Consider the following 72,089-nt stretch of genomic DNA (forward strand, 5'->3'; position numbering starts at 1 on the left):
CCACAAGGGTCTCAGTGTATGATGCTCTGTCCTCCCTCCTGGTCTGTGAATGACCATATGCGCTCCTTTCTGCCATGGGGCTGAGGTGGAGGGGGCCCTGCTGTTCTGTGGAGGGGCCTAGACTGCAATCAGGTTCTGAATGTGGTCAGAGCCCCAGAGTCCTGTTCCAGGGGCAGAGGACAGAGCCCTGCATTCTCTCTCTTCACTCCCTTCCCTAGGATCAATGGGCTCATGCCCTGGGGGCTCATGCCCTGGGGGCTCCTGCTTACCGGCCAGCCTGCTTTTGTTCCTGGATCTGGGCTGAGGAAAGACCATATTGCGTGCTGTGTGCCCTGAGTGCTGGGCTCCACGTGATCACTCTGGCAGAGGTCCCCCAGCTGTTCCCCTACTTTGTGCCTGGTACTCCCCGGGGCGTAGCTGAGGAGACTGCCCCACTGCTGTGAGCCGTAGCTCTCAGCGCCCTGGGGCTGCCTCTGGGAGGCTCAAGTCCTTTTGCTCTGGCGGCCACCCCTCTGGTGGGCCGCCCCTCCGAATCTGGGGAGCAGAGCCTTTCTGCTCTTTTCCAGGTTGCCTTGAGTAGGAGAACTACCTCGCTGGGTCCCTCTGTGGGTTCTGTCTCTTGAAAGTTTAGTTAGAGTCCTTAGTTTGGAAGTGTTATGAGAGAGCTTCTAAGAGATGTTGCTCTCTTGTCGCCATCTTGGCTCCACCCCCCACGGATTCTATTTTTTAAGGAATTGTTTCTTCAGTCGGATTTTCTTTTCATTTGGCCAATTGTATTTTTTAAGAAATTGTTTTCTTCAGTATCAGGGTTTGTCCTTCTTTTTCCAATCTGTTGACTCTCTCTTGAATACCTTCCATTTCTTTTCCTAATTTTTCTTCTGCCTATCTTTTCTGAGCTTCTCTAAGAAGGCTTTTTGGGATTGAGACCAGTTCAAATTCCCCTTTGAGGTTTTGCATGTAGGTATTTTGATATATTTATTCCTCTTCTGAGTTTACGTTTGGACTTTCCCTATCACCATAGTGGCATTCTAAGGTCATTTCTTTTTTTTGTTTTTGGCTCATTTTTAAAAGTTGAGCTATGCTCTTGAGGCACAGAGGGCACTGTCCCAAATTTCTTGTACTGGGTGAGGGGCAGGGGCTTAGTCACTGGCCTTCTACTCTGGGGCTTGATGTGCTAGTAGCTTACCCATTGTGCTGAAATGTCTTGACCTAGTCACATCTGCTCTGCCCTGTATTTTAGAGTTGGCAATTTGCCTACTGCCTCGGTTCAAAAGTCTCACAGTTGACCTGTAGAGCCAGGAATCTGGGGCCTTAGTGCTGACCCATTCTGTGGCTAAGAGCTGGCTTTCCCAGACACCAATGGCTCCACTTCACTGTTATGTAGACCTTTCCTAAAGTCCTTCTAATTTCTCTTGGGCTAGAAATTTATTCACTCTGTGTGTGTGTGTGTGTGTGTGTGAGAAAGAGTATGAGAGAGAGAGAGAGAGAGAGAGAGAGAGAGAGAGAGAGAGAGAGAGCATTTTTATTGTTGTTTTATGGATTCTGTTGCACCAGAATTATTTTAGAGATTTAATTTAACATTGTTTCTGAGAAAAACTGGGGAGGGCTCAGGCAACTTCTTGGCTTCTCTCTGTCAGCTTGACTCTACCCTTCCCTTCTTCTCCTGCCATGTCTCAAAAAGCATTTATTAAGCACCTGCTATTTGCTTGGCACTATACTAAGCACTGAAAATACAAAGACAAAAGTGAAATAATATCTGCTTTAAAAGCGCTTTTATTCTAGTTGTGTTTATACATGTCTATATATAGGAAATATTATACAAAATGAATCAAAAGGAATTTGAGGAGGGAAGGTATCAGTAGCAGTGGGAACCAAAAAAGATTTTATGTATAAAATGGTAATCATTAAATAATCTGGTACTGACACAAGAAATAGAGTAGTGGATCAGTGGAATAGATTAGGTATTCAATATCCCATAGTAAATGACCACAGTTATTTGGCATTTGGTAAACTCAAAGATCTAAGTATTGGGGACAAGAAGTCACTATTCCACTGCTGGAAAACTGGAAAAAAAACTGTTTCAGAATTTAGGTGTAGACCAACATTTCACATCAAATATCAAGATAAGGTCAAATTGGGTGCATGATTTAGACATAAAGTATGATACTATATGCAAAGTAGGGGAGCATGGAATAGTTGACTTGTCAGATCTATAGATAAGGGAAAAATCTTAAACTAAGCAAGATAGCACCACAAGATATAAGATGGAAATTTTTTATTATATTAAATTTAAAAAGGTTTTGCATGAAAAAACCAATACAGTCAAGATTAGAAAAAGCAGAAAGCTAAGGAAAATTACTTTTTTTACAGTGTGTCTCTGATAAAGGTATCATTTATCAAATATATAAAGAACTAGTCAAATTTATATGAATACAAATCATTTCCCAATTGATAAAGGGTCAAAGGATATGAACAGGCAGTTTTCTGGTAAAGAAATCAAAGCCATATGAAAAAATACTCGAAATCACTATTGATTGGAGAAATACAAATTAAAACAACTCTGAGATACCACCTCACACCTACCAGATTAAGTAAATGAAAGAAAAAGAAAATGAGAAATGTTGGAAAGATTGTGTGAAAATTTGCTGATAGAGTTGTGAACTGATCCATCCATTCTGACAAAGAATTTGAAACTATGCCTAAAGGGCTATAAAAAGTTCGTACCCTTTAATTCAAAAACATAGCTACTAGATCTATACCCCAAAGAAATTTTTAGAATATGGGGGATAAGGACCTATTTGCACAAAAATATTTATAACAGTTCTTTTTGTTATGGCAAAGAATTGGAAATTGAGAGGATATCTATCAATTGGAGAATGACTGAACATGGTATGGCATATGATTGTAGCAGCATACTATTTTACTGTAAGAAATGACAAGCAGGCTGATTTCAGAAGAACCTGATAAGACTTATATGAATTAATGCAAAGTGAAATGAGCAGAATCAGAAGAACATTATACACAATAATAGCAATTCTGTACAATGATCAACTGCAAATGTTAGCTATTCTCAGTAAAATAATGCTCAAAGACAATTTCAAAGGATGCATGATGGAAAAATTTCATCAACCTCAGAGAAAGAACTCTGATCAATCTGAATGCAGATTGAAGCATACTGTTTTTCAGTTTATTTTTTATGTTTTTAATGTGTTTTTTTCATATTCCTAACATAGAGATCTGTTTTGCATGATTGCACATGGATAACCTATATCAAATTATTTATCATCTCAGGGAGAGAAGAAGAGAAAAAAGATAATTTGGAACTCAAAATTTTTCTAAAAAAGCAAATGTTAAAAATTATTTTTATAGGAGATGAGTTTTAAAGAAGAAGTAAGGAGGGAGGACCAAGGTAAAGGCTTTGAGTCAGGAGATGGAGCATTGTGCATAAGGAAAAGGAAGTACTCTGGTATGATACGACCATACATGTGGAATGGGGTTATATGTAGCAAGACTGGAGAAGTTGGAAGGAGGCTAGTTTTAAGAGAGCTTTAAAGGTAGAGTGTGGGAGTCTATAGTTGATTATAGAACTAGCAGAGAGTCATTAGACTTCATTAAGCAAGAGAATGTCATGGTTAGACCTGAGCTTTAAGAAAAATCTCTGTAAGTTATATAGAAAATGGATAACAAGAGGAAAGACCTGGGAGAGAGAGAGAGAGAGAGAGAGCAAATAGAAGGCTTTTTGCTATGCTCTTCAGAAAAGGCAATAAGGGCCTGAAGTAGAGTGGTGCTGTGTGGAATATAATAACCATGTGCTTTGGGACAGCTAGGTGGCTGCCTAAAGCACTAGAGCCTTGTAGTCAAAGGGATCTGAGTTCAAATCCCACCTCAGACACTTAACACTAGCTGTGTGACCCCTGGGTAAGTCACTTAACCTCAATTGCTTCCTCCTCCCACAAAAAAATAAATCTCATGCACTTAACCATAAAGATTGAATTTCTCTCCCACAAAACTCAGGATATTAGATGACTAGGGGGGAAAATACCATGGTTTATGAAATGTGCTTATTTCTGAGATTCAAATTTTAGTGAGTTTGAATAAAGAAACTCATTCTTAATTCTCTGCTTTAAAGTTTGTGGTAAGAGCATTGGATTTTGAATCAGGAGACTTGGGTGGGCATATCATTTTATCTCAAAAGATGTCACCTTTTTCATTTGCAAAAAGGGACATAATAATAGTTGGACTATTGATCCTCCAGTGGTGTTTGAAGAAAGAGCTTTATAACTTTACAGTGCTATGTGGGTTCATCTAACAAATGCTTTACTTGCAAAAACCCTTTGTGAACAAGTTATGGTATATGATTGTTATGGAATAAAACTGAGCTGTCAGAAATGATTACCTTGATGATCTTAGAACCAAGAGAACATCATATGCAGTAAAAGCAATTTTGTTTTAATAACATTTTGGAGTAACTCTTATAAATACCTAAATTAACAGCAAAGAACATATCAAGGAAGGTGCTATCTATATCCAGAGAATGAAGTGATAAACAGAAGAATGTACAGAATGATTTTACATTTAGTTATCATCTCCTCCTGACTTCTAGGGATACCCTTAAAAGGTTGCACATTTTGCCAACTCAAATTCCCATTATTGTGCATTCTCCCCAATATCAATTTATTCATTAATTAGTATCTCCTATATCATCTATATTCTCCAGCGATTATCACTAACATTTAACCAATTAATAGCAGCTATCTTTCACAAAGGGATATTTACTAAGAAGCTAAAAATAAGAGAAATATAAACAAGCCTTTGCCACTAAACCTACTTGGTCCCTGAGAAGAGTGTGTTCAAACTTAAAATGTCTTTTACAATGCATTCATCCCATCTAGTTCATTTCCACACAAGATGCTGCTGATCAATGAAATCATTTCAGATAGTAGCATCCCAGATGCTGGATCCAGTCCACTGCTGGCTGAATTTTGGCTACTTCCTAAAAGCTGTTCCTTCTAAACTCTGATCCCTGGGCCTCTACCGACACTATAAAACTTTTGAAATTTGTCATGTTGAGGGATACTCCCAATCACACTGACTTACAGAGAGCTAACAATAAATAATTTATGCCCATTTTTCAGTAGAAGAAATCACATTCTAGAACATTGGGTTCACATAACTTGGGTCTGATCTTCTCATTTATCATTCTCTTTGATTTTTTTCCTAACCTTGATTTTCTCTGTGAATCTCTGAATAAAAGAATTTTTCAGCTTTGATGAAAGTCCTTAGGATAATAATATGTCTAATATAAAATAGGATTTATTTTATCCAGTAAAAAGAGACTCATAGGGGCGGCTAGGTGGCACAGAAAAGAGCTCCAGCACTGGGGTCAGGAGGACCAGAGTTCAAATCTGACCTAAGACTTAATAATTGCCTAGTCATGTGACATTGGGCAAGTCATTTAATCCTCTAATGCCTTGTTAAAAAAATGGGACACATTACCATGCCCATGAAAATCAGAACAACCTTTCTTCCCTTTCTAGTGGGTCTCTTCTTTTCACCAGTGGTCTATAGAAACTCCTGCAGACATATCTTGGTTCCAAATGTGATGGGGCTTTGACACATAACCAGATTACCCAAAATAGAGGCACCCAAATGGAACCTGTTTCTAGGAGAAAATATTCTGAGTTCCCCTACCACATGGGTAGGAGCTCCTCTTTCTATTGACTGAGTAGGTTTACCAGACTGTATCTTTAAAACTACAAGACTTGGAGCAGTTAGATGGTGTGGGACTTGAGTTCAAATCTAGCCTTAGACACTTAATTATCTAGTTGTGTGACCTTGGACAAGTCACTTAACCCTATAGCCTTGCAAAAACAAAAACAAAATACAAGTCTAAGACAGTTTTATTCTTTCTGGTGATGTCCAGAGGAGTGTGGAAGAAGAGAGTATGAGTGCTAGGTACTGAGAAGGACTATCATCCTGCCTCCTTTTTTTAGATCAGGTGACTTTTTTGCATTTGGCATGGTTTTTGTTGCTTCATTTTTCAGTTCCAAGGGCAGGCAATGGAATCCCTGGATCCAGGTGCTTGACCCAAGATGACATGGATTCCAAGCTGGATGTTGAGTCCAGAACAAAAGTCCAGTGTGTGTGTGTGGGGTGGGGGTTAGACTTGAGACTTGGTGGTACCATGCTGTATAGGAACTGAGTTAAGCTGGATATTTAATCACTCTCTCCTCCTTAGAGACTGAGGCAGTATGGGGGTGGGGAGTGAGTAGGGAGAAGATTATGTTCCCATGTATTGGGGAAGATATTTGTCTATTGTTCTAGCTACATGTTTGAGGTAAATCATTGTTTAATGGTTAAATGGTATGGGTATGGGGGACTGCTAAGATTGAGGGAACACAATTGAAGGTGACTTTAACTAAAGCTAGAGAAACTAGAAACCCTTAACCCCAAGTAATGAGAACTCTGGAAATGGGTTGAAAGGTAACAAAGCTAGCCTTCAGGCTGTGGAGGCCAGGATAATCACCTTTACATTTAGCAGATCTCTACCTGGTGGAGGATACTTAGGATCACGAGAGCATCCTTTCCAGTGATCTATGCAATTTTCAGAACTTACAGCAATACTTTGATATTTTCCCCACCCTACCAAGAGAAAAGATTAAGTCAAATAAGTTAACAAGTATTTATTAACTGCCTAGTTTGTACCTCTGTGCTAAAACACAGGTAATACAAAGAAAGGATGGAAAAAATTTCTGCCCTCAAAGAGATGACAATCTAATAATAACTCTGTATAAACAACTCTACACAAACAAAATGTGCAGGATAAAGTGGATATAATCTAGGGACAAAGTGCCAACATTAAGAGACTTGAGAAAGACTTTTGGGGGAAAGTGAGATTTTTCTAAGGTTTAAAGCTACATTATGAACACTTTCTTTTTTTTATTTTATTTTAAAATTTTCCCCCTAGCTACATGCAAAAGCAAGTTTCAACATTTATTTCCAAAACCTTGAGTTCCAAATCCTCTCCCTTCCTCCCACCTCACTTCCTCTCATTGAGAAAGCAAGTTACTTGGTCTAGGTTAAAAATGTATAGTCATGAAGATGGCAGCATGAAGCTAATATGCTCTCAGCACTTTTTCCTACCAAAGATAAATGAAGCCTTTGCTCTGACATCCAAGCTACAGATCCCACCAAGAAAAAGAGAAGATTGAAAGAAGTTTTCAATTGTAGAGGATCTTCAGTGAAGGTCTGTCTCTTTGGGGGAAAAGGGGAAGTAAAGCCAGGAGGTATGAGAGGAGGCAAGACAGCAGGAGGCTCTTAGTCACAGTGTAATTCAGGTACGGGCAGCTTGACAACAGCAGAGGTCCCAGCAGCTAGATAAGCAAGCCTGCAGGGAAGATCCCAACTCCAAACTATTTTCATTTCAGTCTATTTACTACTCAATGATTAAACTGATCTTTCTAAAGTGCAGATCTGACCATATCACCCCTTAATTCAGGTTTCAATGACTCCCTCTAAGTTTCAAGATAAAATCATTTTATGTTTGAAACATTTTATAGCAAGGCAGCAGGGAGGATCCCAACTCCAAACTATTTTCCTTTCAGTCTATTTACTACTCAATGATCAAACTGATCTTTCTGAGGTGGGGGGAGGCCTTGATATTATGGGGGGCCTAGACTGTGATCAGGGTCTGAATGTGGTCAGAGGTAACACTGAGGCAAAATACTGGACTGGGTTGGGAACAAACCACTGCTAGATCAGAACCTGGACATAAAGTAGGAAACAAAGCTCTGCAAAGGCAAGGACTGGACTGCATAGGCAACATCTTGGCCAATGACAAACCAGGGATCAGACCCCAGCCCCAGCAAAAAAACCAACTTGGATCTATACTCCCTACACCCCAGAAGCAGAGCTATTAAAAACAAAGATGAGCAAAAAAAGCTAAGAGGGAGTTCACTATGGAAAACTACTTTCTGGTCATTTTTTCAGGAAAGTTTGAAAGTCCCCTGTTTCATTGAATGTCCATCTTCTCCCCTGAAAGAGTATATTCAGTTTTGCTGAGTAGTTCATTCTTGGTTGTAATTCAAGCTTTTTCCTTCTGGAATATCATATTCCAAACCATAAGAAGCTTTAAAATAGAAGCTACTAAATCTTGTATTATTCTCATTGTAGCTCTATGATATTTGAATTGTTTCTTTCTGGCTGCTTGTAATAATTTTTTCCTTTACTTTTCCTTGACTTGGGAGTTTTGAAATATGGCTATGCTATTCTTGGCAGCTTTCATTTTGTGATCTTTTTCAGAAGGTGATTGGTGAATTTCTAGGATATCACAGCAGTTTTCTTGGAGAATTTCTTGGAAAATAAAGTCTAGGATCTTTTCCTGCTCATGACTTTCAGGTAATCCAATATATTTTAACTCTGTCTTGGATCTGTTTTCCAGGCCAGTTGTTTTTCCAATGAGATATTTCACATTTCCTTCTAGTTTTTCATTCTTTTCAATTAGTTTCTTGATTTCTCACAAACTCAGCCGCTTCACTTAGCTCCATTCTCCATTTTAAGGAATTATTTTCCTTAGAGAGCCTTTGTATTTCCTTTTCCAATTGACTAATTCTACTTTTTAAGGCATTCTCCATTGGTCTTTTGGATTGCTTTTTCCATTTGACCCAAAATGGTTTTTAAGATGTTATTTTCTTCTTCTTTTGGTATTTCCTTTACCAAGTGCTGACTTGGTTTTCATGATTTTCTCACATTGCTCTCATTTCTCTTAACAATTTTTGCTCTTCTCTCCTTACTTGATTTCTAAGTAAGTTCTTCTATAGCTTGAGATTAATTTATATTTTTCTTGGAAGCTTTGGATTCAGAAACTTTGAATTTGTTATGTTTTGAGTATGTATTTTGATCTTCCATAGGACCATAGTAAATATCTATGATTGGATTTTTTTCTTCTGTTGTTTGCTCATTCCCCAGTCTCTGACTCAATTTTAACTCTTTGTTAAGGTGGGGCTCTGCTTCCATGGTGGAAGATGCACTCTCCAAGTTTTTGAGGGTTTTTGCAGCTGTTTTCAGGGATACACCTCCCCTCCCCTCCCCAGAGACCTGCAAGTTCTCAATTACTCCAAGGTCTTATGAGAGGCTATGACAGCTATCCTGATCAGTGCTCTGGGCTTTAGGTGACCATAGGTGCTCCTTTCAGTCCTGGAACCATGAGGAAAGCCCATGCTCTACTGCAGGCTGTGAGCTCTGTTGTGCTTTTGCTCCTTTTCCTGAGGCTGAGACCCCAGGCTGTGACCTGGATTTGAATATGGGTGAAGCAACAGAATTTTGCCTCAGGAATAGTAAAGGGACCCCCTTAGTGTCTGAGGGTTGAGTGTTCTGGAAGCAGCTTCTGGGTGGCTCCCTGCCTAGACCCTGGGCCTGATCCAGTTCCCCTGGACTGGGCTCCTGTCTCATTCTGAGGTGGCAGAGTTTTCCTGATGCCCTTCCTAATTATCCTTGGCAATCCCTACACTGAGAGGTCTGGAAACCACCACCTCTGTCACAGACCTAGGTGCCCCTAGGGACCAGGTCCCTGAAGTTTGTTCTTGGATGACTGGAGTCGGTTTGCTCTGCTGTGACCCAGGCTGTGCTTAGGTCCTTTTCCAACTCAGGTGTAGTAGACTCTTTCCACAGATCTTCCAAGTTGTCTTGACTGGAAAATTGTTTCACTCAATCTTTTTGTAAGTTCTGTCACTCTACAATTTGGTTAGAGCCATTATTTAAAGGTATTTGGAGTAGTTTGGGGGAGAGCTCACAGGAGTCCCTACCTTTACTCTGCAATCTTGGTGTTGCCTCTGAAGGTGAGATTTTTAGCTGGAACATAAAGGAAGCCAAAGAATCTAGGAGGTAGACTTAAAGAGGGAGAGAATTTGAGTCATGGAGTACCACAGTGAAAACACTTAAAGTTGGGCAATGAAGTGTTTTTTGCAAAGAACAGCAAGACAAGTTTCACCGGATTAAGGAATAAGTGGAGAAGACAAAAGCAAAAGGAGACTGGAAGAAGGGGTCAGGGTATAAAGTGTTTCAAACATAAAATGATTTTATCTTGAAACTTAGAGGGAGTCATTGAAACCTGAATTAGGGGGTGATATGGTCAGATCTGCACTTTAGAAAGATCAGTTTGATCATTGAGTAGTAAATAGACTGAAATGAAAAAAGTATTGAGGGAAGAAGATCAATTAACGTCTCTTTCAGTAGTATAGTAATGAGGTAATAAAGGATTATACCAGGCTAGTAGCAGTGTTAGGGGAGAGAAGAGAATATATATGAGAAATGTTATAAAGTAGAATCATAGGACTTAGTAACAGATTAGATATGGGGTGCTGAGAAAGAATGAATAAGGAATTAAGAATTTCATCTAGGAGTAGATCCAAGATGGCAACAGGAGAAGTGCCTCTCCTAAGGTGTTCTCTCCATAATATTTCAAAAATCATAAAATTATGACTCTAAATTTTCAAGAGACAACCCACAGAGGGATTCAATGAGGCAATTTTCCAATTCAAAGGTAACCTGGAAAATAGTGGAAAGGCTCCACTCCATGGGGTTAGAGGGGTGGCCCACCGAATGAAGGAACTTCAGTCTCCCAGAGGCAGCCCCAGGGTGCCTGGGAGCCCCAGCTCATGGCAGCAGGGGCAGTTTCCTGACCTACACCCCAGGGAGCACCAGGAACAACTTGGAAAATCAGTGGGGGGACCTCTGCTAGAGTGAGCACATGAAGCCCAGCTCTCAGGCACTCAGCGAGCAGCAGTGCCCACGGTAGCCCAGATCCAGGAAATGGAAATAGGTGGAGCTGGTAAGCAGGAGCCCCCAGGCAACTGAGCCTTCAGTGCTCAGCCTACCAAAGGTAGGGGAGTGGAGAGAGACTTCCGAGGTCTGTCCTCTGTGCCTGGACCAGGACTCTGGGGTTCTGACCGCATTCAGATCCTGATCACAGTCTAGGCCCCCCCCCATAGAATATCAGGGCCTCCCCCCACCTCAGCCCAGTGGCAGAGGGGTGCACTTGTGGTCATTCATAGACCAGGAAGGAATACAGAGCTTCACACACTGAGATCCTTGTGGGGGGTCCCAATAATACTCAAAAGGTCAGGAAGCACACCCAAACCAGGCACAGGCTGGAGAAATGAGTAAACAGAGAAAAAGAGAAACAGTATTGAGAAAAACATTGTCTATGATCAAAATACTCAATCTGAAGATGAGGAAGTACAAGCTCCTTCATCTAAAGACTCCAAGAAAAATGGAAATTGGGCTCAAGCTATGACAGAGCTCAAAAAAGATTTTTGAAAATCAAGTAAGGGAGATAGAAGAAAAATTGGGAAAAGAAATGAGAGAGATGCAGGAAAAACATGAAAAAGAGGTCAGCAGCTTAGTCAAGGAGGTCCAAAAAAATGCTGAAGAAAATAACATGTTAAAAACTAGCATAGGTCAAATGGATAAAGCAGTTCGAAAAGTTATTGAGAAGAATGCTTTAAAAAGCAGAATTGGCCAGATGGAAAAAGATATAAGAAAATCTCTCTGAGGAAAACAAATCCTTCAGATGTAGAATGGAGATAAAGGAAGCTGTTGACTTCACTAGAAGTCAAGACACAATACTTAAAACACCAAAGGAATGAAAAATTAGAAGAAAATATGAAACTCTCGTTGAAAAAACAACTGATCTGGAAAACAGATTCAGGAAAGATAATTTAAAAATTATTGGGATAGCTAAAAGTCATGATAAGGAAAAGAGCCTCAACCTCATTTTTAAAGCATTCCTACAGGAAAATTGCCCAGATATCCTAGAAGCAGAGGGAAAAATAGAAATTGAGAAAATCCACTGATCTTCCCCAGAAAGAGATCAAAAAAAAAAAAACAACGCCCAGGAATATTATAGTCAAATTCCAGAACTCCAAAGTCAAAGAAAAAATATCACAAGCAGCCTGTAGGACACAATTCAAATATCATGGAGCTGCAGTCAGAATCACATAGGACTTAGCAGCAACTACATTAAGGGCTTATAGGGCTTGGAATATGATATTCCAGAAGGCAAAAAAGCTCAGAATGCAACCAAGAATCAACTATCCAGCAAAACTGAACATCCTCTTCCAGGGGAATAGATGGACTTTCAATGAACCAGGGGAATTTCAATTGTTCCTGTTGAAACAACCAGAGCTGAACAGAAAGTTTGATCTTCAAATACAGGACTCAGGTAAAGCATAGAGAGTGGAGGAGAAGGGTAAAATATGAGGGACTTAATGATGATGATGAACTGCATGTATACCTGTATAGAAAAGTAATACTGATAATACTCATATGAAACTTCTCATTTAATAGATCAGGTAGAAGGAGCTTTTATAGATGAAGCACAGGAGGGACTGAATTTGAAGATATATTGTAAAAATAGAGTCAGTGGCTGAAAGAGAAGTGTAATGGGAGTAAGAGAAAGGAGAGGTGGAATAAGCTAAGTATTTCATATAATAAGAATTTTTTTATTGCAATGAGCTATTGCAATGATATTGAAGGGGAGAAGGCGAGGGGGGAATGATGGAACCTTTGCTCTCATCAGAGGTGGCTCAGAGAGGGAAAAACTCAATGGGGTATAGACACCAAGAGTAAAAAGAAGAGAAGGGGGACAGGGAGAAGGGGGGGATGTGAGTAATGGAGGAGAGGGTGAACTGTGGGGGAGAATGGTCAGATATAACACATTTTCTTTATTACTCCTTGCAAGGGTCTGGGATGGGATGGCCTATCTGGGACCTCTGGTCTGGGTGGTTGCTGGGCCTTAGGGGTGGTATGTGGGCTTGGAACCTCTTGGCCCCAGGGTCAGTGATCAGTCTGCTGTGCCACTCAGATACCCTATAGCACATTTAAGAAGAGGGACAGAGTGAAAGGAGAGAGAAAATATAGTATATGGTAGTGGGGAGGTATGAATGGAGGGTGTTGTGATCAACAATGGAAATGCTGGAAAAATATGGAAGTAGCTTTTGTGATGGACTTATCATAAAGAATGTGATCCACCCACAACAGAGCTGGTGGTGTTGGAACATAAACTGAAGCACATTTTTAAAAATGTTTTTTATTTTTATTTTTTCCTTTCCTTTCCTTTATTGCTCATTAGGGTCTATAATTTTGGGGCGGAAGGGGGTATTTTGTTTACCCTTAAACAAGAATATTTTACTAATGCATAAAAAAGCATCATTTGTACAAAAATAAAAATAAATATATATTTTTTAGGGTTTTTTGCAAAGCAAATGGGGTTAAGTGACTTGCCCAAGGCCACACAGCTAGGTAATTATTAAGTGTCTGAGATGGATTTGAACCCAGGTACTCTTGACTCCAAGGCTGGTGCTTTATCCACTACGCCACCTAGCTGCCCAAAATAAATACTTTTTTAAAGATTTTATTTATTTTCAGTTTTACAATTCCCCCCCAATCTTACTCCCCCCACCCCCCACAGAAATAAATTTGTCAGTCTTTACATTGTTTCTATATTGTACATTGATCCAAATTGAGTGTGATGAGAGAGAAATCATATCCTTAAAGAAGAAACATAAAGTATGAGATAACAAGATCAGACAATAAGATATCAGTTTTTATTTTCTAAATTAAAGGAAATAGTCCTTGAACTTTGTTCAAACTTCGCATTCTTTATCTGGATACATATTCTTTATCTGGATACAGATGGCATTCTCCATTGCAGACAGCTCAAAATTGTCCCTGATTTTTATACTGATGAAATAAGCATGTCCATCAAGGTTAATCATCACCCCCATGTTGCTGTTAGGGTATACAGTGTTTTTCTGGTTCTGCTCATCTCACTCAGCATCAGTTCATGCAAATCCCTCCAGGCTTCCCTGAATTCCCATCCCTCCTGGTTTCTAATAGAACAATAGTTTTCCATGACATACACATACCACAGTTTGCTAAGCCATTCCCCTATATTGATTTCCAATTCTTTGCCACCACAAACAGGGCTACTATGAATATTTTTGTACAAGTGATGTTTTTACCCTTTTTCATCATCTCTTCAGGGTATAGACCTAGTAGTGGTATTATTGGATCAAAGGCTATGCACGTTTTTGTTGCCCTTTGAGAGTAGTTCCAAATTCCTCTCCAGAAAGGTTGGATAAGTTCACGGCTCCACGAACAATGTAATAGTGTCCCAGAGTTCCCACACCCCTTCCAACAATGATTGTTATCCTTTCTGGTCATATTGGCCAGTCTGAGAGGTGTGAGGTGGTACCACAGAGAAGCTTTAATTTGCATTTCTCTAATAATTAATTATTTAGAGCAATTTTTCATATGACTATGGATTGCTTTGATCTCCTCATCTGTAAATTGCCTTTGCATATCCTTTGACCATTTGTCAATTGGGGAATGGCTTTTTTTTTAATGATATGACTCAGTTCTCTGTATATTTTAGAAATGAGTCCTTTGTCAGAAACATTAGTTGTAAAGATTGTTTCCCAGTTTACTACATTTCTTTTGATCTTGGTTCCAGTGGTTTTATCTGTGCAAAAGCTTTTTAATTTAATGTTATTGAAATCATCTAGTTTGTTTTTAGTGATGTTCTCCATTTCTTCCTTAGTCATAAACTGTTTCCCTTTCCATAGATCTGACAGGTAAACTAGTCCTTGATCTTCTAATTTGCTTATAGTATTGTTTTTTTATGTCTAAATCCTGTATCCATTTGAATCTTTTCTTGGTAAAGGGTGTTAGGTGTTAAGTTTCTTCCATACTAACTTCCAATTTTCCCAGTAGTTAAAAAAATAAATATAAAAAAAGAATTTCATCTAAATTTGGAAACTAGATAACTGGTAAGATGGAAGAATCTTTGGAGTGATAGATAAGTACAGAAGGGATATGATTGGGTTGGTTGATTGAGATCAGTTTGGGAGATGTTGAGTTGAAGATCTCTGTTGGACATTTAGTTTGAAATATCAAAAAGGCAGTTGGATATATGAGACTAGAGATCCTATATAAACAAAAGTGAGAATCATCTTCATAGAGCTGCTAATTGAATTCATTGGAGGTGATGAGATTGCCAAGTGAAATAGAATATAGAGAGAAGAAGGTTCAGGATAGAATCCTGTGGGTCACCCACAATTAGCATCCCCAGGACATTTTTGCTATGAAGGCAATATATATTGATCATATGACAAGAATCAAAGATGATAGCAATGTTAGGAGAAAGTAAGGAAGACCTTTAGCCTGGGCAGATCTCCAGTAAGAAGTCTTGGAAAAGAGTCTATGGATAAGTATGCAGAAACAGTTCAATGAGGTCATAGATGCATGTTTTGTGTATTTTGAATTATATGCTTCTAGAGGATACAATTTTATCTCTCTTCCACAGATTTCATAAAGTACTTGGAACAATAATACCAAGTACATTAAGTGCCTTACTTTTGTTGTTCAATCATTTCAGTCATGTCCTATTCTTACTGACCTCATTTGGGGTTTCCTTGGCAAAGACAGTGAAGCAGCAGCTCATTTTACAGAAAAGGAACTGAGGGAAACTGTTAAGTGACTTACCCAAAATCACAGAGAAATTAAATGTCTGAGGGTAGATTTGAAGTCAGGAAAATGCGTCTTTCTGACTCTAGGTTACTTTTGATATGGATAACAAAATAGATAAAATTTGTCATCTAGTAAATTGACTACAGGATGATAATGACTATATTCAAGAGTAACAGGAACCTGCTTTTTCTTTTCTTTTTTTCTTCTTTTCCTGTTCTTTATAATATTTATTTTATTTTCATTTCCATATTCTCTCCCTTTCTCCCCTTCCCAACCTTTTGAGAAGATAAATAAAACCTATTACAAAACAAATTGAACCTTCTTCTGCTTCACTTTTGACACCTTTGTCCATCCCTTCTTTCCATTTAAAGAAACAAGAAGTCCAATTCTGTCTGAAATCCAATGGCATATTCTCACATGATAATAAAGAAGATGTATTTCTAACTGTTTTATTGTGCTACCTTAAGTACCATGGAAACTTTCCATCTGGCTTATAGCTGATATTGTTTATAAGTCCTTTCAAATGTGAGTTTCTTGAAGTTAGAAGGCTATCTCTATTTTTCTATTAGTATACCCACTGGGCTGTCAATTTTTCCAAAGCACACAAAATTTGATCATGTCATTTTCCTCCTCAATAAATTTCTTTATTACCTTTAGGATTAAATATAAATTCTTCTAGTCATTTATAGGTTTTTCATAACCTGACTTTAGTTTTTTTCTCCTTTAAAAATTCTTTATAAAATTACAAACTATATTTATCAATACAAATAAACATTACAATAAAAATCAGTTAATCAGCTAACATTTATTAACTGCTTACTATTGTGCCAGGTACTGGTGTTTTATAAATACTATCTATCCAAGTCAGGTAAAACCATCAATAATTGCTTAAACCACTAATATAGTTTCCTGGTGGCCCAAGTATTAAAGCCAGAGCATGAGGAGACAACTGGATTCAACACAAATTTCTTACCAGTAAAGTCTGCATAGCAAGTGTGGAGTCAGAATCTGTGCTCATCTGAAACAATTCTGTATGCTGGCTGAATATCATTTCCATACAATGATTAGTAATCTTCCTTTTATTAACTACTAAATGGTTTGGACATGCCTATTTTATTTCTTTTTTTTTTTTTTTTAGGTTTTTGCAAGGCAAATGGGGTTAAGTGGCTTGCCCCAAGGCCACACAGCTAGGTAATTATTAAGTGTCTGAGACCAGATTTGAACCCAGGTACTCCTGATTCCAGGGCGGGTGCTTTATGCACTACATCACCTAGCCTCCCATGCCTATTTTATTTCAATTCTAAATCTGAATTACTAAAATAGCTTGGTTTAGATCAGATCTAGCTATTAGTCACCAAGATTAGGTAAGAATGATTAAAGGGGGAAGGGCTTTGCAGAGGAAAAATATCTCCAAGTGATCAGATGCCATGATATGGGAGACTTCACCTTGTCTCCAGAATGTTGAGCTATAAAGATTCTCTTTTTTTTTTTTTGGAAGAATTTATAATAAGAGAAATACTGGAATTTAAAGTAAGAACTGTGGGATGGGTCTTAGTGAGGGCCCTGGCTAGGGGGTTAGCGTTCAGGTTTCAACTAGAGGAGGGTCATCGACCAGACCTGGAAGAGTGGGGTAGTGATTAGCCCTAATATAGAGGAGCAGTGGAAGCACCTGTGGTCCCTGGCAGAGGAAACACATGCCTAGATTTCAGGAATGTGCAGCAACATGGTGCCTGCAGTGAGCACTGGCACAGGAGTATGCACAGACTGGTCCAGCATAGCCTTTTCTCTTTATAATATATAATTGATAAGGATCTTTCCACATTACTGCCACTAGAGAGTCTAGGTGCCAATGAATAATATTCCTTCACAGGAAGGGCTTAAAAGACTCAAGGGTTGAAATAAAATGCTTTGTTTTCTAATATATCACCACATTGACCACTTGGGAAAATCTCATTCTTCATTTTCTCTCTATCACCTCTCTACCAAAAGACAGGCATGCCTGCTTTATCATTAGATGTCAGCATCTTGTTGTCTTTCAAAGCTTTTTTCCTTAGGAGACTTTGAAAGAATCACTTTGTTATCCTCTTAGAGGTGTGCTGAATCTAGTCAAATGCTTAATCCACAAAACATCAGCAATTCCTGCCCTGATTTATTTACATATGATGATGGCTGAAAAGTAGTAAGAAATACTCAAGTTTGAAACAACAAGAGTACAGGTTAAGAAAGGAGCTTATGTGCAAACAAACAAACAACTTGAGATAAAAGGCTGAAAGGTACCTCACACATGGGTGCAAGAAGAGGATAAGCCAAAATTAGTGTGTATTTGTATGTGTGTGTGTGTGTGTGTGTGTGTGTGTGTGTGTGTGTGTGTGTGTGTGTTTTAAAGCCAAGGAGTACTTTTCTTTCTGTAAGACTTTCTCATTTGCCACCATCGACAAGCTGCTTATCCTTGACATACAGCCTTCTCCATCTGTCTTTCCAATACATCAGATCAGTTGGTCTATCCTCACATTGGCCTTCTGTTCGCACATTAAGTAATGTGTCTCTTCACAGAGTGAAGTATAAATTTTTCCCTTTTGAAAATAGGCACAATGCTGATTTTCTTCATTTCCTGAAAGCTGAAATCTGTGGAAGGAAAAGAGGTAAAAGTTAATAAAAACTACAACTTCATTAAAAAGTAAATATAATTATAAATGATTAACCATGTATTATATTTAAGAAATAGATCTTAATCTCATTGAGGTGATAGGCAAATAGAAGTTAACATGAAAATTTAAGGAATAATACAAGGCCATATATCAGGAAGTACCAAAAAAGGTCACTGGTGTTCAAGGAAGAGAGAGATATCACATGTAGGGAGTGATAGGGTCAGATTTATACTTGAGGAAAATCACTTTGGCAGATGGATAGGACAGGGGCAAGACTGGTCAGAGAGACTCATTAGCAGATTATTGTAGAACAAAAATATTTATAGCAGCTCTTTTTTGCAGAAGAAAAGAACTGGAAAATGAGGGAATGTCCATCAATTGGGAAAGGCAGAACAAACTGTGGACCAAAGTATACTATTTTCACTCTTTAAAACTTGTTATGGGCAGCTAGGTGACACAGTGGATAGAGCACCTTCCCTGGAGTCAGGAGGACCTGGGTTCAAATCCAGCCTCAGACATGTAATAATTGCCTAGCTGTGTGACCTTGGGCAAGTCACTTAACCCCATTGTGTTAAATAAATAAAATTTTTTGGAAAAACTTGTTTTATGTTTTTTCCTTTTCTCAATTTTTCCCCTTCCCCCTTCTGATTCTTCTTTTCTAAAATTTCTAATATGAAATTATGTTAAACATAATTGAACATGTATAACTATATCAGATTACTGGCTGTCATGGGGAGGGAAGAAAGGAAGGAGAGGGTAGAAAAAATGTGAAACCCAAAAGCTTGCAAAAAGATGAATGTCAGGGGCAGCTAGGTGGCACAGTGGATAGAGCACCAGCCCTGGAGTCAGGAGTACCTGAGTTCAAATCTGGCCTCAGTCACTTAATAATTACCCAGCTGTGTGGCCTTGGGCAAGCCACTTAACCCCATTGCCTTGCAAAAACCTTAAAAAAAAATGAATGTTGAAAACTAACTTTGTATGTAGTTGAAAAAAAATTTATAAAAACCCAGAGTATTGGTATAGTCCTATGGAGAAGTGAATGTGAGTGGAGAGAAGGGGAAAGATATGACAGATATGGGAGTAGAAACAATGAGATGTGACAGATGATTAACTATATGGGGTAAGTGAGCATGAGAAATCAAGTTTAACATAAAAGTTGTTAGTCTGGGTGACTAGAAGGATAATGTTGTCCTTGATAGTAATAGTGAGGTTTGGGGAAAAAAAGATGGATTTGGGGGAAAAGATGATTTCTCTTTGGAACACATTGAATTGAAATGGCAACCAGATATTCACTTCAAATGTCCAAAAAGCATTTAATGACATAAGATTAAAACTCAAGAGACTAAGGATAGATCTAGGAATCATCTGAATAAAGATAATGATTTCACCCATGATAGCTCATGAGATCAACTAAGAGGGAAAATGAAAAGAGGAAAAAAAGAGGGTCAAGAAGAGATCCTTCGGATAGACTCATCATTAACAAGTTCTATCCTGGGCCCATATCTTTTCTTCCTCTACATTACTTCATTTGGTGATCTCATCAGATCCCACAGATTTATTGACCTCTGTGCTGATGACTTTCAAGTCTACCTATCCTATACCAAACTCTCTGCTTACCTCTAGTATTGCAGCTTCAATTATCTATCAGATATCTCAAATTTGATGTCCTATAGACATCTTAGACCCATCATATCCAAAATGGAACTCATTATCTTTTCCCCTAAACTTTCCTTCCCTGTTGCCTCTCATCTAGAGCCATCTCCAGTCATCCTGATCCATATCTGGTCACTGGACCCAGATGACTCTGGAGGAGAAAGTGAGGCACAGCCCCCCCCCCCCTCAAATCTAATTCATGGGTTTGTCATGTCATCATTTTCATGATGTTATGGTCTTCGAAAATGAAGGAAAAAAACACCTCTCCTATTTGGTAAATTTGAGTTATTCCCTGTTGTCTCCAGGATCAACTATAAAACCCTCTGATTAGTATTTAAAGCTGTTCATAACTTAGTTCCCTATCTTTCCGGTCTTCTTACACTTTACTACCTTACTTTTATTCTTAATCCAGTGACACTGCCTTCTTTGCTTTTCCATAAATAAGACAATCCTTCTCTTAGCTCCAGGTATTTCCTCTGGCTACATGCCATGCCTAAAATGCCCTCTCTCCTCAATTCCACATTCTGCCTTTCCTGACTTTCTTTAAATCTCAATTAAAATTTCATCTTCTGTAAGGAAGCTTTTATCTCAATTATTTCCTACCTATTCTGTACATTGTTACATATATTTGCTACTAGATTGTAAGTTCCTTAAGGGCAGGGACAGTCTTTTGCCTCTTTTTGTATCCCCAGTGATTATTACTGACACATAGTAGGCACTTAATAAATATTTATTGGTTGATTTATTGATATTATTATTATCTACCAAAGGAGAGTGAGAAAGATTGATCTAAGAAGTAAAATAGAACAAAGTAAAACATGCCTGTTGGGAGGCAAGAGGATATAATATAGGTTGGGGCTTGTTGAGGATCTTGAGTGTTAGGCAATCTTTGAGACTCTAAGATCTAATCATGAGATATTTCCACTAGAAACAGCTTTCTGGGGTTATCATTGCAGTGCATTGCCAGTTTTATTTACCTCAGGAATGGGATAAAGTAACAGACAATGGAGGGAAAACAGAGAAGAACTGTGAGAAGTTAGGGGGAATATAATTCTTGAAGTATGCCAAAGGAACAAAACATGCTAGTCATGTTTCATTATGGATATCTAGAGACTTACACACTCTTAGAGAAAGGTGAACCATCTTCCCAAACCCAAATCCCATCAGAGTTTCTACGGGACAGTCCAATCCATCGAATAAAAGAAGTTCTTCCTTTGATGAAATCCTAAAGGGGACATACAAAACCCCACTAGTCAGTGTAACTCATGGAGGTAATAGATAGGATTTCACTATGGAAAAGACAGGAAAATAATCTGGTGGACTGAATGAAGTAGAAAACAGAAGGTTTTAGGGCCCCTAGGTTTGTGGTTTTAGAATGAGAAAGATACAATGAATTGAGAATTCTTGATAATGGATTATTAAAACTATCAGAGTCTATTGGTAAGATCTCTCATAATTTATACATCAAAGGTAGAGTTTAAGCATGAAATGGAATTAAATTAGTAAAACAGATGCTAGATAAGGTGAAAGTAAAGGTATATTTTGTGACTGAAGTTTTAATATTTTTTGAATTAGGTGGTAAGATACAATGGTTTCACAGACTTTAAAAAATTCATTTTGGCAGCTGAGTACAAAATGAATTGGAACAGAGAATAATTTTAATTAGAAAGACTATTGTAATAATCCAGTCAATAGATGATGAAGGCCTGAACTAGGGTGGTGACTATATCAGTAAAATATAGAAGGGAAAAGGAAAATCTCATTGCAATATTTCATGGCACATGTTATTTGGCAGGTATCTGATATCTGAGGTCTCTGTCTTAACAATGGTAAGACTTAACAGAACCAAGATATAAATGACAATGGGCTGTCCTTCACAATCTGTTGAGTTTTCTTTTTCCTGACACAAAAGTTTTTCTCTTCCCAAAATTAAACCCAAAAGAAACCCCTCAAAAAAATAGGACTCCATCTCTATTTAATTCAGTTTTTGAGTTTTCTTGTTGTTGAGGCAATTGAGATGAAATGACTTGCCCTGGATCCTATAGCTAGTAAGAATCTGAGGTCAAATTTGAACTCAAGTCCTCCTAATTCTGGGGCTATTACACTATCCAGTTTATTTCCTAGCTTCCCCTAACCAACTTTCAATGTTTTTATTATCATAGAATCCATCCCAGAGGTGGAAGAGATCTTAGAAGTTATTGAGTTCAACCATTTAATTTAATTTAATTTAACTGAAGTATAAATTGTGCCTAAGTCATACTCAATAAGTGCCCCTCTCTTTGAATACCAACTTCTCTACCAAGACAGCTTAATTTCATTTTCAAACTGCTTTGTCTTAGAATCTTCTCTCATATTTGGTTGAATTCTTCCCTATAACTTTCAATCATTGAGATAATTCTTTGTCTCACACACACACACACACACACACACACACACACACACACATAATTCTTTGTCTCACACATACACATCTTTTCATATGTATATAGTTTCCCCCTAAATTTGGCCTTGAAGATTTTTATACAAGTTCAAAGGAGTTTAAAGAAATAAAGGTAATGTCCACTCTCTTCTCTTATTAACTGATTTGGGAGTTTCAAAGCATCTTCTGTGTTGCCTGCTGCAGAGAAAGAACAATCCCTAAAAACTAAGAAAGACCTCCCTGTAGAGACTTCAGTGATCCCAGGCAAAATGAGAGGATATTATTTACCAATTTCACAAGAACAACCTTCACTTTTTAGGTGGGTTACAATTTTGAGGAAACAAGGGAAGTCAGCATGCTGCTCTAACCATTTGGGGTCTTTTCTCAATCTTCCCAGAGTATTCATTTTGGAAATTCCTCTGAAGTGGGACAAGAATTCAATCTCCTTACCAAAGTCTCCTGGTTGAGTATCTTCAGAAGAGTGGCATTCCTTTCAGCACAATATTGTTTACTTTCTGCCCATGTCAGATTGTGTTTGAAGAAACCATAGCACCTGTCTCCATGATATCTCCAGTTGGTGTTACAGGGATTACATTTGTGACCTATAGTAGAAGCCAGAGCAAAGGTTCAGTCATGGTTTCCAACTCTGTCAATATTGAAGTCTCTCCTCTCATATCTCAAAATTCTAAAGAAGTTATCTGGTAGAGAGGGAGGGGATGGACTAAGAAAAGGGCAATGAGTCCCCAGATGCACTTACCTTCAGGCTTTTGCATAAGCTCTAGACAGAAGTTTTTTGCTATTTTCTGGAGAATCTCTGAGAGATTTCCATTCTGGAAATGAAGATAATCTTGCTGTATGAAGACTGGAGGGGCTGGGGGTGGGGGTAGGGTAAAAAGAAATTCAATAAAGTCAGTTTATAATGAATCATACTAGATACCCAAAGGCTTTTCTATGAATTCAATAGTTTCTGATCCCTTGGATGATTTATAACCTATATATGTTATCTAATGTATATACATATATGTATAGGATAAGGAGTTCTGAAGAGGAATCAAGGAATGGAGCAGTTAGTTTGGAACATAATACATATGACAATCAAATGATCTAGTTAAGTAACAAAATATTTGTTGATCCATTGATCCCTACCTGATCAGAGCACACCTGGAATATTTTGTTCAATTTTGAGTACCACATTTTAAGAAGGCATTTGATAAATTTTGAAGAATCCAAATGAGAGAACCATGATGAAGAAGAACCTTGAAATTGTGGTAGCTACTTTCAAGTATGTAAAGGAGATTGACCTGCTTTGCCAATACCAGCTAAAATTTAGCAAGGAGTAGAAATTTCAAGGGGGAAAATTTAGTCATGAAGTAAGGAATAATTTCTTATTAATCACTGCTGTTCAGTTATTTTGCTTATGACTGACTCTTTATGACCTAATTTGGAGTTTGGTTTGCCATTTCCTTCTCTAACTCATTTTACAGATGAGGAAACTGAGATCAATAGGGTTATGTGACTTGCCTAGGCTCATACAGTTAGGAAGTACCTGAAGCCAGATTTGAACTCAGGAAGTTGAGTCTTCCTGCTCCTCTTATTAATTAGACTTGCCTAACAGTAGGATGACCTACCTTGGGAGTTATTAGGAGCTATTAGGTTCCATTTCACTATAGACTGTCAAGCAAAGGTAAATGACTTTGTAGAGGGAATTCTCAACAGACTTGGGTTAACAATAATAACCATAACTAAGTTTGCAGAGTGTTTTACAAATATTATCACACTAGACCTTCACAACAACCCTAGGAGGTGATTGCTGTTATTATCTGCATTTTTACAGTTGATGAAACAAAGCCAAACAGAAGTAAAATGCCTTGATCAATTTGTACTCAAATCTTCCTGGCTCTAGGTCTAGTGTTCTATTCACTTGTACTCTTTAACTGATTTAGATGGCTTCTGAAATGCCTTCCACTTTGTGATATTCTATGAAAGACCCAGAACAGGGCCTCTACCAAAAAAAAGACAAATCAATCTCAGATATCTATTAGGAACATATCATGTGCTAATCGTTGTGCAAAGTGCTGAGGGCAAAAACAAAATTGAAACTGTGTTCCATATCAAAGAAGAGTTTACAGCATATTAAAGGAAATACTATATGTCAGTACACTAGACAGAGCAAAGATGTTAGATGAGTACTTTTGGTCCCCTTGCCAGATACAATTCCAAATAATCAATCAGCTGACATATATCTCATTAGTGTTTATTCAATACACTAGGATTTTGGAAACATGCCTTTTTGGGGTAAAATAATGAAATCTCAGAGTTAAAAAGCTACTTATCCAGTTGGACTGGCTATCCTAATACATCCTTTACCTAAATTCACTTTCACTTTATCCAGCTTCTACTTTAAGGCCTCCAGGGATAGAGAATACACTAGCTTTTAACTACTCCATTCTGACACAAGAAAATTGATAAATAAGTAAGAGAAAGTCTATAAAAAGGCAACCAGATGATTTAGTAGATAGAGCACTGGGCTTGAATCAGGAAGACTCATCTTCATAAGTTCAAATCTAGCCTCAGACACTTAGTCATTGTGGGACCCTGGGCATATCACTTAAATCTGTTTGCCTCTGTTCCTCATTTATAAAAAGTGTTGGAGGAAAAAATGGCAAATCACTCCAGTATCTTTACTGGGAAAAAAAAAATAGGATCACAGAGAGTTGGACATGACTGAATAAAAACAACAAAACGTTAAAGTGGAAACAAGAAAGAATAAAGCTCTCCCCACAAGATTTCTGGAATCATACTACTGCATGTAAACTAGTCCTGAAAAACCTTCTATTTTCATTTTCTTGGTGTTTGGGATCTAGCTTCTCTTTAAGGGCCTAAGTGCAGTGAGAAGTTCTTCAGAGACAAAGTCCTTATGAGGGGTGAAAATGGACATTATAAGACTATGTAAGCCGTAAATTGTAAGTTGGGATTTTTTTCCCATGCTAGCCCTGGGGGCCAGTTGACACTTACACATTACTCCTAGAATCACCAGACCAGCTGCCATCCCTAAGCACAGGAACAGCAGTGTTAGGGCCACTGGACGCCACACAGGAGAAGCAGTAGGTTCAACTATGGGCAAACAGCAGGAGAGAAGAGTCAGAGAAGTGTATGCACTAAGCATACATAAGTAGTACAGGCTAGGGGCTCCTTCCATTCCCACAAGCTGACCAGAAGTAGAGGTATCTCCAGAGACCAAGCTTGTCTCTTGCTTCTTGTTTATTAGCTTTTCCACACCCATCCCCGGGATATGCTGTTTCTCTGTTGTTTGCCTGTACCTTTCCTCTTAACCTTGTATCTCTAACATGGGTTGAAAGTGCTGATTATTGAATTTTATAGAAGGAAGGGAGAGTTCATCTTTAGTTACCTAGAAGCTTCTTTCATTTTCTCATCAATGGGGTTGTCTTTAAAGCTAAGTTGAGTGTGAAGTATGAATCTCTCATGGTTCCCTTATATTCCTCCCATCAATAAGTAGGCTTCATTTTCCCTTAATAATGTTATCTTCAAAGTTGATTTCAGGTTGGGTAGAATGGAACTTATTAGGTGATCACAAGGGAAGCATAGATTCTTTGGGTGCAAAGACAGAGGAGATAGTTACCATTGTTATGTAGTGGAATAAGAGTTGGTTTTGGAAACAAACATAGGTTCAGATTTTGACTGCAATTTATTACCAATGTGACCTCTTAAAGTGATCACTTAATTTCCCTGCATTTCTATTTCATCTGAAAAACACGGGGTTAGAGACAATAGAGTCCCTGCTCTCAAGTACTTTGCATGCTACTAGAAGTTATCATTTTTCTTAATTAAATAATATACTTTTCAGAAAAATTATATATACATATATATATAATCTCATGGCTTTAAAGCTACCTTTTAGTCCTAGCTCTATGATCCTTCAGTTATTTCTCTCAATGAGTCTTACTGCCTTCCCTTATCTTTTCAGCTATCTCCCTTTCAAATAAGTCTGTTCCCCATGTCTAGACACTAGACCCAGGCATATTATTTAGCTTGGGGGGGACATAGCTCACAGTTATATGATGTCATATATTTTACAAATATCTATATTTACACAGATTATATATACACATTTCTACATATATATATATATATATATATATATATAAATACATATACATACATATATTCTGATTTGATTCTCACAATACCCTCTAAGGTTGTTGCTGTTGCTATCCCCACTTTACAGATGAGGAAATTAAGACTCAGAAAATTTAAGTGATTTGCACAGCATCACATATCTAGTCTAGGGCAGATAGATGGCACAGTGGATAGAGCACTGACCTTGGAGTCAGGAGGACAGGAGTCTGAATCCAGCCTCAGACACTTGATATTCTCTAGCAGCATGACCTTGGGCAAGCACTTAACCCTGATTGCCTCACATCCAGGGCCATCTCCAGTCATCCTGATCCATGTCTGGTCATTGGATCCAGGTAGCTCTGGAGGAGATAGTGAGGATGGTGACTTAGCACAGTACCCTCTCACTTCACAAATCCAATTCATGTACTTGTCATGAGAACAAAGAACAAACATCAACATCATCACTCAGCTAATCTGAGGGAGGATCTCAGATCTTCCTTATTCCAGGTACAGTCTTTTATCCACTATACCACACTATTTCCACTAGACACACACACACACAGCCTATTACAATTCAGGGAAGGGGCCCATGATTTCACTGACACAGGGAACTGCTAGCTGAGAAAACTCTTGCCACCAATTTATGAGAGCTGCTTAGAGTACTAAGAGATTAACTCTCTAATTCTCATACAAATTGAACATGTATGAAGTGAGATTTGGCTCAGTTCTTCTTGGCTTCAAGGTCAGTTCTCTATTCACTATGTCATGGTGCCTATATGGTTAATATAGGCATATAAAATATATCCATATCCATGACATATAAAAGTATATAGATTATACTTTTTAAAGGGGAGGGGAGCTTTCCTCCACAATTGCTGGGATTAAAATAATCTCAATCTACTGATTCTTAGAACTACAAAGGATTTTTAAATTCCTACCTGCAAGTCCTGAAGTCCCAGCTGATGTTCTTGATTTAAAATTTAATGTGATGTATCCATCTTCATCCTGCATGTCTTTCCCTCTGCTGGATAATAGTGCTTAGCATAGATTGTCACACCAGAGAGCACAGATCACATTCACTTTTCCAAGATTCAATGCCTCTCTTCCTCTATTCTTCCTTACTTTTGCTCTTCATCAGTACAGAAGAGTCATCTACAAGCTGGATATATTATGCCTCTTTCAGGAAGTCTTCCCATGGATACTCAGAGATATAATGGCTTTGAGTAAAGAGGAAAAGGAATTTTTGGTGCGGAAACAGATGGAGAGAATTCTTCCTTTTTTCTTATCTCTATTGAGTGACAGAGTCATTCTATTACATGTCTCCTTCCAAAGAACCAATTGTCTTTCTTGTTCTTTTTCTCTCCTTCCTTCCATCCTTTTTTCTCTTTCCTGTTAAAGAAGCAGAATGGTCTATGTTCTGACATGAATTTCACTACAAATTTTCATAGGGTAAAACTTTTGTTTGAGTTTAGAACAAGGATATTGATCTTGGAGTAGGAAAAGAAAGGAACTGGAAGATCTAATATGGTCCAGCTTCAAACCTGGGAAAGTTAAATTTTTCACACTGATATGGAGATACTTTTAGGAACTATTTTAAACCATATTTCCAAAATTTTTTAATGTCCAGGCATTTCACAATCCCTATGTAAAAATAGTAGTAATATTACTAGTTGAATCATTGACTTGACAAAAAGTTACATGACCTTTTAAATGAGTTTAGAATGCATTTTTACCAATATCTAACATTTATTCTGTCTACAAAAATCTATTTGCTTGTTTATATTACAGTGTCATTTAATAAGGTGGTTACTTTACTGAATTAAAAAATAAACAAAATTCATTTGGAAAAAACAAAAATTAAGAATATCAAAGAAATAATAGAAAAAAAGTATAAAGGAAGGAGGTTTAGCAGTAGCAGATTTAAATGTATTATAAGGCAGTAATTATCAAAGCTATCTGGTACTGGTTAAAAAATAAAAAAGTAGATGATTGGAATAGAGTAGACATAAATTCTAGCAGCAAATAAATATAATTAAATTGCATTTGACAAGTGTAAAGACTTAAGATTTTGGGATAAGAATTCATTGTTAGGAATTGTTAACTGTTAGGAAAACTGGAAAGTTGGGGGCAGGGGGATAGTGGGTGGGAGAGGTCTAGAAGTAGCAAGTAAGAAACTATACTACAAACCAGTAATCATCAAAACAATGATACTGGTTAAAAAATAAAGAAGTTGAATATTACTTATACAAAAATATTTATAGCAGCCCTGTTTGTGGTGGCAAAGAATTGGAAATCAAGTAAATGTCCTTCAATTGTGGAATGGCTTAGCAAACTGTGGTCTATGTATGTCTATTAGGGGCGGCTCTGGACTGGGGCCCCCTGAGAGGAACGTTGAGACGCCCAGAGGTTAGAACCTGCCTTCGGGTACTGGGATGGCCTCGGTATGGGCTGGCTCCACCCTTGGGGGGAACTCAGGAGGAGCAAGACCACCTACTAGGAGGAGTTAGGTCTGGGGATAAAAGGGATAGTACAGAAAGGCTGGGGGGGGATTCTTCGTAACATCAATAAAGAAGTGAACCTTTCCTCGGGTGCTCTGCCTGGTTTGTTCTCCCCTCCCCCACCCCGGGTGGGGAGCCAGAGACGTCTGAAGACCCTGGATTAGGGTAAGTAGAGGGCGGTGGCTGGAGGGTCAGACAGACCCCTCCCGCAACAGTTGGCGCCCACACGGTGGGGCCGTTAAAATTTGACCGCCTGTCCCCTTGAGCAGGCTCAAGAGGGACGGCCAGGCAGCCTCAGGTACTAGGGTACCTGGGATGATGGGACAGGGTAGAAGCTTACCCTTAATAGAGCCCGAGGAGAAAGGAGTTCTAACTTGCCAGCTTTACAAGCTGTGCAAGCTCAGTGGGATAAAGATACATCTTAAGACCTGCAGGCACTTTATAGATAAAATATGGGACATTAGCCCATGGCTCCAACACTCAGGCATAGACCCGGAAAGGTGGCGGGTAGTAGGACAACAGATGGCTTCTTACCAGGAGTTGTGCCCCGGGGTCTTAACGCCTGAGGATTTTACCATCTATGGAGCAGTAGGAGCTATCCTGTGTCCCCAACACCAAGCCCCTCCGTTACAACGGGACAGTGAGAATTAGGTGGGATCCTCTTTGTTAGGCTCCTCCGATGATGAGAGTGGTGAAGGGGAAGTTCCTCCGTTGTACCCATGGGATGATCTACATGGGATGGCTAAGGGGTCCCCCAGGGAGAGTGCTAAGGGGATAGAGGGGCCTGGGATACACACAGCAGAAAGGATAAAGAAAGTGCAGAAATGGCGTACAATGGAAGTAGAGGAGGTGCCTACATGGCACAGTAAAAAATCAAAAGAGGAAGTGCCTACATGGCACAGTAAAAAATTAAAAGAGGACGTGCCTAAGTGGCGCGGTAAAAATTCTCAAGGAGAGGAGCTGAGGGTGGGGTATTTTTCTCCCTCATCTCAAGGTCCGGAGAACACTGCCCTCCCTATGGCAATGAATTCTTTGTCCCTAGGAGGTTCATCCTCCTTTCAATACAGTAAAAAGGGGCAACAGAGAAAACAGAGTTCTGGCTGCCAGTATAGCACAAGCAGCTGCTGAAGGGGAAGACATAGATTGGGAGGACTGGGGGTTGTACCCGATTTTAATAGAAAATGCGGGAAGTTATGATGAAAGGAGGAATCATCGCCCGGTGCCTTTCAAATTAATAAAAGAACTGAAGGAGGCAGTATCTAAATATGGCCCTTCAGCCCCTTATATAAAAAAGTTGATTACAAATGCCTCAGCAGGCTTCCCGTGGACCCCATTTGATTACAATGAGGTGATGGGAGCGGTTTTAGATCCATCTATGCATCTCGCATTTCAGGCTGCAGTAAGGAGAGGTGCTTTGCAATATATAAAGCAGCATGACATTGCAAATGAAGAAGATGCTATACATATGATCACTGGAACTGGGCCCTATGCAGCTTTGGACGCCCAGATAACCTATGATCGAGGGGTCTTGCAGGCAGTGGCTACTTGCCATGAGGAAGCTTTAGATAAGTTAGGTGGAATGAGTGGACGAGGCACTGCAAAATTAGTGGGACTGAAGCAAAGGGCCTCTCAAACTCCTATACAGTTCATTAATGAAGTACAGGAAACAGTAAGGAGAGTTATGGGCACGGGGCCAGGCACTGATGTCCTTACATATCAACTTGTGAAAGAAGGGCTTCTACCAGAGTATAGATCTATAATTGCAGCCCTTCCCCCCTCAGCTGGCCTGTATGATCTGATTGACAAACTTTTAGACACTCCCGTGCAAGAACCCACTCAGATGATGGCTGCCTCTATCATAGATGCCAATAAGGCACTGATAACGGCACTGCAACAGTTTGGAAAAGCAGGGAAATGCTTTAAATGTGGCAAACCAGGACATTTTAAGACTCAGTGCCGAAGTCAGGGAGATCAGGTACAGCAGCCAAAGTGCTACGGGTGTGGGAAAACAGGTCATATTGTCAAGTATTGTCATGCCCAGATGAAAAAACAGGGAAACGGGCGGCGGGGGCCCCCAGCTGCAGGGGGTCCCCTAGGAACATATGCAGCAGCACAGAATTAGAGAAATCCATATACCAAGCAGTAACTGTATGGGCCGCAGAAAATAATGACCCAATTAAAATGGCCCCCTGGGAAACCTTAGCAGTTACTGTTGAGCCAAAGCCACATCCCAGGTTAGTAGTGGGATTATCAGGTTATTCAGATCATATTACGCATTCTCAATTGTTAGATCCAGGAGAATCCATCATTTCTGTCACCAACCCTCAGGCTTATGAGATATATTTAAATCCAGGTGACAGTGTAGGGAAAGCCATACCACTGCCATGGCTACAGGCAGCTCAGCAGATAGATCAGCCTAGGATGCAAGTGAACTGGGTCCAGCCTATACAGCAGGCTCACCCTATGATAACCCTCAGGGTAGAGGGCATTTTAATTGAGGGTATGATGGATACAGGAGCAGATTGCTCCGTCATAAATGACAGACAGTGGGATAGCTCCTGGCCCACTGTTGCAGCTACCCAATTAGTGATGGGGGTAGGGGGAAACCAATCAGCTCTTCAATCTGCTAGGCGTCTTAAGTGGGAGTATGAAGAAGATACAGGGTTTTTCCGACCCTTAAAAATCCAAGGTCTCCCTTATGCCCTCTGGGGCCGAGATCTTCTCTCTCAGCTTTCTTTGTCTCTTGTCACCCCAGAACATATTCAGGGAAATTAGTGGGGGCCACTATAACATCGGTGAGCAGTCCACCTATTACCTGGACTACACAGAAACCAGTCTGGTTAGAGCAGTGGCCCCTTACCTCTGAAAAGCTCACCGCTTTACACCAAATAGTGGAAGAATTAAAGAGTACTAATAAAATTGAGCACACTACAAGCCCTTATAATTCTCCTGTATTTGTGATAAAGAAGAAATCAGGCAAATGGAGAATGTTAATTGATCTACGGGCTGTCAATGCTTGTATGGTTACTATGGGTACTCTACAACCTGGCTTACCCTCTCCAGCAGCAATACCTCAAGGTTGGCAAATAAGCATAATAGATATTAAAGATTGCTTTTATAGCATTCCTCTCCACCCACAGGATAAAGAGAGGTTCGCCTTCTCTGTACCATCTATAAATTTCCAGGAACCATACCAAGGATAGCAGTTTCGGGTGCTCCCTCAAGGCATGGCCAATAGTCCTACTTTGTGCCAAATGTATATTCAAAGTATTTTGCACCCTATCAGGAAACAGTATTCAGGTAGCATGATAATTCATTATATGGATGATATTCTCCTGGCCGATGTGGATGCTGGGCAGTTAAAAAGATTGCAATCTGCAGTAATTGAAGTACTAGCTTCCCATGGCCTTTTGGTAGCTCCAGAAAAAGTACAAGAAAATCCACCCTTTTCATATTTGGGTCACACTCTGCAGGGAGGAAGGATATCTCGCTTCCCTCCCCAAATTGACATGTCCAAAGTAAAAACATTAAATGATTTCCAGAAATTGATAGGATCAATTCAGTGGCTTCGTGCAGTTGTACCTATACCAGATTCCCTTCTCACTCCATTGTATAACATTCTACCAGGCAGCTCTAATCTGATGTCCCCCAGAAGGTGGACAGCCGAAGCCAAAGGTGCTTTAAAGCAAATTATGGAAAAATACAAAGCCAAAACAGTACAGGTGGAAACATCACAGCCTATTTATTTCCTCACCCTAAATGATTTTACCCCTTTTGGATGCCTCTTCCAAGTACATGGAATTTTAGAATGGCTGTATTCAAAAAAGACTAAAGCGGTACTCCCTGATAAATGGGAAGAATATGGACAGTTCTACCTTACAGCTATGAGGCGTTGTTTGCAACTGTTTGGCAAACATCCCATCATTACTAACCCTTATTCAGAGTTGACCTTGCAACAATTAGCCTCAACATCACCCACCTGGGCTGTCATAATAACCACTTGCCAATTTAAAAGGGTCACTTTTCCCCCAGAGATTCGAATTTTCCTCCCTCTGCCCTTAGAAAGGCCAGATCCTATCATTGCACATCAACCCGTGAATGGACCTAATGTCTTTACTGATGCCACTAAGCATTCTAAGGCCTCGGTTTACATTCCTAGATACAAAATATTAAAGGTGTTCAATACTCCATATACCTCAGCCCAGAAAAATGAACTTTATGCTATTCATCAAGCTCTTTTATTATGTCCTGCTGAGCCTATAAATTTAATAACTGATAGTTTATATTGTGCACAGGCTCTCATGAAATTGCCTGAAGCTATGATTCAAGGGAGATCTACAATAGCTACATTGCTTACTGCGGTCCAACAGTCATTATTGGAACGCACATACCACATTTATGTTATGCATATACGATCTCATCAATCAGTCACAGGTCCAATCTATTATGGGAATTCAATTGTTGATAAAGCCTTGATTAGTTCACTTTTTATACCAGCTCAGCTAGCCCACCAAAAATACTATCTTTCTGCCCGATCGTTAAGGAATCTTTATGGGCTCACCAAAGAACAGGCCCGACAAATAGTCAAGCGGTGTTCCGCTTGTGCCCCTTTTCGCCCACCTCCCAAAGAATTAGCAGTGAATCCCCGTGGGGATCACCCTAATGCACTATGGCAGATGGACATTACACACATGGGCTCAATACTAATTCATGTTTCTGTTGACACTTTTTCTAATTTTATCATGGCCTCTATACAACCCAAGGAGACCACACGTGCCACTATTGACCATCTATATACACAATTTTCAGTTTTTGGAGTCCCTGGAGCCTTAAAGACAGACAATGGTCCTGCCTATACTTCCTCCTCGTTTAAGACCTTTTGTGCAGAGTTTAACATACATCATATCACTGGCCTTCCTTACAATCCTACAGGCCAAGCTATAGTGGAACGAGCAAATTGCACACTAAAGACTACTCTGCTTAAACAAAAAGGGGGAGATAGGCGTAAGATAACTAGAGGCGAATTAGCATTAGCTCTATATACCATAAATTTTTTGCATTTCCGTGATGATGGCACAAATTCTGCTATGAGATATTTAGGAGGTTTAGATCGTTGTGTCAACACCCAGAGCCCAGGCAAGACAAGCTTGCCCCAGGCTCCCTGTACCTGCTTAACAGGAACCACAGTCTTTTGGAGAGATCCAATAGGTGAGTGGCACGGGCCTGGAACAGTACAGTGCAGAGGTCAGGGATTTCTTTCCATACTGCCAGATGGAGAAGACAAGGAGATCTGGGTGACAATCCGGAGGGTGCGAGAAGTCTCTACCAAGACCAGTGTCATCGAGACGGCGAGGACGTCAAGGCTGGAAGCGCCCTCGGACACAGAGGAACTAAAGGAGACATGACATCCTGGCGATCATCCTCCTGTTGCAGCTTCTTCCGGGACTAACATGGACTATGCATCCCTGGGGCAAAGGCGGGAAATGGTACAATCTAACTTCACCCACTTGGAGAACTGCTGATGAACAGGGAATGCCTACCTGTCAAAGCAGAAGACTTTGCATTGTCCCCCGCTGATTCTCTGATGAACAAAATGTATCGTGTATTGTATGGGGAAAAGTTGTTACGCCCCAGGAGGGATGGGATCGGGGATGTTTTGGGCCTGGTGAATTTGGCTGAGAAGAGTCATTCTTGAATTGGTTTGCAGGTACCCTTAAATTTAGATGGTTGTATTCCCTAATACCTGCAGTAGGAGTTCTTATTGTAGTGTGCCTTCTCCTTCTGTGCCTTTTGAAACTATTACGAGACATTATCCTACGATCCTTTGAGGCAGTTAAGGCAGACCTTTTGGCTCCTCGCCATTGGCTGGCAAAGACCCCTGTTTAAACAAAAAGGGGGAGTTATTAGGGGCGGCTCTGGACTGGGGCCCCCTGAGAGGAACGTTGAGATGCCCAGAGGTCAGAACCTGCCTTCGGGTACTGGGATGGCCTCGGTATGGGCTGGCTCCACCCTCAGGGGGAACTCAGGAGGAGCAAGACCACCTACTAGGAGGAGTTAGGTCTGGGGATAAAAGGGATAGTACAGAAAGGCTCGGGGGGATTCTTCGTAACATCAATAAAGAAGTGAACCTCTCCTCGGGTGCTCTGCCTGGTTTGTTCTCCCCTCCCCCACCCCAGGTGGGGAGCCAGAGACGTCTGAAGACCCTGGATTAGGGTAAGTAGAGGGCGGTGGCTGGAGGGTCAGACAGACCACTCCCGCAACATATGTCATGGAACATTATTATTCTATTAGAAACCAGGAGGGATGGGATTTCAGGGAGGCCTGGAAGGATTTGCATGAACTGATGCTGAGTGAGATGAACAGAACCAGAAAAACACTGTATACCCTAACAGCAACATGGGAGTGATGTTCAACCTTGAAGGACTCGCTCATTCCATCAGTGCAACAATCGGGAACAATTATGGGCTGTCTGCAAAGGAAAGTGCCATCTGTGTCCAGATAAGGAGCTGTGGAGTTTGAACAAATTTAGAAAAAAACAGATATCTTATTGTCTGATCTTGTTACCTCTTAGACTTCTCTTCTCTTCTTTAAGGATATGATGTCTCTCTCATCACACCCAATTTGGATGAAGGTACAACATGGAAACAAAGTAAAAACTGACAGAGTGCTTTCCATGGGGGGGAGGGAAGCAAGAATGGGGGGGGGGGGAAATTGTAAAACTCAAATAATATCTTTAATAAAAATTAATTTTTTAAAAAAAGCTTGACTCAGTAGCATATAGCACAGCAGTTGGGAATTAGGGTGACTAGATCAGTTGGAAATAAAACATCCAACCAGAGCAAAATGATGCAGGGGGGATAAACAAATGTAAAATCATACTTGCTTGAGTAGAAAGGAAACTTCAAGGAGCATGACTTCTTTCACTAGAAAAGAATGTCAGCTATAGCCTGAAGAAAGGATTTGGTCTTGTGAATTGTCCTTTTACCAAGCATATTCTACATGTGTGGCTCACTACCATTGAGCTCTTAAGTTTGAGCCCCCTAAGAAATAAAAAAAAATAACATGAATAATAATAATAGCAACAACATCATTTATATGTCATCTGCAAAGAATGAGATTTTTCTTTCTTCTTTCCCAATTCTAATTCCTTCAATTTGTTTTTCTTCTCTTGTTGTTGAAGATAAAATTTCTAACACAACACTGAATAGTGATGGTGATAATGGGCATCCTTGTTTCACCCCTGATCTTATTGGGAATGCCTCTAGCTTATCCCCATTGCATATAATGCATGTTGATGGTTTCAGATAGATACTGCTAATCATTCTAAGGAACAGTTCATTTATTCCTAAGTTCTCTGGTCTTTTTAGTAGGAATGGGTGCTGCATTTTGTCAAAGGCTTTTTCAGCATCTATTGATATAATCATATGATTTCTGTTAGGTTTGTTACTAATACAGTTAATTATACTAATCATTTTCCTAATATTGAACCAACCCTGAATTCCTGGGGTAAATCTTGCTTGGTCATAGTATATTATCCTAGTGATAACTTTTTGTAATCACTTTGCTAATATTTAAGATTTTTGCTAGATAATTTTGATTACATTAAATTAAAAAGCTTTTGCACAGACAAAACCACTGTAACCAAGATCAAAAGAAATAGAGTAAATTAGGAAACAATTTTTACAACTAGCATTTCTGACAAAGGACTCATTTCTAAAATATACAGACAACTGAGTCAAATTTTCAAAAAACAAAAGACATTCCCCAATTAACAATTAGTCAAAGGATATGCAAAGGCAATTTACAGATGAGGAAATTAAAGCTATCCATAGTCATATGAAAAATTGCTCTAAATCATTACTTATTAGAGAAATGAAAATTAGAGCATCTCTGAGATACCACTTCATACCTCTCAGACTGACCAATATGACCAGAGAATCCCATAAAATCACATAGAAAACTACTAGAAACAATTAGCAACTTTAGCAGTCTCAGGATATAAAATAAACCTTCATAAATCCTCAGCATTTCTATTTATTACTAGAAAGATACAGCAGCAAGAGCTAGAAAGAGAAATTCCATTTAAAATAACTTCAGACATCATAAAATACTTGAGAGTCTACCTGCCAAGGCAGACTCAAAAACTCTATGAAAACAACTATAAAACACTTCTCACACAAATAAAGTCAGATTTAAATAACTGAGCAAATATCAACTGCTCATGGATAGGCCGAGCTAATATAAAAATGACAGTGTACCTAAATTGAACTACTTATTTAGTGCCTTAACAATCAAACTTCCAAAAATTTACTTTAATGAGCTAGAAAAAAAATTGTAAGTACATTCATATGGAGAAACAAAAAGTCAAGAATATCCAGGGATTTGATGAAAAAAGTGCAAAAGAAGGTGGCTTAGCCTTACCAGATCTAAAATTAAATTATAAAACACCAGTCATCAAAACTATCTGTTAATGGCTAAGAAATAGAGTGGTGAATCAGAGGAATAGACTAGGTGCAAAAGTGACAGCAGAAAAAGATTACTGTAATCTGCTTTTTGAGAAACCCAAAGAGTCCAGCTTCTGGGATAAAAACTCTTTCTTTGATAAAAACTGTTGGGAAAAATTGGAAGTTAGTGTGGCAGAAACTTGTATTAGACCAACATCTCACACCCTATACCAAGATAAGATCAAAATGGATACAGGATTTAGACCTAAAAGACAATATTTATAATCAGACTAGGAGATCAAGGAATAGTTTACCTGTCAGATCTATGGAAAGGGAGCAGTTTATGACCAAGGAGGAGATGGAGGACATCATTAGAAACAAACTAGATAATTTTGATTACATTAAATTAAAAATCTTTTGCATAGACAAAGCCACTGTAACCAAGATGAAAAGAACCAAAGATCAAAAGAAATTGGGAAACAATTTTTACAACTAGTACTTCTGACAAAGGACTCATTTCTAAAATAAATAGAGAACTGAATCAAATTTATAAAAAAAAACCCAAGCCATTCCCCAATTAGCAAATGGTCAAAGGATATGTAGAGGCAATTTATAGATGAGGAAATCAAAGCTATCCACAGTCATATGAAAAAATTGCTCTAAATCATTACTAAATAGAGAAATGCAAATTAAAGCAGCTCACACCTATCAGATTGGCCAATATGACCAGAAAGGACAATGATCAATTTTATAAGGGATATGGGAAATCTGGGTCACTAATACAATATTGATGGAGCTGTGAACTCATCCAACCTTTCTGGAGAGCAATTTGGAATTATGCTCAAAGGACAATGTGCATACCCTTTGATACAGCAATACCACTACTGGATCTATACCCTGAAGAGATCATGAAAAAGGATAAAAATATCACTTGTACAAAAATAGTCATAGCAGCTCTGTTTGTGGTGGCAAAGAATTGGAAATTAAGTGACTATATCTTGGGGAATAACTGAACAAATTGTGGTATATGTATATCATGGAACAATATTGTTCTATTGGAAACCAGGAGAGATAAGAATTCAGAGAAGCCTGAAAAGACCTGCAGGAACTGATGCTGAGTGAGATGAGCAGAACCAGAAGAACACTGTATACAATAACAGCAACTTGAAGTTGATGATCAACCTTAATGGACTTGCTCAGTTCATCAGTGCAACCCTCAGGGACAATTAGGGTATCTACAATGGCAAATACCATCTGTATCCTAAAAATGAATTATGAGGTTTAAACAAAGACCAAAGCCTATCACCTTTAATTTTTTTTAAGTTATCTTATGTATTATGTAAGTTTGCTATCTTATATTTTATTTTTCCTTAAAGATGTGAGTTTTCTTTCAACACATTCAATTTTGATCAATGTATAGAATGGAAACAATGGAGAGAAATTGTAAAATTAAAAAAATACAAAAGATCAAAGAACAACTACAACTACTACAACTACTAGGTGAAGATGCAGAGTGTTCCAGGAATATGGGGACAGCCAATGCAAAGAAATAGGAGATATGTAAGGAATAACAAGCAGATAAATATGACTGGACTATAGGAAATATGGAAGGCAATAATGTGTAAAAGGACTGGAACAGTAGAAAGGAGGCAAGTTGTGAAGACCTTAAAATTAAAAAACAAAAGTTTATATTTGATGAAATGGATAGAGCACTGGACTTTGATCTGAAAAAAATAAGTTCAAATACTTTCTTGGTATATGACCTTGGGCAAGTCACTTAATTTCTTTCAGATTCAGTTTGCCAATTAGCAAAAAAGGGAACAATAATAGTACTCACCTTATATGGTAAATAAATAAAATAACACATGTTAATTGCTTCACAAATCTTAACCCCAAATATATGCTATTTATTATTTTTATCATCATCATTAACATCATTATATTTGATCTTTGATATTAATAGAAAGACACTAGAATTTATTGAGTGCAGGGTGTGATAAAGCTAAGAGATATCTATACTTTAGGAAATCACTTTGGTATTGACACATCTGCGAAAATGTATTGGAGAGATGCCTGCAATCAATAAGAATGTAATAATTGTAATAATTGTAATAATTCAGGTGAGGGATGAAAAGTACCTGAATTAGGATAGTGGTGGCATAAATATAGAGAAGAGGTGAGAGAGAGAGAGAGAGAGAGAGAGATTGTAAAGATAAAAATGATAAGTTTTGACAATAGATTGGATATGTGGAGTAAGAAAGATTGAGAGTTATGGTTGACATAAAGGTTGTAAACCTGAGCAATTGGAAGCACAGTGGTGGTATGAATAGGCAATTTAAAAGAAGTATGAGTTTAGAAGGACAAGATAATGAGTACTCTTAGATTTGCTGAGTTTGAGAAACTTTTAATATCTAATTCAAAATATCTAATTCAATTGGTAATGAGGGACAGAAGTTCAGGAGAGTTAAGAAGAATGGAAATATTAACCTGGGAATCATCTACATAAAAATGATAGTTGCACTCTTGGGATTCTACAAGTTCATCAAGTGAAACAATACAGAGAGAAAAGGACTCAGGACAGAATTTTAAGAATGCTTTCATTTCATTTTATGACATGGATGAAATTCCAGCAAAGTTGACAAAGGAAGAATGATCAGGTAAGTAAGATAAAAAAAAAAACCAGAAGATATCACAGTAATGAAAATCTAGAGTAGCGAGTATAGTCAAGAAGAAGAGATGTTCAAAAGTTTCCAAAGTCAAGAAGGATGAAGATTGAGGGGGAAAACTCCTGTAATTGCTGATTAAGAGACTATTTATAACTTTTGTGAGGTCAGTTTCAATTGAATACTGTAGTCAGAAACTAGGTTGTAGAGGGTTTAAAAGAGAATATGAGATTATAGACATATTTTTCAAGAAGTTTCTTTGAGGGGGCAGCTAGTTGACACAGTGATAGAGCACTGGTCCTGGAGTCAGGAGGACCTGAGTTCAAATCTGGTCTCAGACACTTAATAATTACCTAACTGTATGACCTTAGCCTCATTGCCTTGCAAAACAAACCCCCCCCCCCCAAAAAACAACAAAAAAAGAAGTTTCATTGAACAGGGGAATTACTGGTTGACAATTGGTAGAGAAGGTAGAATCCAATGAGGATCTTTTGGAGTTGTTATTTTCTTTTTTTTTTCTTTTTTAGGGTGAGAAGACTTGTGCTTCGAATCAATTTCCTGAAGAAGATGGCAGGAGGTGGGAACAAGGGAACATGTAGCTGGTCTTAGGAAGCAGAAGGGCAATCTTACTATCAGAGATTAAAGTGAAGCAGATGGTGTTGATAGATGTTAGAGATGTGAGATGACGAAGATTGGAGAAGGCACTTTCAACAAAGGTCTCATCTCAGTTTTTATCAGTGAAGTCCAAATTTTCAACTGAGATAATCAAGGAAAGAGGCTTGAGGAGGAAAGAAAAGTTTTGGAAGATCTCCTGTGGTGAATGAGATAGACAATCATTAGGGAAGAGTTATAGAATTGACTTGCTACAGAGAGGTGAGATGAGCTAATAGATTTGCAATGGACCAAATCCACATTATTTTTTGTTTTTTCCCCCCAGTTTAATTCTGCTGCATAGGAGTTGAAGGGGAAGGAGAAAGAAACAAGAATTTATTTAGCATTGACTATATACCAAAGTGTTATTTTCCCTATTTTACAGTTGAGGAAATTAAGGCAGACAAAGATTGTGAACTTAAGGTTCACAATACTAATAAACATCTGAAGTCAAATTTGAATTCAGGTTTTCTTGGTTCTAGATTCATTGCTTGATCCATTGCTTCAACTAGCTGCCTCTCAGGCATAAAAGCATAGGAGGAAGATCTAGAGCCGGGGTAAGTGTGATCTGTGGACAAAGGAAAATAGAATTCAGGAGTAGAAGATAATGTAAAGTTGAAGTGATTCACACCAGGGATGGAGATTAGGAAGGGAGGAGAAGGTAGCAGTCAGAGGGATAATGAGATTGGAGGTCATTATGAAAAGGAAAACTAAGGTGAGGAGGAGCAAGCTCAAAGGTGTGGGGGTGGGGGTGGGAAGAGGAGTCTAGAAGTCCAATAGACTCCCAGAAGATGACCCTGGGGCTATTGCCAGGAGGACTAATAAGATTCAGAGTCAGGGATGACTCTAGAGTAGTGCTCTATCACCATAAAAACTAGGCAAAAATAAGAAGACAAAAATCCCAGTTCTGCCACTAGCTATGTCTATGACTTTTGGGCAAGTAATCTAATCTCAGTATTATCTGACCTTTGAGGTCCTTATAACTCTGATTCCAAGAAACTCTGATCCTGAGATCTGTTCTTAATGAAATCATAATAGATTTAGATAATAACTGTTCTCCTTTTACAATGTTATTTAACTATCCCTTTAATAATTTTAAGAATTTTTTTCCAGGGGTCCAAGCCAAGATGAGGAGTAAAGGCAGGGATACTTATGAGTTCTCCCCCAAACCACTCCAAATACATTTAAATAATGACTCTAACGAAGTAGGACCCATATAAAGACTGAGTGAAACAATTTTCCAGCCCAAGACAATTTGGAAGATTTGTGAGAAGGGTCTGTTACAATGGGGTTGGAAAGGGCCCAAAGCACAGCACAGGCTGTACTGGAGCAAACTAACTCCAGTCATCCGGCAACAGACCACAGGGTACCTGGGTCCCTAGGAAGGCCTGGGTCCTTTGCAGCAATGGTAGTTTCCAGCCCAGGGATTGCCAAGGACAGTTTGGAAAGTCAGTAGAAAAACTCTGCCCCACCACACTGAGAATGGGCCCTAGGCCCCAGCAGGTCTCAGAGCAAACTCAGCTCTAGGGGACCAGAGCAACCTGGATGCTTCCAGAGCACTCAGTCCACAGACAATAAAGGGACTAGGAGATTGAAGAGCTCTCTTGGTTTTCCCAGAGGCAGAATTCTGTTGTTTCACCCATACTCAGATTCAACTCACAGTCTGAGCCCCAATCTCAGAAAAAGAAGGAAAAAGCAGGGCTTACTGCAGCAGCAGAGCGGGGACTCTCCTCAAAGTTCCTAGGACAGAAAATAGTATTTGGTGTCACCCACAGTCCAGGGGAGCAGTCATAGACTCTCATAAGACACTGAAGGAATTGAGAACTTGCAGGTCCCTGGGAAGTATCCCTGAAAACAGCTGCAAAAACCTTCTAAATCTTGGGACGGGGGGACAGATAGAACACCAACTGGAGTCAGGAGGACTTGAGTTCAAATCCGGCCTAGACACTTAATAATTACCTAGGTTTGTTTCCTTGGGCAAGTTACTTTACTTGCAAAAGGAAAATCCTTGGGACAGTGCATCCTCCACCCTGGAAGCATAATCCCACCATAACAAAGAGTTAAAACAAAGTCATAGGCTGGGGAAATAAGCAAACAACAGGAAAAAAAATCCAACCATAGATAATTACATTGGTCCTATGGAGGATCAAAATATCAGAAGATAACAAAGTCAAAGCTTCTGTTTCCAAAGCCTCCAAGAGAAATATGAATTGGTCTCAGGCTATAGAAGAGCTCAAAAAAGATTTTGAAAATCAAGTAAGGGAGATAGAGGAAAAATTAGAAAGAGAAATGAGAGTGATGTGAGAAAATCATGAAAACTGAATCAGCAGCTTGGTGAAGGAGATACAAAAATACTGAAGAGAATAACAACTTAAAAACCAGTTTGGGTCAAATGGAAAAAGCAGTTCAAAAGGACAATGGGGAGAAGACCACATTAAAAAGCAGAATTGATCAGATGGAAAAAGGAGATACAAAAGTTTTCTGAAGAAAATAATACCTTAAAATGTAGAATGGAGCTAAGAGAAGTCAATGACTTTATGAAAAATCAAGAAACAATAAAACAAAACCAAAAGAATGGAAAACTAATAGAAGATGTAAAATATCTCATTGGAAAAAGAACTGCCCTGGAAAACAGATCCAGAAAAGAGAATTTAAAAATTATTGGGCTACTTGAAAGTCATGAGCAGAAAAGATCCTCGACTTCATTTTTCAAGAAATTATCCAGAAAAATTACTCTGATATCCTAGAAGCAGAATGTAAAATAGTAATTGAAAGAATCTAATGTTCACCCACTGAAAGAGTCCCAAAATGAAAACTGCCAGGAATATTATAGTCAAATTTCAGAATTCCCAAGTCAAAGAAAAAAATATTGCAAGCAGTCAGAAAGAAACAACAATTCAAATATCATGGAGCTACATTCAGTATAACAAATGATTTAGCAGTTTCTACTTTAAGGGCTCATAGGGCTTAGAATATGTTATTTCAGAAGGCAAAAGAGTTTGGATTACAAGTGAGAATCATCTACCCAGCAAAACTGAACATACTCTTTCAGGGAAAAGAAGAACATTCAGTGAAGTAGGGGACTTTCATATTTTCCTGATGAAATGACCAGAACTAAACAGAAAGCTTGATCTTCAAGTACAGGACTCAGATGAAGCATAGTGAAGTCAGACAGGAAGGGCAAATCATAAGGGTCTTAATGATGTTGAACTGCTTGTATTCCTGCATGGGAAGATGATACTGATAACTCATATGAACCTTCTCATTTATTAGGGCAATTAGAAAGAGCATATATGGACAAAGCACAGAAGAGAATTGAATTTGAAGGTATAAGATATTAAAAAGATGGAGTTAATGGGGAGAAAGGAATATACTGGGAGAAAGAAAGGAGAGATAGAATGTGTTATTTCACATAAAAGAGGCAAGACAAAACTTTTGCAATGGAGTGGAAGAGGGAAAGATGAAGGGTAGTAAGTGAGGCTTTCTCTTATCAGAAGTGACCAAGAGAGGGAATAATATACACATTCAATTGCGTATAAAAATCTTTTACTCTAGAGGAAAATAGAAGGGGAAAGGGATGGGAGAAAGGGAATGGGGGAGGATAAGGGGATGTAGGTGATAGAAGATAGTGGGATAGGGAAGTCAGATGCAACACACTTTTGAGGATGGACAGGGTGAAAGGAGAGAGAGAACAGAATAAATGGGGGTGGGGGAGTAATAGGATAGAAAGAAATACAGCTAGCTAAGCAACTGTGGGAAAAAAAATTGAAGCAACTTTTCTGATGGACCAAAGACAGAGCTGATGGTGTCTGAATACACAATGAAGTGTGCTTTTTAAAAAAAATCACTTTATTTTTCTTGAGGTTTCTTTCTTGTGAATGGGGATTATGTTTACTTTTACAATATGTCTATTGTAGTAATGTTTTTTATGGTTACACATTTTTTACCTATACCAAGTAACCTACTCTTTCAATGGGAGGAGTAGGGTGGGAGGAAGGGAGAGAATTTGGAACTCAAGGTTTTGGAAGTAAATATTGAAACTTGCTTTTCCTTGTAGCTGGGGTGGGGGGAATTTAAAACAAAATAAATGAATTAAAATTTTTTTTCCTGGAACCAAAGTCAAGCTCATTGACTTATAAGTGGCTAAGTGATGTGATTGCTGTGGCTGCTGGTCCTAGAGTCAATTAGGGTGTCATTGGTGAATTTGGAGAGGAGAGTTTCAGAAGAGTGGTGGTGGCAAAAATCTAGTTGCAGTTGACCAGAGCCTGGGTATGGAGGAAACATCGTAGGCTGACAACTTTTTTAAAACTGGTAATTATTTTTTAACCTTTCAGTGACCCATCAAAGCATTCAAACAGATAAATTTGAACTTGGATCAAAGAATTGCAAGTTGATTAATAGCTATCTGGTCCAATCTGTTCAGTTTACAGGTGAGGAAACTAAAGGATAGTTTATCCAAGGTCATGTAGATAAGTAAACAGTAGAATTAGAATTCAATTCTAGGTTCCAATACTCCAAATATAGTGCTTTTTTAACAAAGCTGCACCCTGCTGCTTCTGGAAAGACACCTCAAGCAAAATGAAACAAAAGATCAAAATAAATCTTCCCTCAAAGTGCTGAAATACACAAAGTGATTGACTATGATTTTAAACAATAATAACAACTGACAATAACTTATCTAGGGCAGCCAGGCATAGAGTTAGGGACACCTGAGTCAGTTTTCTCAGGTGAAAACTAAAGATATAATATAACTAAGCAAAGATTTATTTATAAATAAAATTACCAATAAAAATTTAAATTATAGAGGAAAGGGAATAAGCATTTATTACCTATTATAAGACAGGCCCTCTGCTAAGCATTTTACAAATATAATCTATTTGATCACCTCACAACTTTTTGAGGTAGGTGCTGTTATTACCTTCATTTTACAGTTGAAGATACTGAGGCAAACAGAGCTTAAGTGACTTTTCCAAAATTATACAGCTAGTAGTTATCAGAAGCCAAATTTTAACTCAGATCTTATTGACTTCTTGACTCCATGTTGGACACACCTGCTCTAGGTATCTCCATCTGGATGTTCCTCTGCTATCTCAAATTCAAAAAATACAAAATGAAATTCATTCTATTCTTCCTCCTGAATTCACTACCTTCTTTCTTTATCACCTGGTTTCACATGATCATGACCTTCCATATTTCTCTTTCTCCCTCTTCTTCCTTCCCTCCCTATCTTTCTTCCTATATTTTCATATGTGATCAGTTACCAGATCTTGGCAGTTCCATATCGCCATATGTCTATAATCTATATTCCTTTTCCCACTTCTACTCTTGTAGAGTAGATTTTTATATCATTCCTTTGTCATTTAAGGGTGTTTGTAATCTGATCCCTTTCTACCTTTCTGGTTTTCTTACTTATTACTCCATTCTCTTCACTCAGTCATCCAGCCATGCTGGTCTGTCTGATGTTCAGTACCTATGACCTTCATTTCCATACTTTTGTACAAGTTATTTCTTTTTTTAAAAGATTTTATTTATTTTGAGTTTTACAATTTTTCCCCTAATCTTCCTTCCTTCCCCCTACCCCCCACAGAAGGCAATTTGCCAGTCTTTACATTGTTTCCATGGTATACATTGATCCAAATTGAATGTGATGAGATAGAAATCATATCCTTAAGGAAGAAACATAAAGTTATAAGAGATAGAAAGATCAGACAATAAGATATCAGGTTTTTTTCCCTAAATTAAAGGTAATAGTCCTTGGTCTTTGTTCAAACTCCACAATTCTTTCTCTGGATACAGATGGTATTCTCCATTACAGACAGCCCCAAATTGTCCCTTATTGTTGTACTGAAGGGATGAGCGAGTCCATCAAAGTTGATCATTGCCCCCATGTTGCTGTTAGGGTGTACAGGTGTTTTTTCTGGTTCTGCTCATCTCACTCAGCATCAGTTCATTCAAATCCCTCAATGCTTCCCTGAATTCCCATCCTTTCTTGGTTTCTAATAGAACAATAGTTGTACAAGTTATTTCAAATATCTGGAATGCATTCCCTTCTCTCAGTATCTTGGCATTTCATTCAAGAATCACCTTGAGTGCTCCCTTCTACATGAAGTCCTTCTTGTTCCCCTGTTTTCTGGTTCCCTTCTTCCTATAAATAATTTGTATTCATTTTGTCTGTATTATTTATATATTTTAATAAAAAGTTTCTTTCATTAGGATATAAGTTCCTCAGGGTAAAGAGTGCTTTGACTTTTAGCTTTATATCCCTAGTCTTCCTGACACATAGTGAGTACTTATAAATGCTTTTTGATTAACTAAGCACCCCTAGTGAAATTACCTCCAAACTATTAAAATATAATAAGTCTCTGTGCCTCTATTCTTTCAGCTTATTTTTATAGCATCGCTAAAAATAATCTTTAATACACACAAGTAATGTCTGCTATGTTCAAAAATCTTTAGTGGTTTCTTATGCTGCTAAGTAGAGTTCAAAATCCTCTTTCTGATATTCAAGAAGCTATGTGATGCTAGACTACTTATCTCTCATTACATATTCTATAATCCAGTTAACCTTAGTTATCCTTTACCCCCTGTACATTGACTAAATTCTCAGTCCTCCATGCCTTTGTCCACACTCTTTCCTAGGCATGCATAGCTTTCCCATTCATTAATTCATTCACTTAAAATTTTATTAATTATCTAATATATGTTGAACTGGGGATACAAAGATTGAAATGTAAAGAGTTCTTTCTTTTAAGGAGTTTATTTCCCGTTGCTTCTGAAGCCTTGTTCAAATGCTACCCCCACCAAGAGGCTCTCTTGATCTCCTAGGTTAGCAACAATTCTCTCCTCTCTCTCGATCATTTTTTTTTTGGCAAGGCAATGGGGTTAAGTGACTTGCCCAAGGTCACACAGCTAGGTAATTATTAAATGTCTGAGACCAGATTTGAACCCAGGTACTCCTGACTCCAGGGCCGGTGCTTTATCCACTATGCCACCTAGCCACCCCATGTCCTTCATTCTTGAAGAAGATCATGACATCAGGGAGGTGATGTCATGACAAGCAGAGGAATTGGATTTGAGTGAGGGGGTGCTATGTTAAGTCACCAGCCTCATTTTCTCTTCCAGAAACATCTGGGTCCGGTGACCAGATATGAATCAGGATGACTGGAGATGGATCTGGATGTGAGGCAATCAGGGTTAAGTGACTTGTCCAAAGTTATCCAGCTAGTAAGTGTCAAGTATCTGAGGTCAAATTCAAACTCCTGTCCTCCTGACTCCAAGACCAGCGCTCTAACCACTGCACCATGTAGCTGCCCAATACTGTAGGATGATCATTTGTGAATGACTTAGCTTTTTTCAGCAGTGCTTTGATCCAAGACACCTTTAAAGGATTTATGAAAAAAAAGAATGTTATCTATCCCCAGAGAGAGAGAGAGCAGATGGTGTCTGAATGTAGATTGAAGCATATTTTTTAAACTTTATTTTTCTTGAGGCTTCTTTTTTTTGGGGGGGTCTGTTTTCTTTCACAACATGAATATTATGGAAATGTTTTGTATGACTACACATTTTTAATCTATATTAAATTACCTGTTTTTTCAATGGGGGGCAGTGGAGTGGGAAGAAGGAAACAAATTTGGAACCCAAAGTTTAAAAATAAATGTTAAAATATATTTTTACATGTAACTGGGAGAAAATAATTTTTCTTTAAAAAAGAGAAGAGGGGGGAGGCTAGGTGGCGTAGTGGATAAAGCACCGGCCTTGGAGTCAGGAGTACCTGGGTTCAAATCTGGTCTCAGACACTTAATAATTACCTAGCTGTGTGGCCTTGGGCAAGCCACTTAACCCCATTTGCCTTGCAAAAACCTAAAAAAAATAAATAAATAAAAAGAGAGAAGAGCTGTGGTTTTAGATGTTTATTTAGCTTCCTAGCTGGCCGATCATTTTGGTGTTTTACTCTTCTGTATTTAAATTTTGATACATCTGGATGCTTGGTGTGGGGGTGCTTAGCAGATTGAGCAGAACTGAGACACACAACTGTGCCCCCCCCCCAACAAAAAGAGACCACAGAACAGTCCGGCAGTCAGGGCAGGGGCTTAGGGCTGAACAAGGTGCCGCACAGAAATCAATGGACATTAAGCTGAAGGCTGTTTCCTCAGTGAAGGCTGAGATTTTGTCTGTCTTGGGTGAACTCAAATTGTGTCTCCTGTGCACTCGGGAGTATTTTAGGGCACGGTGAACCTGAGATAATCCACCTTTCCGGGACCAGAATTGACACCCTCGAGAGGACAGAGCTAGGAGGGTGGTACACAATAGGGTTAGAAAGATGGCATGGAGGAGAATAAGGCTGGGGGAGATAGAAGATGGAGGGATGAGGTGCGGAGAGCTGGGGGAGTAGGGGGCGAGGGCAGGGCTGCCCGGCTACCGGCCGCCCGCTCTCCTCCATGTGCCAGGCTAGACTGGAGTCTTTGTCACGCGAGTTGCAGGGTAGTTCTCCTCCTGCCGTTGCTGTCCTGGACATTTAAAAGGCCGAGAGAACGAGGCTTAGAGTCTGCTGTCCGGCTGGGGGCTGGGGGAATGGGACCAGGCCAGACTTGCACCCGCTGCGGATGCTAATACAGCCCGCCCCTCCGCCGGGGACCACTGGCCTTTAGTGGCATCTCCTCCGGGGTCTCCCTGAGCAGACTCCTCTGGGACCCGGGGTCTCCCTCGGACAATCGCAGCCTCAGGCTAAGCCCTGAGCCTGCCTCCGCCCCCACCCCACCACCCCCAGACCGCCCCAGGTGAGGGAGGGAAATGGAAAAAGGATCAGTAAAAGGAAAGAAGACTGTGAACCCCAGGGTGGATTATAAAGAGAAAGAACACAAAGAGGAGGAGGAGGAGGAGGAGGAGGAGGGGAAGGGGGAGAGGGAGGAAGAGGAGGAGAAGGAGGGGGAGGGGGAGGGGGAGGAGGTCGAGAAGAAGGGGAGGGAAGAGGACAAAAAGGAGGAAGAGGAGATCAAGAAGGAGGAAGACCAGGAGACGGCGAAAGGGGCACGAAGGTTAGACAGACCAGGTAAGGGGGACTCTTGACCCTGGATGCCTGGGCTTCAAGTGTCCCTTTTTCTATCGTCTCCCTAAATCCCTGGACTGTAGGAATCGTGCTGCTTCCAAAGGGGGCAAAGGAGGAAGAACCTGTATAACTACGGGAAGAGAACTTTTCCTTTCCGATCCTGGCAGAAGGGTATGAGAGGATGGGGGAAAGAGAAAGTGCTCATAGCAAAACAGGCCTGAGAAAATAAATGATCCCTCTATATTCGAGATGAAACTGTTGCATTCTCTGGAGGAATTTCAGCATGCTTTCTCCTTAGGTGGGATATCCAGGAGACTGATTTATTCAACTGTGGCTGGAGGTAGCTTCATTTTAATTTTAGTCTTAGTGGTAGCAGTCACCATTAGTAATCGAGGTAAGTAATACATCCTCCTAAACTTTTTTTAATTCTCCACTGAGTCCCAGGCTGTGAGATCACAGCTCTCACCTCTCAGTTTTTGGCCACTTTTAAGCCCAGGGTCAGGAAGGGCTCTCTCAAGGGAACTTCACACAGAAGAATGAAGTATCTTGAACTGAGTTTCCTTGCAAATGAGACCTATCACCACTACAGGAAGGGAAGAGAGATAGTAAATGCAACTCTGCAAACTTAGCTTTCAAAGGATTACTAACTTTCCCATACTTTCTGCTCTTTAGGAATGATGCTTCTATTAACTGTGAGAAGTAGTGTGTTGAAATGAATGACCAATGAATGTTCTGGGTTTATTAAACTATGTGGAAAGACAGCATGGTGATTTCAAGTGTTTTTGGTCTCAGTACCCCTTTAGACTAAAAAATTATCCCAGACTATTCAAAGAGCTTTGGTTCATGCAAGTTATATCTATCAATGTTTCCTTTATCTAAAGTTAAAATGTTTTAGTATTATTATGAAAATACATGTGACCTTAGGGATTCTCTGATAGGGTCTTGGAAACCCTCAATGTTCCCTGTACCACACTTTGAGAACTACTGGTGTCAGGGCAGCTAGGTGGCTCAGTGGATAGAGTACCAATCCTAGAGTCCAGAGGCTCTGAGTTCAAATCCAGACTCAGGTAATTATAATTACTCAGGTAATTACAATTACCTAGCTGTGTGACCTTGGACAAATCACTTAACCCCACTGCCTTGCAAAAACTAAAAAAAAAAGTACTGATGTCATGGATAAAGGTATACAAAGAAACTAGACGTTTAAGTCACTTGTGGGTTCACATACCAGTTCTAATACAAATTGGTTGTTTAGATTTGGGTAAGTCATTTAAGTGGTTCCATAGGGAGTGTTTTTCATATGCTTTCCTATAGTTGCCTCTATAAATAAAATTACATGTTAAGACATCCTCATTTTCCCTCCCCATTTAAAAAAAAGTAAAACATATGCATAATTAATTTGAGAGCCCAAGTCATACAGTTGCATATAGAACTAGCCTCAAAATCAGGAAGAGCTTAATTTCATACTGACTAGCAAGTCACAATCTCTCTGTGTCTTGCACAGCTATCTAAGATTCTTAAATTGCAGATGAGATGCCAGTCTTCATTGGAAAAAGGAATTTTCTCACCTGGGAGTTCCCTTTCCTAATAAAGTCACAGTTTTAGTCCCTTTTCTGTCTAGTTCCTTTAGAGCTGATTTGTTTCAGGGTCTGAGCTAATGTCTCTTAAAATCTGTTTTTCATGTTTAACCCAATTGAAAGGGGACTGCAAATGTATCTCACATCACTAAGGTGCAGTGAAGATTCCTGAGGGATAAACTAATCCCATATTGGCCTCATTGTGTCACTGTCTCAATTCTAGCTGGAGAAAGCTCAGATCATCTGGTCCCTGAGGATGTGTTCTGCCCAGAAGCCCCAAGAGAGTGCTTGAAAGACTGGATCAGAGTTTTTAGTAAATGCTATCTCCTATCAATGGATCAAAAGCCCTGGAATGATAGCCAGCAAACATGTAGGTCTCTTGGTGCAAATCTGGCTACATTCCAAAACCAGGAGGAAATGGTAAGGAATCTTTTCTACAGCTAGAATTGAACATTCATCTCATCCTCTCATCTCCAGCCTCCCTATTATGGTGGTGAGATGTAGACTCAGAGCATTATCACTTGAAAGACCAAAGAGATAGAGTAAATCTTTTTTACAAATGGGAAAACAGGTCTCTGAACAACCCTGGGAGTTGGGTTGGCTTCTTTAAATCAACTCCCTCTTTCCCTCATGTGAATTGCTATGATGAAGAGACTAATTGGGACCTCCTGTGACTATCATTAATATATTTCACAGGATAAAGAAGTCCTGGCCCAGGAATTCTAGGCAAAGTTAGAAGTTAGTGATCTGAGTTGGCAATCTGTGTTCAGAGAAAGAACAGAGTATAGAAGGATAAATGAGTTTAAGTGGTAGGGATGGGGAATGAAAAATTAGATGTCACAGTCAGCTATGCTTTGTGAAAGGAATTCCTGATGAAACGTATTGGCACTCCTCCCCACTGGTTTGGACTAATACACAAAATGGAAACATCATCCTGGACATGGATAGATGGAAGTCCACTCTCCACATGGTGAGTCCTGAGATGTCTATTCATTTACTCAGAATGATAAGAGAAATGCCCTATTTTTTATCAACAACTCACTGGTTACAGAATCTAGCTAAGACTACCAGTTATAGATGAGATACATCTACATCAGTGGAGGTCATTCTATAATGAGAGTTACCATGATGACTAAATTATGACAGTATTACAAAGTATATAAGACTGATTTCTATATTTTCCTTTTAATCATAAAATATTTTTAATTTGGACCATTAGAGTATTCACCTCTTTGAAAAAAAAGTCAATTTTGTAGTAAGAGTTACAGAATGGGGAAAAATATTTCTATTAGGTTAGGTTTGATTTTAATTTCTTCATCTCCCTCTATTGATCTATTATTAAGTTGAAAGTTTAAGTTTAAAAAATCCATAAAATTTCCAATGGAGTTTACCATTCTGACCAGTTTCCTTAAATCAAATTAACCATTTCCCAAAACTGAACCTTCCTCCCATTCCCTGTCATTTTATTCCAAAGAAGGTTTTTTGTTTCTCAGGTATTTTTGTTTGGCATTTTAAAGCTAGAAATCATTCTCAATATCCTAATATATTTAAAGTACTTTTTTAGCTTTTTCAAGGCAACAGGGTTAAGTGGCTTGCCCAAGGCCACACAGCTAGGTAATTATTAAGTTTCTGAGGTCGGATTTGAACTTAGGTACTCCTGACTGCAGGGCCAGTGCTCTATCCACTGTGCCACCTAGCCACTCCCTAAAGTACTTTTTAAAGTCATTTAGGGTTTGAAGGGCAGCCAATAATAAAGATTGAAAATCTGAAACCAAAGAATTCATACTGTAGTTTGGGGGAAGGAGTGAAACAGGTATAAAATTTGAGTAAGAAGCAGTCATAAAGTTACCATTGAGTAAATGCAAAGTAATTAATAATCCTAGTATATTTTATTTTAAAGTAAATTTGTGTTACAGTATTTTAATATGTAGAATGAGTAAAAAGAATCTAAAGTTCAATGAATTTCTGGCAAGTCTGTTATGATATAGGCAATCTAGCACAAGATGTTGTAGTCTAACTTGATTAAATAGGACAAGTAGGCCAATTTGACAAAAGAGAAAAATAAACAAATGAATGAGAAAGAAAGGAGGAAATTGCTACCTATATGGAAAGTATTTTCTAAAGCTTAACCAGCAAGAACAGGGCTGTAGAAATGTGGCCACCTCGAGGTTTGAAAAGTGTTATTTGGTAGATTCATTATTTCATTTACTTCCTTATTGAATTTTTCTCAATTCATTCTATTGTAGCACTGGAAACAATATATCCAATTTTATATCAGGAATTGGAAATATGACAAAGCAGGAATTATATCAGGAATTGGAAATATGACAAATTTTTACTTCCTTAGTAAAGATTAACTTTACAGATAACCAATGCTGGATAAAACATTTCAATTCAGCAAAGAAGAAAGTTGTGATCTTACATCAGTGGTAGATATAGGTATTCAGGCAAATGTCATGAAGCTGCTGCTTAAAGATCCATCCTGCACATCCTCTGATCTAGTTCTGATTTCCCTGAACTTTAGTATTCTGGGAAGTGCTCTCTCTGAATTTTTTCTATCAAAGGTCACCCTGGAAAATAAGTCATTTTCAAAGTAACTGATTCATGATCCTTAGCAGTTTGGTACTCTTTCCTCCATATACTAAGTTTATAATGTTTGATTTAACATTTTATAATCACATAGTATTTCACACACACTCTCTTATCCTCACTGTAGATAGCATTAATTTTATTTCTTTTTGAATTTTATTTATTTAAGGCAATGGGGGTTAAGTGACTTGCCCAAGATCACCTACCTAGGTAATCATTAAATGTTTGAGGTCACATTTGAACTCAGATCCTCCTGACTCCAGGGCTGGTGCTATATCCACTGAGCCACCTAACTGCCCCTCACATGATACCATTTTAAAGATGAAGAGACAAAAGATTAAGTAATTTGCCACATAGCTCTATGACAAGTGACAAAATTCTTTATGTTTTATCATGTCATGGACTTGCTCCTTTTCTTTCCATGGGAATTTGAGGGATATATGGGTTAAGGTGACCCTCTCAGGTGGGATTTTGGAACACAAGCATTGGGCAAAATCTAAAGGCTGGGTGTGGGGCAGTGGGGTGGGGAAGAGAAGTCTGCCAGTTTCATCTTACCCAACCATACTGCCTAATCCTTGATTTTATCTCTATCCCACAATGAGCAGTTGAACAACTAGTCCCATTATTTTATTCTGTGAGATGTTCTGAGGATGAACTCCAACCTCATACTTGCTGTTGAAGTAAGCCATCACAGAACTCACCTCTCCATTCTGTTCCAGGCTACTGATTGAAGGAGCTGGTTGTGCTCAGTTATCCCATAACGGCGTTTCTAGTGACAGTTGTATGTCTTCTAGAAACTATATATGCAGCAAAGAAGACAGATGTAGCTAAAGAAAGAGTGGCGTTCACATCCAAGAAGTATGGCATTTACAGAAATGTAGGATTTTCATGGTGCACACAGTGGCATGTACAATGGATACTTCCCTTCCTCTTAAACACTTGATGATGTAAATAGATATTTGAGAAATTTGGGGTTTCCTTTGTTTCGTGTTTTTTTTTTTATACAATACCATGTGCAGTGATGGGAAAGGGCAAGGGAGTAGAACTGCATTTCTTGCTTTTTTGTATTGTATTTTGTATTTGTATGCTTGTATTTTGGTGGAAAGATGAGAATGGGCTTGGGGGAGGGGGATTATGAAGGGTTATGGGAGTACACAACCTCAACAAGAAGACTAAGCTGAACATCAATCTATCATTATGAAATACTTCATCCTTTCTCCTAAGGCTATACACTCCATAAGCCAGTCTCATGAGAACAAGACCATTCATAAGCATAAATAGGTGACAGCTATAACCAGGATGGGGTGGCACTTGAAACAGCACTTGGAACCATTCTTATTACACCCCAATCCTGAAGGATGTTCCAGATGTATCTAGTTAATACTATCTGGCAAAGCCCAGTGACGAGCCTTAATTAGGCTAATGAGAAGACAAAAAGACCAACTTTCTTTGGTCAAAGTTTAAAGTCTTTGAAGTGGGAGAAGCCTTCAGATGTGATTTAGTTTAACCCCAATGTGAAGCATAAATTCCTCAACATTATTGCCCTGACAGTCTTACTTCCCTAAAGAAATTGTTTTATTTTTTTTACTTTAGTTTCCACAGTCTTTAGCTTAAAAAAATAATAAATGGTTTATTTTATACTTTTCTTGAATTGTTTGTTTTTAATTTTTTCATTGCTACATAAGAGAGGCAGTTATATGTCCCATCATCATTATAATTATAACAAAATATTAATATTCTAGTAAGTCCTGAAATGCTTTTTTAAAAAGACTTCTTCCTATACCTTAAACCACCTCCTAAAGAAATCTAGAGCCACTTGACAAAAGTAAACCACGGAATAAATAACAAACTTGAGGCTAGGATTAAAGTCTTCTTATACCTAGTTGTCAAAGTTTGTGATTCCATCTAAACAGGGAAGAGTTGCATACCCAGTACTACAAAAGACATCACTAGTTAATTCCAGGTTTGTTTAATACAGAAAAAACTCTGATAAGTTATGTTAGAAGAGATAATGATAAAAAGAAAAAAGCTTCTGGGCACAGAATAATAACTAAGAATGTTTTCACCTAAATTTCCCATTTAGAGATAGGGAGTAATGGTATGATTTCTCTCTCATCGCATTCAACTTAGATCAATGCCTACCATGAAAACAATGTAAAGATTAACAGACTGCCTTCTGTGGGGGTTGGGGGGAGGGAAGCAAGAATAGGGGTGAATTTGTAAAACTCAAAAATAAATAAAATCTTTCATTAAAAAAGAGATAGGGAGTAATGGTTCATTAGGGATATTCAATGCAGCAATTATAAAATAAGAGTGCTAGGGATTCAAAATGTTCCAAAAGGAGACAATGAGTTTCTCCTTCCCATTATATGTAGTCTATATAAACTCTGAAGGTCTTCATCCAAATTCTCACTCTGATGGAGAGTTATGCTGGCTACAATTCCCTCTAAGTGGTCAAGAGTTATCCCTTGAAGGGCAGCTAGGTGGTGCAGTGGATAGAGCATTGGCCTTGCAGTTAGGAGTACATGAGTTCAAATCCAGCCTCAGACACTTAATAATTACCTAGCTGGGTGGCCTTGGGCAAGCCACTTAACCCCATTGCCTTGCAAAAACCAAAAAAAAAGAGTTATCCCTTGAGAAATAAGGGGTGATTCTCAAGGTCATTGATGCCATCTCTAATCAATGAACTTTTCTCCAAAATTAAAAGTTGAGAATCATTTTAATCAGTCATTCTTAAATAGTTTAGAAAGGGGATATTTGCTAAGATGGAACAATGGTACAGAACCCCCCCCCATCCCAAATTCTGTGAAACTCTCTCACAAATATATATATATATATATATATACACACATACATATATCTAGGGTAAAGTTGGTTGGTTCAGGCTTAGAGAGTATATATGAAAAAGGGTTAACTAACAGTTCTTGATTTACTGGAAGCACTATTCCCCCTTTGTGGGGAATTCCCCTTAGACATAAATTTATTTGTAATTTTCCCATGACAATTGAGTATATTCTATCCTTGGCTAATGATAAAGACTTTACAGGGATGCAACTAGGAGAACGATGCGAAAATAGTAGCCTTAGTTGTCCCTCCCTCCCCTTCTTCCTTACCTCGTTTATAGTCTTTCTCTCCTTCCTAGCTCCTACCTCATACTAGGGGACCTCAACATGCATATTGATTTTCTCTCAAATATTCTTTCTTCCCAGTTCTTCAAATTATTCATTTTCCATGGTTTATTCCTCCACTTCACCTTAGCCACCCACACACAGATGTTCATACCCTTTATCTTCCTATTATCCACAAGTGTTCTACCTCCATGTTCATATACTCTGAAATTCTTATCCTTGATTATAATCTCTTGTCATCACTTCTCTCTTGTTTTACATGCCCCAATCTTGTTCTTTGTTTTCACCTGACCTACTCTCTCCTGATTTTCTTCCTGCTTATTTCAGTAATCTGCAATCTTCTTTGCTGTCTTTTCATCCTGCTAACTGTGAGTGTTCTGTGAGAAAGAGTGAGGGCTCCTTTGATCCAGCAATACCACTACTGGGTCTATACCCTGAAGAGATCATGAAGTAGGGTAAAAACATCACTTGTACAAAAATATTCATAGCAGCACTGTTTGTGGTGGCAAAGAATTGGAAATCGAGTGAATGTCTATCAATTGGGAAATGGATGAACAAATTGTGGTTTATGTACAGTATGGTTTATGTACAGTATTAGAAACCAGAAGGGATGGGAATTCAGAGAAGCCTTGAGGGATTTGCATGAACTGATGCTGAGGGAAATAAGGAGAACCAGAAGAACATTGTGCACCATAACAGCAACATGGGGGTGATGATCAATCTTTTTTTTTTCTTGTTAAACACATATATTTGTAATTGTGTATATATCGAAGTTACTCTAGGGGGGAATCTCCAGATCACATGAACAAGATGGAGAACTAGACATTTTCTTTGATCTCTATGACCTCTCAATCTCTTTAAAACAGAAATTTTGTACCAGAAACAAAGGAATTTCAATTGTCTCCAAGGTCTAGAGCACTCAGAATTCAAAAGAAGGTAACTCACCTTCCCCACCCCAGGAACTGATACTGACTCTGAGCTCATTCAGCTCTTCTCCCCTACCCCTTTTACCATTGGCTTCGAGGCTGCACTAATAGACATAAGGTTAAAACAGTCTTAAATCAAAACCTACCCCTACACACCTACCCCCTCTCCTTTCTTTTCTTTCTTTTTATTTTTTTATTCTCATTTTGTACAAATTTTTTTACATTAATAAAATATTCTTGTTTACAAGTAAACAAAATACCCCTCCTCCCCCATGAATATAGATAGGCTTGCTTGGGGGAAAAAAAGTAAAGGGGAGAGAAAAAAATTAAAATTAAAAAAAATAGTAATAATTGTAGGTATGGCCAGGTGGCACAATGGATGAAGCACCAGCCTTGAGCCACGAGCACCTGAGCCCATATCCAGCCTCATAAATCCAACAATCACCCAGCCGTGTGACATGCAAGCCACCCGATTCCCACTGCCCTACAAAAACCAAAAAAAAAAAAAAAAGAAAGAAAAGAAAGAAAGAAAAAAAGACCCAAAATAAAATAAAATATTAATAATAGTAGGGATGGTTGGGTGGCAGACAGAGCATTGGTCCTTGAGCCAGGAACACCTGGGTCCAAAGTTGATGATCAATCTTAATGGACTTGCTCATTTCATAAGTGCAACAACAATCAGGGACAATTTTGGGTTATCTGGGATGGAGAATGTCATCAGTATACAGAGAAAGAATTGTGGAGTTTGAACAAAGACCAAAGACTATTATCTTTAATTTAAAAAAAAAACCCTGTTATCTTATTATGTTTTACGATCTCATATTTTTTTTCCCTTAAGGGTATGATTTCTCTCTCAACACATTCAATTTAGATCAATGTATAACATGGAAATAATGTAAAGAATAGCAGACTGTCTTGTGGGGGGGTGGAGGGAGGAAAGCAATATTGGGGGAAAAATTGTAAAATCAAAAATAAATAAATTTTAAAAAAAGAGTGAAGGCCCTTTCTGGGCCCTCTTTTTTTCTTCTGTACTATTTCACTTGGAGATTTACCTATCCAGACCTAATCTCTCTTCTGACCTCCATTCTCAAATTTCCAACTACCTTTTGAACTTATTGAACCAGATATCTCATAGACTTCCTAATCTCAACTTATCCAAAACTCCTCTTTCCTCCCAAAGCATCCTCCTTTTCTAACAATTTTTCACAAATTCTGTAAACTTTCAAATTTTAAGCAACGTTAAGAATACATTCTGGTCTTAACTAATTACCCCATCTATAAAATAGAGGAGGGAAGGAAATAAATTGCCTTAAAGAGATTTCTTCCATCCTGAAAATTTTGATTCCTATAATTTTATTATTCCTAAAATTTCTGTACTATTCAATGTATTATTGCAAAGCAAAATTAGAAGTAATTTTAAATAGATTCCACTGTAGAAGCAGCTTATTCTTTTCCAAGAATGTTTGTATTTATATATTATTTTTAAACTTACCCAACTTTTATCACATTGGTTTTATTTGAGTTATAATAATCTCCTTTAGTTTTTAATGTGATTATATTGAGGGGAGGTATATTGCTAACAGAATCATTGATTTTGGGAAGAAGACAGAATATGAGAAAAAAATAATGCTGAAAATAACCAGAAAGATGTGGCGTATTTGCTCTGCCTTTGGTTCAATATTAATTTGGAAAGAAACAACAATGCAGAAGTCTGTTCAGACTCCTGCAGAACATTGTGAAAGAGTGTAAAGAAAACTGGATTTATATTTAGAAAAACTGAGTTTGAAACCCAGTTCTGTTACTGAGAATTTATGATGTGTTGTCCCATCTATATGACAGAGATAACCATTCTTGAATTAAACACTTTGCAAAGACACTCAATGCTAGATCATGTGTGTGCAAAATGTTGTATAAAGGTCAAGTACTCTTGTTATTTTGGATTGCTTTAAAGAGTCAAAATTGGGAGCTTTTGAACTTTGGGCATATACCAAGGTAAGAAGCACAAATAGCACCCTAATTTCTGTGATAGAATAGGATACTGTCTCATGAAGGGAAAGCCTAAGACATGATCAGGCTGGTCTGGGAAGGCTGCCTATCCCCCAGGCTCCAGAGAAAGAGGTAGTATATAGCAGAATAACTCAGTATTCTGTCTTTATTTAACCAAATCTATCTAAGATAACTTTGCATTTATCTCTAAGTATTGCTGATAACAGAGAGAGAGAGAAATCTAAATAAGCAGTTTCCTCTTATTAAAAAGTATGGTAACCAGTGTCTTTTTACATATTTTTAACGTGCAAAAACCAAAAGAAAAATTCCCTAGGATGATGAAGACAAGGGTACAAAATCTAATTTAGTGTTTTTTGTTTGCTTAAAAAAACAGTAATATTACTATTTGGAAGGACATAATATGTGCTTCTGGAAAACTAAGATTAGATTCAAGTAGCAAAAAGGTTCACCTCTTTGGATTCAGTTTAAGACAAAATTAAGGAATTCTTCAGTTTTTAAAATTTTACTGGTGTTTTATTCTTGCATTATAAATATTTACAGATTTTTCCTACCTCCTGAGAATTCTCTTGGAAAAACTAATAATAACCAGTGACCTCCTCTGAAAGTGAACATAACCAATTGTTCTTGTTCTGTTTGTTTCATTCATCACTATAAAAGTCTTCTAAATTGTTTGAGTTATAACATATATGTTATATTTAACAAAGGAATAATCCCTCTTTAATTATCTCCTGGATTTCATCATTTAGTTTCCCATAAGATTGCAACAATTCATCAATACACTGGTGCTGAAACTCTTCCCTCCCTCTGATTAGAGAGGATGAAGGGTGGTTATCAGAGACCTCCCAGCTCTTTCATTTCAGGATGGAAACCAGGGCAAGATTCTTCTTATTCCCCACCTGTTGCAGGTGAGCTTTGGGTCAGGTACTCCTCTGCCCCCTTAAACTTAGATTATAATCATCTTGAGATCAGGAACTGTCTTTGCCTTTCCTTATATCCCTGTGTCTAGCAATGTGTCTAGAACATAGTAGGCTCTTTTATTAAATGTTTATTGACGGGGGGCCAAGATGGCAGAGAGAAGACAGGCACAGTTCTAAAGTCTCCTGATCTCTTCCCCATCTATCACATGAAACAAACCTCTTAAAAGAAATGCGAACCAGGAAACCCAGAAAGAAAAGCCAGGAGAGGAAAATCTACCTCAGGATTTGTCTCCGAGTACCGGCAGGTGAGTCTGAGCTCCCAGGGAAGATCAGCCAGACCAACAGCTGAATCAGAACCGGGAGTCTGAGGGCCTGAGAGCCGGACCTGCTGGATCAGCGGTGGGGCTGGACGAAGGGGGCATGGGTCCGCGGGGAAGCAGAGGCGCTGGTGTTGGGGCTGTCCCCCTGGAGCTTGGGGAAGGGGCTGCGGGGAGAGGTCTGGTGCAGGACAGCTGCGGACACCATCCCGGGGCTCCTCAGGTCTGAGAAACTCTGAGCCCACATCTCCATTGCACTGAGGTCTCCTCCCAAACAAATGCAAATTATTTCTGCCTCAGGCCCAGGTGTGTGAGCAAAAGAACCAGCCCAGCTGAGGAATCACCTCAGGCCAGGGTAAAGCCCACCATTGATTGAAGGCAAAAGAATCCAATAGCTCGAATTCCCTCCCTCAAGCAAAGGGAGAAGACCTCGCAACCAAGGTCTCAGACACCCCAGAGAGGGCAACCAGCACCTCCTACTGGCCAGCCAGAGAAACTGCACTCAGTAAAGCCTTTAGAGATCCCAAGCCCAGGTGAACCAGCCCCACCCAACTCAAGGTCTTAGCATAATGAAGAAGGGTCAGCAGAAAGGTGGATCCATAGAAAAATTCCTGGAAGGGAAAGACCCCAACCCAGAGAGACCTGGAACCTCTGAGGAGAATACATTCTGGTCTCTAGCACAGAAAGACTTCCTTGAAGAAATAAGGAGTTTAAAAATCAACTGGAAAATTTGGGGGAGACAATTAATACCTTGCAAAATGAGAATAATTCTCTCAGATCCTCAAATGAGCAAATGCAAAAAGAAATTAATTCTCTCAAAACCTGAATTGGTCAAATGGAAAGCTCTTTCAAAAGTAGAATCGACCAATTGGAAAAGGTTAAAGAAGAAAACTCCTCCCCCCGAAAAATAATGGAGTGTACAGAAACTAATGACTCCACGAGACAGCAAGAGTCAGTTAAACAAAATCAAAAAATAGAAAAAATAGAAGCAAATGTGAAATACCTCATCAACAAAACCACTGACCTTGAGAATAGATCGAGGAGGGGGAACCTGAAAATTATAGGACTTCCTGAAAACATTGAAGAGAAAAAAAGCCTGGACTTAATATTACAGGATCTAGTGATGGAAAACTGCCCTGACATCATGGAATCAGAGGGCAAAGTAGTTATTGAAAGAGTATATCGATCCTCACCAGAAAAAGATCCTAAATGGAAAACACCAAGGAATGTTGTGGCCAAACTCTAGAACTATCAGATAAAAGAGAAAATCCTGCAAGCAGCCAGAAAGAAACAATTTAAATATCAAGGAGCCACAGTAAGGATCACACAGGACCTGGCTGCATCAACTTTAAGGGATCGAAGGGCCTGGAACGAGATATTTTGAAGAGCACGGGAGCTTGGAATGCAGCCAAGAATCTACTTTCCTGCAAAGCTGAGCCTTCTCTTCCAGGGAAAAAGATGGACATTTAACAAAATGGAAGAATTCCAAAAATTTCTGATGAAAAGGCCAGAGCTAAACAGAAAATTTGGATATCAAACAGGAGGTTCAAGAGACACATGAAAAGGTAAAAAAAAGGGGGGGGCAGTAAAAGGAAAAAAATGCAATCCAGCAAGTTGAAACTGGCTATATCCCAGCATGGGGGTGGGGTAGAGACTCTCATAAATCCTGAGAATCCTGAGAAATGTAACTCTAACAGAGAGAATATACCTAGCTAGAAATGCTGGACATCCATGACCTATCCAGGAGACTGATATCTAATGAGATGTAACTGGCTTTAACTCCACCGGGGAGAAAGACTCTAATAACTCTCAGGAATTTGGACTCTATTCAACAGAATATACTGAACTAGAAGGGACAGACAATCAGAATTTTCTATGACTTAGATAGAATGATCTAAAAAAAATACACTACCTCCCTAAAAAGGGGGACAGGAAAGAGATGGGAGGAGGGAGGGGATTGAATGGGACAAATCTCATTACACTAAGAGGTACAAAAAACCTATGGTAATAGAGGGGAAGAAGGGAGTAGAGGAGAAACACCTGAATCTTCTTCTCATCAGACTTGGCTTAAGTCAACCTACAAATACTCAGTTAACTTATAAAACATCTAACCTTTCAAGAAGTAAAAGGGGAAAAGGGGAGGGGGGACAGAGAAAGGGAAGGGGAGTGGAGGAAATAAGGGGAAATAACAAAAGGAAGGGAAGGGAACAGGGAAAGGGGAAAGAAAGGGGAGGGAGTGATATAGGAGGGCAAACACACTGAAGGAGGTAGTATTCAAAAACAAAATACTGGGGAATATGGATAAAAGGGGGGGTAAAGGGGGAAAAATAGAAACAGAGGGAAGATAGCACAGAGGGCAATAAAGAATTAGTAATCATAACCTTAAATGTGAATGGGATGAACTCTCCCTTAAAATGTAAGCAAATATCAGAGTGGATTAAAAACCAGAATCCTACAATATGCTGCTTACAAGAAACTCATTTGCAGCAGAGAGATACATATAGAGTAAAGGTAAAAGGTTGGAGTAAAATATATTTTGCTTCAGCTGAAGTAAAAAAAGCAGGGTTAGCAATCCTTATCTCAGACAAAGCAGCAGCAAAAATAGATAGCATTAAAAGAGATAAGGAAGGAAACTTTATCCTCCTAGAAGGTACCATAGACAATAAAGTCATTTCAATATTGAATATATATGCACCCAGTGGGACAGCACCCAAATTCTTAGAGGAGAAGCTGAAAGAATTACAGGAAGACATAGACAGCAAAACTCTACTAGTAGGAGACCTCAACCTCCCGCTATCAGATCTACATAAATCAGATCATAAAACAAACAAGAAAGAAATTAGGGAGGTAAATAGATTGTTAGAAAAATTAAATATGGTAGACTTATGGAGAAAACTGAATGGGGATAGGAAGGAATATACCTTTTTCTCTGCAGTACATGGAACTTATACAAAAATTGACCATGTCCTAGGACATAAAAACCTAATGATCAACTGCAGAAAGGCAGAAATAGTGAATACATCTTTCTCAGATCACAATGCAATAAAAGTCATATGCAATACTGGGCCAAGGAGATATAGACCCAGAACAAATTGGAAACTGAATAACCTTATTTTTAAAAACTGAGTGGACCAAAAAACAAATTATAGAAAGAATTAACCATTTTATCCTAGATAATGATAATAATGAAACAACATACCAAAACCTATGGGATTCATTCAAAACAACTCTCAGGGGATATATTATAGCTCTAAATGCTTATATGAATAAATTGGAGAAAGAGGAAATCAATGAACTAAACATGCAACTAAAAAAATTAGAGAATGAACAAATCAAAAATCCCCAATCAAATACCAAAGTAGAAATTTTAAAAATCAAAGGAGAAATTAATAAAATTGAAAGCAAAAAAACTATTGAATTAATAAATAAAACCAAAAGTTGGTATTATGAAAAAAACCAATAAAATTGATAAACCTCTGGTCAATTTGATTAAAAAAAAGAAAGAAGAAAACCAAATCGCTAGTATTATAAATGAAAAAGGTGAACTCACCACCAATGAGGAGGAAATTAAAGTAATAATTCGAAAATTATTTTGCCCAACTTTATGCCAATAAATTTGATGATCTAAGTGAAATGGATGAATATTTACAAAAATATAAGTTGCCCAGGTTAAATGAAGAAGAGATTAAATACCTGAACAACCCTATCTCAGAAAAAGAAATTCAACAAGCCATTAGTGAACTCCCTAAAAAAAATCTCCAGGGCCTGATGGATTCACAAGTGAATTCTACCAAACATTTAAGGAACAATTGGTTCCAATCCTATATAAACTCTTTGGAAAAATAGGGAAAGATGGAATTCTGCCTAACTCTTTCTATGAAACCAATATGGTACTGCTACCTAAACCAGGAAGAGTTAAAACAGAGAAAGAAAATTATAGACCTGTTTCCCTCATGAATATAGATGCAAAAATCCTAAATAAAATCTTAGCAAAATGACTACAACAAGTCATCACTAGGATAATACATTATGATCAAGTAGGATTTATTCCAGGAATGCAGGGTTGGTTCAATATTAGGAAAACTGTTAGTATACTCAATTATATCAATAACGAACCTATCAGAAACCGTATGATCATATCAATAGATGCTGAAAAAGCTTTTGACAAAATACAGCACCCATTCCTATTAAAAACACTAGAGAGTGTAGGAATAAATGGACTGTTCCTTAAAATAATGAGCAGTATTTATCTGAAACCATCAACAAGCATTATACTCAATGGGGAGAGGCTAGAGGCATGCCCAATAAGATCAGGGGTTAAACAAGGGTGCCCATTATCACCACTACTATTCAATATTGTATTAGAAATGTTAGCATCAGCAATTAGAGAAGAAAAAGAAATTAAAGGAATTAGAATTGGGAAGGAAGAGACAAAACTCTCACTATTCGCAGATGACATGATGGTCTACCTAGAGAATCCTAAGAAATCATCCAAAAAACTACTGGAAACAATTAGCAATTTTAGCAAAGTTGCAGGTTATAAAATAAACCCCCATAAATCCTCAACTTTCCTATATATGACTAGCAAGAAACAGCAGGAAGAGCTAGAAAGAGAAATCCCATTCAAAGTAACCTCAGACAGTGTAAAATACTTGGGAGTCTATTTGCCAAGACAGACTCAGAATCTTTTTGAAAACAATTATAAAACACTTCTCACACAGATTAAATCAGATTTAAATAACTGGGCAAATATCAACTGCTCATGGATAGGTAGAGCCAATATAATAAAAATGACAGTTCTACCAAAACTAAACTATCTGTTTAGTGCCCTACCAATCAAAATTCCAAAAAATTACTTTAATGAGCTAGAAAAAATTGTAAGTAAATTCATATGGAGAAATAAAAAGTCAAGAATTGCCAGGAGCTTAATGAAAAAAAAATGCAAACGAAGGTGGCTTAGCACTACCAGATCTAAAATTATATTATAAAGCATCAGTCATCAAAACTGTTTGGTATTGGCTAAGAAATAGAGTGGTGGACCAGTGGAATAGACTAGGTGTAAAAGCAGGAGAGGATTATAGTAATCTGCTGTTTGATAAACCCAAAGAGTCAGATCATTGGGATAAAAACTCCCTCTTTGATAAAAACTGCTGGGATAATTGGAAGTTAGTATGGAAGAAACTTAGATTAGACCAACACCTCACACCCTTTACCAAGATAAGATCCAAATGGTTACAGGACATAGACATAAAAAACAATACTATAAGCAAATTAGAAGATCAAGGACTAATCTACCTGTCAGATCTATGGAAAGGGGAACAGTTTATGACTAAGGAAGAGTTAGAGAACATCACTAAAAACCAATTAGATGATTTCGATTATATTAAATTAAAAAGTTTTTGCACAGATAAAACCAATGTAATCAAAATCAAAAGAAAAGTAGTAAACTGGGAAACAATCTTTACAACTAATGATTCTGACAAAGGACTCATTTCTAAAATATACAGAGAACTGAGACATATTTTTAAAACAAAAAGCCATTCCCCAATTGACAAATGGTCAAAGGATATGCAAAGGCAATTTACAGATGAGGAGATCAAAGCAATCCATAGCCATATGAAAAAATGCTCTAAATCATTAATTATTAGAGAAATGCAAATTAAAGCTTCATTGAGGTACCACCTCACACCTCTCAGATTGGCCAGTATGACCAGGAAGGATAATGATCATTGTTGGAAGGGATATGGGAAATCTGGGACACTATTACACTGTTGGTGGATCTGTGAACTCATCCAACCCTTCTGGAGAGCTATTTGGAACTATGCCCAAAGGGCAACAAAAATGTGCATACCCTTTGACCCAGCAATACCACTATTGGGTCTATACCCTGAAGAGATGAGGAAAAAGGGTAAAAACATTACTAGTACAAAAATATTTATAGCAGCCCTGTTTGTGGTGGCAAAGAATTGGACATCCAGTAAATGTCCTTCAATTGGGGAATCTTTTAGCAAACTGTGGTATATGTATGTCATGGAACACTATTGTTCTATTAGAAACCAGGAGGGACGGGATTTCAGGGAAACCTGGAGGGATTTGCATGAACTGATGCTGAGTGAGATGAGCAGAACCAGAAAAACACTGTACACCCTAACAGCAACATGGGAGTGATGTTCAACCTTGAAGGACTTGCTCATTCCATCAGCGCAACAATTGGGAACAATTTTTGGCTGTCTGCAAAGGAGAGTACCATCTGTATCCAGATAAAGAGCTGTGGAGTTTGAACAAAGTACAAGGACTATTTCCTTTAATTCGGGAAAAAAACCCAGATGTCTTATGGTTTGATCTGGTTACCTCTGAGAATTCTGTTCTCTTTAAGGATATGATTTCTCTCTCATCACACCCAATTTGGATCGAGGTACAACATGGAAACAAAGTAAAGACTGACAGAGTGCTATCTGTGGGGTGGGGGTGGGGGGAGGGAAGCAAGATTGGGGGAAAACTGTAAAACTCAAATAATATCTTTAATAAACATTCTATTGCTTTAAAAAATGTTTATTGACTAAGGCAATGGGAACCCATGACCTATTTTTTTAAACTATAATTTTTTATTACTGTAATTTATTATTTTATTATTTTATTTTGAGATATCTGGTTCAATTATTTTATTACTGTAAATGTTGTAATTCAATATTGTAATTTCATTTTGGGCACCTAAAAAACATTATTCTGAGTCCATAGGTTTCCTTTTCTCTATAGATTCCCCTTTCAATATGATCAAAGAGGAACTCAGGAGATGCTTCACTTAGTTAAATTTATCAAAAGGTTTTTCTGATCTTCAACTGGCCACTTCCTTCAACTATTTCTGGGAGAATTCCTTGTTCTGGACCCAAAATTGAAATCAAGGATTCTAGAACAAGGCATTTTCTCCTTGAAAAGACTGATAAAGTCTTTCAGATTAGACCAAGAATTCTGGCTAAAATGCTGTCAAAATGTTATTTCTTAATATTTCAGGAAACAAAAACAGCCTTAATGTTAAACGCTTTCATAATAGCTTTCTATTTAATGTTATTTAGTTATAAAAATAATTAGCTGTTTCTTTTTACTTACTGTCAAAAAATCTTATGGGGTATGGGGTAGATTATGAGGGTATTGGGTAGATTATTAGAGTATGGGGTAGATTATTAACTTTTATGGCAAATAGATATTGTAGATGTTATGGAAGAGGCAGTTGACAGACTTGAAATTACCTGTTGATGTCCTCAAAAAAAAGTTTTAAAATATCATATTAGAGTTTGAAAAAATCATAAGGATCATCTGGTCTAACTCCTTATTTCACAGAGGAGGAAATGAGGTGATTGAGAGGAGAAATCAGTTGTTGTTTCAGGAAATAGAATAATGCTGAGCTGAAGTAGATTTGAATGGAAACCAAATCTCATAGAATCACAGTCTATCAGACCTAGAAGGAAGCTATCTTGTCAATAGCCTTTGTTTTATTCATCTTTTTATGCAGTTTAAACTCTTCTCTAAATTATTTTAAACTTAATCATCAAAAAACCATAAGTATTTCAAGATAGAAAGAAGGGAATAAAAAGGATTATATTGGGGAAATGTGACCTCATATTTAAATCATGCAGAAAAGGAAATGACAAACCACTCCAGTATCTCTGCCAGGAAAACCCCAAATGGGGTCACAAAGACTCAGACACAACTGAAACTATTGAACAACAACAACAACAACAACAACCTCTATTTTGGAGGTATCTATGCTACTAGGTTCAAGTTGCTGATTTAAATTGAATTTCTGTCAAACTATTGTATGTTCAGTTCTTACCCCAGTAGTTAGTGCCCTTGGATTTATTGAATATTATGATACTATTTGGGGCAATTAGGCAGCACAGTGGCTAGAATACTGAGTCTGAAATCAGACTCATCTCTCGAAGTTCCAAATCTAGCCTCAAACTCTTACTTGACCCTACTTTCCTGTTTCCTCGCTTGTAAAATGATCTGGAGAAAAAAATGGCAAACTACTGCAGTACCTTTGTAAAAAAAAAACTTCAAATGGGGTCACCACAAAGAGTAGGAAAGGAATAAAGAACATGATATTTGATTGATTTGAAATTTTGTTTATTTAATATTTTTCATAGATCAACTATTCTATTTTATAATCCATACCAATTTTAAAAATGATTTCTGCTTTATAGTGTATCTTGAGATCTGTGATTGCTTAGACCCCTCTCTTCTAATCTCCACATTTTAAAGAGAACTAGAATGTTAGAGCAGTGACTTGAATTCAGTTCTAACATCCAAGCTTGAACAATTTTAGCCTTGTTGCTGAAATTTGACTTTTTTTCTGGGCATCCTTATTAGCTTTCTCTCAATCTTATAATTTAAGAGTTAAGAAGGGAAGGGAATTCCTTTGTTTTTATTATCAAGCTCAAACCACTCCCATCCCACTGCCATCCAATACCACTTAGTTGGAACAACTTGCTAGGGGAAAGCTTCCAGGGACATAAAAAATCTCATAGATGAGAAAAGCTGAGACATTAACAAGAAACCATTTCCATGCAGGAGGAAATGAGGAGTCAACTACTTTCTGTACCTCATTGCACCAGAAGCATCTCTTCTGCCAGTCAGCCAGGATTGACTGTGCTGAGTATTTTGCTTTCTATAAGGTAGATAAACCTCTATCCACAAGAAGTTACTAAATCATTGAAGAATCCCTCTCTTGCCGTCAAGGCTGATCATGAGCTACACATTCAACCTGATTCTCTTACCTAAAAACCAAATTCATCTCAGGACTCAACAACAGACCTTACTTGCTTCCTTAGAAGAATAGTCATTGTCGGCAGAATTTTAAATTTACTATTCTGGGATAAATTTTCCTAATTATGGTATAGTAAAGGAATCAAGGAAGTATTGACTGACTGAAAGAACCTTAAAGAAATTCAAGATCTATCTAGACAAATAAATGTCAATTATTATGAGTATATAAGAACTGAAGGACTAGGAGAATCCTAAGGGGAAAATGTTTTCAATTTCTATTTCAACTACAGACTAAAGTTAAAATGCCTGGGCAGCCTGAATAGGATTTATTGATTATTTGATTAAGACTCTGAATTAGTGTTAATTTTAAATGAGAAAATAATTGAAAATAGAACTAAAACTATAACCTGCAGCCCCTATCATTTCAATAAATCAATAAGCATTTTTTTATATTTTATTTTCTCCAATTACATGCCAACAGAGTCTTCAACATTCATTTTTTTTGTAAGTTCTTGAGTTCCAAATTTTTCTACCACCTTCCCTTCCCTCCTTCTTCACTTTAACAGTGAGTAAAATGATATAGGTTGTATATATACAATCATGTCATATTGTGAAAGAAGAATTAGAACTAAAGGTGGGAAATCAATGAGAAAAAAAATAGAACAAGTTTTAAAAAGTGAGCATAATATGCTTTGCTCTGCATTCAGACACCACAGTTCAGTAAGAAGTTATTAATCATTTATTATATGCTAATAATTGATTAAGGGAAGGGCAGGAGGGTCTAACCATCAAGGCCATCACATTCTATTGGAAGAGAGAAGAATTGTACATATAAGATACAAACAATGCATATGGAAGGTAATCTCAGAAAAAAAAGGCACTGGTAGTCAGGTCTATTAGGGAAGTCATCCTATATAGAATAGGAGTTGACCTAATTCTTGAAGAAAGTCAAAAAACACATATAGGGGAGAAAAGTGTACTAGGAATAGGATATACAATGAGAGAGGATGAAGTAGAAAGATGGTAAATTGTGTGTGAGAAAGAGCAAAAATGTTCCATGTCTCTGGATGACTACCCTGACTCCTCAGGGTTACCTGAAGGGCAGATAATGTTACAGTTCAGCCCACCTCCAGTTTTACCACTACTTTTAATAGGATCAAGGGGGGGAGGGTCTTTTTTCTGCCATTGACCCAAGCTCTAATGAATTGGGTTCCACCAATTTTAAGAGTCTGCAAATAATTCCATTTAGTAAATCAGCTTTTACTTCAAAGGTATTTCAAGAACAAATATGCAAACATTTCTTCTCCAAAATCTGGGCATAATTTCCCCTTTTCTTACCACTTCAGTTTCTGGGGAGGGAAGGTGATTGGGTTCACAATTTAACTCCATTCCTTTATAGCATTGTCCTACCAAAGTCCAAGAGCCACAGACCCTTGCCTGTCTTATCACCCTGACTTCCCAAGGTTTCCATGGTAGGCTAGCAACAACATCTGTCCTGAGATCCTAGTTATAGGGTAAATATGGCTTAAGCTCCCCAGTCTGGGGGTCCCATCACCTGTACCCAAGAACTAAAAAGAACATTTCAAAATGGACCAAAAATCCAAGCCTGTTTCTTGAGTTCACCAGTGCCTAAAGTGGGAAAATTAGACCTTCCCCACATACTCAGTTTTGTTCATGGAATCCATGCTTTGGATGAAGAGACCTTCACACTCTGGATACCACAATTAAAGAGAATAATTGTCCCTCAGGTAGATTTAAAGATGCAACCAATTCTGTTTACACAGCCAATGGAAAGAGGGTAATGGTCCCACTCACATGGTCTTTTTCTAGATGCAGGTCTTTTACAATGGGTGTTTCCATCTTAGGTGATCTAGACATGTATAAAGCCCAATTACAGTAGGAAGGGGCCAACTTATAAATGACTTTAAATGCTAGACAGAAAACTATCCTTGATCTTGGAAGTAGTAGAGAACCACTGGAGGTCATTGAGTACTGAAGGCATGGGGGGTGGGGGTGGTTATACATAATCTGAGCTGGCCTTTGTAAAAATCTTTAGCAGCTTAGTGAAGGATAAATTGCAATGGGGAGAGACTTGAGGTAAAAAGACCAATCTGAAGTTTATTCCAATAGTCCAAGTTTGTGATGAAGGCCTGCATCAGGGCAGCAGCTGTGTAAGTG

At 38.4% G+C, this 72,089-nt stretch overlaps 2 protein-coding genes across 2 annotated transcripts; one reads left to right on the top strand and one right to left on the bottom strand.

Annotated features, from left to right (window-relative positions):
- Positions 1-16,314: 16,314 nt before the first annotated feature.
- Positions 16,315-27,576, bottom strand: CLEC1B (C-type lectin domain family 1 member B). Its single transcript, XM_074194591.1, has 6 exons — positions 27,324-27,576; positions 25,264-25,362; positions 23,006-23,119; positions 22,699-22,850; positions 20,948-21,054; positions 16,315-18,153 (listed from the first exon to the last, which is right to left on the bottom strand). The coding sequence occupies exons 1-6, from the start codon at positions 27,394-27,396 to the stop codon at positions 18,015-18,017; spliced, it is 684 nt and encodes a 227-aa protein (XP_074050692.1). The 5' UTR covers positions 27,397-27,576; the 3' UTR covers positions 16,315-18,014.
- Positions 27,577-48,763: 21,187 nt separating this feature from the next.
- On the top strand, positions 48,764-55,498 carry LOC141494257 (killer cell lectin-like receptor subfamily B member 1A). Its single transcript, XM_074195323.1, has 7 exons — positions 48,764-48,870; positions 49,257-49,418; positions 49,578-49,690; positions 49,986-50,081; positions 51,488-51,684; positions 52,128-52,234; positions 54,573-55,498. Exons 1-7 carry the CDS (start codon positions 48,764-48,766, stop codon positions 54,682-54,684), a joined length of 894 nt encoding a protein of 297 aa, XP_074051424.1. The 3' UTR covers positions 54,685-55,498.
- Positions 55,499-72,089: the final 16,591 nt, after the last annotated feature.

The sequence above is a fragment of the Macrotis lagotis genome, chromosome 7, assembly GCF_037893015.1.
Source record: "Macrotis lagotis isolate mMagLag1 chromosome 7, bilby.v1.9.chrom.fasta, whole genome shotgun sequence".
In the NCBI taxonomy this organism is placed as follows: domain Eukaryota; kingdom Metazoa; phylum Chordata; class Mammalia; order Peramelemorphia; family Peramelidae; genus Macrotis; species Macrotis lagotis.

Coding starts and splice junctions, on each gene's coding strand:
- CLEC1B (XM_074194591.1), bottom strand. CDS start 27,396: ATGCAGGATGAAGATGGATACATCACATTAAATTTTAAATCAAGAACA. Junction 23,120..25,263: donor GGTGATTCTAGGAGTAATGT/GTAAGTGTCAAC, acceptor CCCCACCCCCAG/CCCCTCCAGTCTTCATACAG. Junction 22,851..23,005: donor GCTTATGCAAAAGCCTGAAG/GTAAGTGCATCT, acceptor CTTCTACTATAG/GTCACAAATGTAATCCCTGT.
- LOC141494257 (XM_074195323.1), top strand. CDS start 48,764: ATGGACATTAAGCTGAAGGCTGTTTCCTCAGTGAAGGCTGAGATTTTG. Junction 49,691..49,985: donor ACGAAGGTTAGACAGACCAG/GTAAGGGGGACT, acceptor CTTTCTCCTTAG/GTGGGATATCCAGGAGACTG. Junction 51,685..52,127: donor TCCAAAACCAGGAGGAAATG/GTAAGGAATCTT, acceptor GCTTTGTGAAAG/GAATTCCTGATGAAACGTAT.